Below are 72,089 nucleotides of genomic sequence, written 5' to 3'. Positions count from 1 at the left end.
TCACTCCCAGGGACACCATCACACAAACTGGTTAAAGAACTACAGCAGAAACTGAAACACCTGATCAGCGGATCCAGACACTCTGTACAATCAACACAGGAATTCTTGGACATCATCAGAAATATACACATAGACAAGGAAGAAACCATGGTCTCATTCGATGTAACGGCACTGTTCACCTCTATCGACAAAACCCTAGCCAGGGAAACAATAGCCAACCTGCTGGACATACAGAACAGACAACAGGACGTTGAACCTATCAACAAAGACGGCATACTTAAACTACTGGACTTGTGCCTCACAACACACTTCACATTCAACAACCAAATATACGAACAAATCAACGGCACACCCATGGGCTCACCGATCTCTGGACTCATAGCAGAAGCGGCAATGCAAAGATTAGAACAAACAGTCTTACCGCAAATTCAACCCAAACTCTGGGTCAGATATGTAGATGACACCTTTGTAATCATTAAAAACACAGAAATATAGAACACACACCGGATCATCAACGCCACACTCACAGGAATCCAATTCACTAGAGAGGAAGAAAAGGACAACCAACTCCCATTCCTAGACGTGACTGTACAGAGAACACCGAACGGAGAATTCACCACAAAGGTATACACGAAAGCCACAAACACACAGACCGAGTCCTGAACTATGAAAGCAATCACCCCAACAAACACAAAGGTAGTTGCATCAAGACATTGTTCAAAAGGGCCACAACACACTGCAGTACACCAGAACTGCAAAAAGAGGAAGAAGAACACCTATACAATGTATTCACCAAAAACGGATACCCCCACAATTTCATTAGGGATTGTCTGTATGGATTTGCTACACGACTGTCCTCTGATATTGATGAGGGCAGTGCAGATGATGTGGTTTATATGGAGTTCATTAAGGTCTTTGACAAGGTCCCACACGGAAGGCTGGTCCAAAAGGGAAGATCCCATGGGATCCAAGGTAAGTTGGTAAATTGGGTCCACAATTGGTGGAGGGTTGGTTTTGTGATTGAAAGCCTTTGCCCAGCGGGTGTACCACAGGGATCTGTGCAGGAACCATTGCTGTTCATTATGGACATTAATCACTCGGATGTGAAAGCAGAAGGTAACATTAGTAGGTTTGCAGATGACATGACAGGTGAGGGTGTTGTCCACAGTGAGGGGGATGGACTCAGGCTGCAGTCTGATATCGATCAGATGATAAACTGAGCAGAGTCATGGCAGATGGAGTTTACTTCTGATCACTGTGAGGTAATGCACAGTGGGAAGTCTCATAAGCGAAGGGTATACATCATGAATGGTAGGTCCTCCTGGAGAACTGAGGAATACAGGGACCTTGGTGGGCAAGTCCCTGGATGTCTGAAGGTGTCAGCACAGGTAGACAGGGTGGGGAATACACCTGAACTGGGAACAGGAGGGGGACCCACATCCTGGTGGGGAACGTTGCTGGAGCTGCTCGAGAGGATTTAAACTCGTCTGGCAGGGCTGGGTGACCCCAAAGAGTCGTAAGGTCAGAAAGAAAGTTGAGGCTGGTACAAATGTTGAAGAGAGGAATATAAGGAGACAAGGGAGGGCAAGGACATAGCAGACAATGAGGGAAAACTGGGGGATTAAACTGCAGTTATTTCAATACAAAGGGCCAGACAGATAAGGCAGATGAACCCAGAACATGGATGGGAACATGGGATTGGGATCCCATAGATATTACAGAAACACAGCTGAGGGAGCAACAGGAGCAGCAGCTCAATGTTCCGGAGACAGATACTTCAGGAAGGATAGAACAGGAGGGAAAACAGGAGGAGAGCGGGTGGGTTTGATTGGGGGAAACATCCCAGCAGTACCTAGAGGGAGGATTCATGTAGGATCGCCCAGTTAAACGATATTAGTGGAACCGAGAAATAAAAATTGGTCATTAGTTTTCTACGGTCAGACTACAGCGATAGGCAACGGGAGATGGAGGAGCAAATATGTCAGGAGATTTCAGATATCTCTTAGAATAATAGGGTTGTAATGATAGGGGATCTTAACCGTTCCAAACCTGGACTGGGATTGCTACTAAGTTAAGCATTTGGATGGAAGGAATTTGTTTAGTGTGTTCCGAAAACTCCCAGTCATTATGTAAATGGCCCAACTGGAGAATGGGGATAAACCTGACCTCCCCTTGGGAAATAAGGTCGGGAACAGGACTGAGGTGTTAGTGGGGGAGCACTTTGGAAAGTTACCACAATTGTATTAGTTTGAAAATAGCGATGGAAAAGGACAGGCCTGGTCCACAAGTTAAAGTTATTCAATGGAGCAAGATAGTATTAGACAGGAATTTTTAAAGTAGATCTGGGAAGGCTATTTGCAGATAAAGGGAAGTCTGGCAAGTAGGAATATTTTAAAACCGAGATAAAAGGAGCGTTCAGCGCCAGCGTGTTCCTGTTAGTGTGCAGCTCAATACTGACTGAATTAGGAAACACTGGCTGAGTTTCGAGGCTGTGGTCAAGAAAAAAGGGGTCACATGTCAGATATAACTGGCTGACTCAAGGGAATCCCTTCAGGAGCATCGGGGCTGTAGGAATACACTTAGGATGGAAATCAGGAATGTAAAAAGGGAACACGAGATCGCTTTGGCAGAGAAAGTTAAGGAGAATCCAAAGAGACTCTACAAGTGTATTAAGAGCAAAAGAAGAGCTCGGGACAAACCCGGTCTCCTTAATGATCAATGAAGGCAACGATGTGTGAAACGACAAGATCCAAAACAAATATTTCACTTTGGAACTTACTGTGGATAAAGACTGGGGGGCTCGGGGAACTAAACAGTGTTTGGCCTGACCACTATTGGAATACTGTGTGTAATTCTGGTCTCAATGCCACAGGAAGGATATCGTGGAACATGAAAGGGTTCAGAAGAAATGACCAAAGATGTTGCCAGGGTTGGAGGGTTTGTGCTTCAGGGAAAAGCCTGAATAGGCTGGGGCTGTTTTCACTTGAACATGGGAGGCTGAGGAGTTAACCGATAAAAGGTGTTTAAAATCATGGTGGGCATCGACAGGGTCAATAGACAAGGTCATTTCCCCAGGCGAGGGAAACTTTTCAAAGGGGTCTAAAGGACAACTGGCTCCAGCAGAGTGGATGGGATAAGCTGCCAGAGCAAATAGTGGAGGCTGATAGAAATACATTTAAAAGGCATGTGGATGGGTGTATGAATAGCAAAGGTTTATGGGGATATTGGCAAAATTGTGGCAAATGTGACTAGAAACGTCATGCAGGAGTTGGTCCGAAGGGCCTGTTTCTGTGCTGTACATCTCTATGACTCAATGTCTTGAAATGAGTCCACATTATAGAAAAGGAGGTGCTGGAGGTTTTAAAACACAAAGGTAGATAAATCCCCAGGACCTGATCAAATGGATCTCAGGACATTGTGGGAAGCTGGTGAAGAAATTGTAGGGCCCCTAGCAGAGATACTTGTACCATCGAGAGCTATGTGTGATAGGCTGTTAGACTGGAGGGTGGCATTGTGGACAGTGAAGAAGGTTTTCTGAGATTACAAAGGGATCCTGATGAAATGTGTGAATGGCTGAAAAACTGGAGATGGAGTTCAATCTGAATAAATGCGAGGAAATGCATTTGGTACAACAAACACATGCAGGACTTATACAATTAATGGCAAAACCTTCGGTAGTGTTGTAGAACAGAGAGAACTCAGGGTTCAGCTACATAATTCTTTGAAGTTTGCAACATGGAGAGACAGGATAGTTTAAAAAAAGGTGCTGGCCTCACTTGCTTTCATTGCTCAGTCCTTTGGATATCGGAGTTGGGAAGTCGCATTGAGATTATACAGGCCATTGGTGAGTCCTCTTCTGGAATACTGTGTCCAGTTCTGGTCGCCCAGTTATAGGAAGGATATTATTAAGTTGGAAAGGGTTGAGAGGAGGTTTACTGGGATGTGGCTGGGTACAAAAGGCTTCAGTATAAAGAAAGGCTGAATAGGTTGGTATTTTTCACTGAAACCTGAATGTTGACAGATGACCACATAGAAGTTTATAAAATCATGAGGGGATCGATAGAGTTAATGGGAGTTATATTTCCCCTTGGACAGGGGAGTTTCAAGACAAGGCACTACATTTTTAAGTTTAGAGGAGAGACATTTTAAAAAAAAGACATGAGGCACATTGTTACACAGAGGGTGGGTTGTGTGTGAAATGAACTTCCTAAGGAAGGGGTGAACATGGGGACAATTACAATGTTCAAAAGACATTTGGATTAGTACAGGAATAGGAAAGGTTTGAAGGGATATGACCCAGGAACAGGCAGGTGGGATGAGATCCGTTTTAGAGTATGGTTAGCGTTAACTGAACAGTGCGGTATGACTCCGACTATGAATATAATCTTTTGTCATTAATTAAGAAAGGCTACAAGAGAAAGCCAGGGAACTACAGACTGATGAGCGAGACATCAGGGTGGGTCAGTTGTTCGAGGTCATTCTGAGAGGTAGGCCTTGGAAAGACAAGGCCTAATTACAGACAGCCAGCATGGCTTTGTGCGTGGGATAACATGTCCCACAAACTTGACTGGAGTTTGCTCAAGATGTGACCAAAAAGATAGATGAAGGCAGAGCAACAGACGTTGTTTCTGGCTTCTGCAAACCCTTGTTCAGGGTGTAACATGATACATTGGTTAGTAAGGTTAGATCACAAGGGATCAGGGAGAGCTAGCCAACTGGATACAAAATGGGATGACAGTGGGAGACAGAGGGTGGGGGGAGAGGGTTGTTGTTCAGACTGGGGCCTCTGACCAGCGGTGTGCTGTAAGGACTGGTGCTGGGACCACTGTTGTGCACCACTTACATAAACAACTAGAGTGAAAATATAGGTGTCCCTGTTAGTATGTTTATGGATACCAAGATTAGTGGAAGAGTGGGCAGAGAATATAGTTATCGAAGGGGATGTTAATCAACTGGGCCAAGGAATGAAAGATGGAATTTAATTCAGGTATTGGATTTAGTTCAGACAAACCAGGGAGGACTAACACGGGTAATGGTTGGGCCCTGGGCAGTATTTTAGAAAAAAAGAGACACCAGGGGGTGCAGTTACATTGTTCCTTGGACTGGCATCACAGGGCGACAGGGTGTTGAAAGCGGCAATTGGCACACTTGTCTTCATTGGTCAGAGCATTGAGAACATGAGTTGGAGATATTGGTAACACTGTCGTCAATATTTCTCCTGGGCAGAGGAGGCCACGGGGTGACCTTATAAAGGTTTATGAAACTATGTATAGTCTAAGTAAGGTAAATTGCCAAGGGTAGGTGAGTCCAAAGCTAGAGGCATAAACGTGAGGTAAGAGAACAAGGATTTAAAGAGGGAGCTGAGGGGCAACATTATCCACAGAGGATGGTGCATGGATGGAATGGACTGCCAGAGGAAATGGTGAAAATAAGTACAATTACAACACGGAAAAGACACTCGGGCAGGTACATGGAGAGGAGAAGGTTTGAAGGGATATGGGCCAAACACAGGCAATTCTGACTCATTCCATTTAGGAAATCTCAGCCGAAAAGTCATGCAGCACAGAAACAGACCCGATGTCTCCAGTTCATGGAGGAGGAGACTATCGAGACAAGGCATGTTGTAGAGACTGAAGCAAGTTACAGCGATACGAATGGTCATCTGGATTAGAGGTTTCAAATATGTGAAATAATTGGTGAGAGGGGAGGACATGACAGAACATGAACTGCTATAGAAGTTAGAATGATTAAAGGCACTGGTCATCAATACAAGCCATAGATACAGTGTTGGAGAGGGAATAGGGAACAGAAAGATCCCAGGCAGCATTACCACTCTCTCGTGGGAGGCCTGCTTTCCCCTCAGTTGTTCTGATGCTCCCTAAGAAAGCACAGGCCTGGACTGATAACTGGGAACTCTCGATGCTGTCTCATTACAACAAAACTTGCAGCAGGCGTGGTGATTGAGCCTGGGGTGTGTCTGTACTGTGCTCCCCCTGCAGCACTTTCTCTATGTCATGTCTTGTTAGCTGATGTTTGGATCCCTCTGCTCTGTGCACTGGAATGATCTTACCTGGCAGCAGGATTTATTGAAGACTCCCGACCTCCCTGACTTTGTCTTTCTGGCTGACCAACCATCGTCCCAACCAGTCGTTGGCCAGTCTATTGAGTCAAGAACACCATGGGTACCTGTAGAAGACACAGAAATAGGCAAAATGGGAAATTAGACGAATGCTTTGAAGGTTACACATACAGAATGGCACTGAGCCCACAGAGATCTGGAAAATCCTGACCTGTGTTGCCTCATCTCTCTGGAGTGGAGAATTCTGTTGGCTTATGATCTGGAGTAGCTTCAAAAGTGAGAGACGCTGACAGAGGCTGCAATTAGACACACACAGTGAGGGATACCACATGGAGAGGTACTGAGTCACATCACCAGAGTGCCGGCTCAAACAATTGTGCAGGAAGAAAGAGTTTTGATTCATGTTGCACTGGGATATACAAACTGTGAGCAGGTGAAGTGATGGCCTAGTGGCATTATTGTGTGAGAATTTATCCAGAAACTCAGCAAGTGTTCTCTGGACACAGGTTCAAATCCCACCATTGCAAATGGTTGAATGTGAAGTAAATGCTTCAAAAATGATGTAATTAAAAACCTGTAAGTGAGTATTAAACAATTGCTGATGTTAATAAAAATCCATCGGGTGCATTCCTGTCTTTAGTGAAGTAATCTGAGATGGGACTGGGATATCACAGGTATTAAAGAAACAGCAGCTGACGGAGGGACAGGACAGGCAGCTCAATGTTCCAGGGGACAGATGCTGCAGGAAGGACAGAAGGGGAGCTGAGAGAGGAGGAGAGCTGCTGGTTCTGATTGGGTGAAACATCCCAGCAGGACTGAGAGAGGATATTCCTGCAGGATCGCCCAGTGACGCTGTGTTCGTGGAATTAATCAATAACAATGGGTCTTCCCTTTCCTCTGATTGTTCTACAGACCCCGGGAGCCCCGCCCTCCTGCACCTTGACCTTCTCAAGATGGCGGCCATTAGCGCTCACTCTTCCCTCAAACAAATGGCGGCCGTGACTCTGGGCCCCTTCCCTGATCAGAGACCGCCACCTCCTTACCCGGGCCTGGAGGGTCTTTTTCGAGTTATTTTTAACCTGTATCCTGGACTTGTGAAATCTCTCCGCTCCTTTCTCCCAGCTTGGCTCCCACACACTGGCTCTGAGCGCCGCTCTCTGAAGCTGATCGCAGCCGCTGCCGGAGAAAGCAGCTCCATGTCTATCTTTCTCAGTGACCTGATCAATGTGACAGTGCGCATGCTCTGTATGGAAACCAAACTGCGCGTGCGTCTGAGATTGCCAGTGACTTTATCCACAATATTCATAACTGCACAGGATCATGGGTGAAATATTAGTCATTAACAAATGCTCTGTCGAGTTGCAATCATTGAGTGGTTTATATGCAAATAGATTGATCGATCCAATTTAACCATGCTAGCCAGATATGTAAATTACCAATTGTTCTGGGAGTTTCAAAATAAGTTTCTTACTCGACTTGTGTAAACCGACCTGTGAATTATTCTCAGCTCGTCCCCCTACACTATTTCAAAATCACCCATGTGTTTCTCTCAGGATTGTTTAAATCTCCCTAATGTACGTTATCAGATTCACATCTCAACTATTTCTTAAAAATCTCACATTGATTCATGGGAGAGGTGTCATGCTCCACTGTGTCGTGAGGATGATCAATTCTGCAAAATAGTTTGCTTTCTGACCAATCCTGAAGCGTTCAACCCCGAGAATGCTTTGGTCCCGCTCCTCACTCACTCTGGTTGGCGGACCGGCCGCTGCTCGGTCCTCCAGTCCAGCCCCTTCCTCTCAATTGCAGAGTTGATTCAGGCGTGACTCAGCAGGCTCAGGGACAAGGGAAGTTAGAGTCGATGCCTTGTGATATCTTGAAACTATCCCGAATCTTGGATCGAGAGGCCTGAGAGGTGCAGGTGTCCCGAAGATATTCCCTAAAGTGCTCTGCTCGGAGGTGTCCAGTCTCCCCAATGTAGAGGAGACCGCATCGGGAGCAACGGATACAATAAATGATATTACTGGATGTGCAGGCAAAACTTTGAGGTAATTGGAAGGCTCCTTTAGGGCCTTGGATAGAGGTGAGGGAGGTAGTGTGGGCGCAGGTTTTGCAATTCCTGCAGTGGCAGGGGAAGGTGCCAGATTGGGAGTGTGGGTAGTGGGGGGGCGTGGACCTGACCAGGTAGTCATGGAGGGAACGGTCTTTGCGGAAGTCAGAAAGGGGTGGGGAGGGAAATATATCCCTGGTGGTGGAGTCTGTTTTGAGGTGGCAGAAATGTCGGCGGATGATTTCGTTTATGCGAAGGTTGGTAGGGTGGAAGGTGAGCACCAGGGGCGTTTTGTCCTTGTTATGTTTGAAGGGGTGGGGTCTGAGTGCAGAGGTGTGGGTTGTGGACGAGATGCATTGGAGGGCATCTTTAACCATGTGGGAAGGGAAATTGTGGTCTCTAAAGAAGGAGGCCACCTGGTGTGTTGTGTGGTGAAACTGATCCTCCTGGGAGCAGATACAGCAGAGGCGGAGGAATTGGGAATACCGGATGGCATTTTTGCAAGAGGTAGGGTGGGAACAGGTGTAATCCAGGTAGCTGTGGGAGTCGGTGGGTTTGTAAAAAATATCAGTGTCAAGTCGATCATTATTAATGGAGATGGAGAGGTGTAGGAAGGGGAGGGTGGTGTCAGAGATGGTCCAGGTAAATTTAAGGTCAGGGTGGAATGTGTTGGTGAAGTTGATGAATTGCTCAACCTCCTCGCAGGAACACGAGGTGGCACCAATGCGGTCATCAATGTAGCGGAGGAAGAGGTGGGGAGTGGTGCTGGTGTAACTATGGAAGATCAACTGTTCTACATAGCCAACAAAGAGACAGGCATAGCTGGGGACCTTACGTGTTCCAATGGCTACCCTCTTGTTCTGGATGAAGTGAGAGAATTCAAAGGAGAACTTGTTAAGGGTGAGGACCAGTTCAGCCAAATGAATGAGAGTGTTGGTGTAAGGGTACTGTTGGGGAAGTCGGGAGAGGAAAAAATGGAGGGCTTGGAGGCCCTGGTCATGGCGGATCGAGGTGTAGAGGGATTGGATATCCATGGTGAAGATGAGGCATTAGGGGCCGGGGGAACTGAAGTCTTGGAGGAGGTGGAGGGCGTGGGTGGTGTCTCGAATGTATGTGGGGAGTTCCTAGACTAGGGGGATAGGACAGTGTCGTGGTAGGTAGAGATGAGTTCAGTGGGGCAGGAGCATGTTGAGACAATGGGTCGGCCAGGGTGGTCAGGCTTGTGGATCTTGGGAAGGAGGTGGAACCGGGCAGTGCGGGGTTCCCGGACTGTGAGGTTGGAAGCTGTGGGTGGGAGATTTCCTGAGGCGATAAGGTTCTGCATGGTCTGGGAGATGATGGTTTGGTGATGGGGGTGTGGGGTCATGGTCGAGGGGGCAGGAGGAAGAGGTGTCCTCGAGTTGGCGTTTGGTTCAGCGGTGTAAAGGTTAGTGTGCCAGACTACCACTGCGCCCCCTTTATCTGCTGGCTTGATGGTGAGGTTGGGATTAGAGCAAAAGGATTGGAGGGCTGCGCGTTGTGAGAGTGAGAGGTTTTAGTGGGGGAGGGGGGATGACAGGTTGAGGCGGTTAATGTCCCGGCGGCAGTTGGAAATGAAGAGGTCGAGGGCAGGTAATAGGCCAGCGCGAGGTGTCCAGGTGGATGCAGTGTGTTGGACATGGGCAAAGGGGTCCTCGGAAGGTGGGCCGGAGTCTTGATTGTGAAAGTAAGCTCGGAGGCGGAGGCAACAGAAGAATTGTTCAATGTCACGGCATGTATTAAATTCATTGATGAGTGGACGGAGGGGGATGAAGATGAGTCCTTTGCTAAGATCTGATCGTTCGTCCCCAGTGAGGGGAAGGTCTGGAGGGATGGTGAAAACTCGGCAGGTCTGGGAGCTGGGATCTGGTGTGAGTGTGGAGCTGGGAGTAGGGGCGGAGCCTGTAAATGGAGTGGGGGAAATGGAGGTGGAGTCATGAGCAGGGTTCCACCCCCATTCCCCCCATGCTGACGTCATCATCCTAGGAAAAATACCTCCATTGCCTACCTTTCTAATCCTCTGATCATCTTGTATATCTCTATCAAATCCCCTCTCGCCTTGTTCTTGCCAATGAGAAGAGTTTCAAGTCTCTCAGCCTTTCCTCACAAGACCTTCTCTCCAGACCAGGCAATGTTCTGGTAAATCTCCTCTGCACATTTTCTAATGTTTCCAGATCCTTCCCGAAATATGGGCACCAGAACTGAACACAATATTCCAAGTGTAGCTGCACCAGCATTTTGTATACTTGCAGTATGGTATTTCAATCCCTCCATGAATGAAGCCGAACACACCGTTTACCGCCTTAACAGCGCTATCAACCTGGGTGGCAACTTTCAGGGATCTATGTACATGGACTCAAAGATCCCTCTGCACACCACACTACCAAGATTTTTTCCATTGACCCAGTATTCAGCCTTCCTGATATTCTTCTCAAAGTGCATCACCTCACATTTAGTTGCATTGAACTCTATATTTGCCACCTCTCAGCCCAATTCTGCAGTTTATCCAAGTCCGCTTGCAACCTGTAACATTCTTCCACATTGTCCACTACTACACTGACTTTAGTGTCATCTGCAAATTTCCTAATCCATTCACCTATACCTGCAGTGGTCCCAAAACAGATCCTGGTGGCACATGACCAGTAACTGGACTCATCACGTTTGCCTCATACGCGAAAGGTCCCCAGTTTGAAACTGGGCAGAAACTGCTTTGTTATTCAACTGCAGAATTTTACATGGACAAGAACGGAGCTTTCTTGCTTGCTTTCCCATCTGCAAACCTGCCTTCGAATTTGCTTGAACAAATCTGCTCTCGTAGTGAGACTTGTTTCTATGCCTCTGCATTTTCTCCAACAGCCTACCATGTGGAACCTTGTCAAAGGCTTTACTTTTGTCCATGTATACCACGTCAAATGCCCTACCCTTATCTACAAGCTTGGTGACCGTCTCAAAAAACTCAGAGGTTTGTGAGACATGACCTGCCCTTGACAAAACCAAGTTGACTATCTGAAATCAAATTGATGTTTGCCAGATGATTTTAAATCTTATAATCCTTTCCTAAACCTTTCCTACAACAGAAGTAAGGCTCACTGGTCTATAATTACCTGGATCATCTCTCCTGACCTTCTTGAACAAGGACACAACATTTGCAATCTTCCACTGCTCTGGTACGAAATCTGCAGACAATGACAACTCAAATATCTAAGCCAAAGGCTATGCTACCTTCTCCCTAGCTTTTCAGAGAATCGTCGGATAAATCCCATCCAGCCCAGAGGACTTGTCTATTTTCACTCCTTCCATCATTGATAACACCTGTTCGTAACTAACCTTGATGATTTCTAGTCTAATATCTCACACCTCATTCTCCTCCTCTACAATATTCTCCTTTTCCTGAGTGAAAACTGATGAGAAATGTTCATTTAGCATCTCTCCGATCTCCACAGGGTCAACACTCACCTTCCCATTCTGTCTGTGATTGGCCCTATTCCTACCCTAATCATCTTTTTATTCCTCACATACCTATAGAAAGCTCTAGGGTTCTCCTTTATTCTATGTGTTAAAGACTGGTCGTGTCCTCTCTTTGCTCTTCTTAACTCTCTCTTTAAATCCTTCTCAGCTGATCTGTAATTCTCCATCTCCTCATCTGAACCATCTTGCCTCATCAACACTTAAAAGCTTCCTTCTTCTTCGTAACAAGAGATGCAGTTTCCACAGTAAACCAAGGTTCCCTTACCTTATCACTTCCTCCTGCCTGACAGGGACATACCTATCAAGGACATGCAATATCTGTTCCTTAAACCAACTCCACATTTCCATTGTCTGAATTCCCTGTATTTTGCTACCCCATTCTGTGCATCTAATTCTTGCCTAATAGCATTATAATTGCCCTTGCCCGATCAATAACTCTTGACCTGTGGCATGTACTAATTCCTTTCCATCACTAAACTAAACTTAACTGAATTATGGTCACTCTCTCCAAAGTGCTCACCTACAACTAAATCAAACACCTAGTCTGGTTCATTACCAAGGACCAGATCCAATGTGGCCTCCCCTCTTGTCGGCCCTTCAACATACTGTGTCAGGAAACCCTCCTGTACACATTAGATAAAAACCGATCCATCCAACGTATTAGATTAATAACATGTCCAGTCAATTTTGGGGAAGTTAAAGTCCCTCATGTTGACCACCCTGTTACTTTCACTCCTATCCAGAATAATTTTGCTAATCCTCTCTTCCACCTCCCTGGAACTCTGCAGAGGCCTATATATAAAATAAATTCCAAGCAGTGTGACCTCTCCTCTTCTGTTTCTAACCTCAGCCCACACTACCTCAGGAGACTAATCCTCATCAAAAGTTCTCTCAGCCACCGTTATACACTCCTCGACTAACGTGACATGCATGGACCCATTGCAGAGCTTCAAACTCCATGAGGCAGCCATACTCTGTGACAGAGAGACTCAGTCTGGAACCTCCTCTGTCCTTAAGACCTTATGCTCTGTCTGTGCCCCTCCATTTCCCCTTTGCACATTCCCTTTCCAACCCATCCCACTTGCATCACTCCACGAATGGTGCTGTCAAGGGCAGAAGTCTATGGAATACCCTCCCTCACCTTCTCTATCCTCCTTTTAAGATGTATTTTAAAATCATTCTCTTTAATCAATATTTTGATCATCCATGAAGCACCTTGGGAGATTTGCCATTGTAAAAGATTCCATTCAATGCAAATAGTTGTTGTTATTGCTGTACATTCGGAGAAACTGGAATGATGCATTCAAAATTCCAACAAGAAAGTCACTGACAGATGTTGTGTGCAGGCCACCAAATAATAACATCACATTGGGATGGGCAATAAACAAAGAAATAACTATTGCCGGTAAAATGGTACAGCTATTATCATGGGTGATTTTAATCTACATGTAGTTTGGTCGAACCAGCTCAGTCAGGGTAGCCTTGAGTTTATTAAGTGTATCCATGATAGTTTTCTTGAACAGTATGAAATGGAACTGACAAGGGAGCAATCTATCCAGTATCTGGCCCTGTGCAATGAGACAGGAATAATTAATGACCTCAGAGTTAGGGATCCTCTTGAAAGAAGTGATCACTGTATGGTTGAATTTAGAATACATATGGAGAATGTGAAGATAAAATCTAACACCTGGGTCCTGTGCTTCAAAACAGGGAACTACAATAGAATGAGGGAGAACCTGGATAAAGTAGACTGGAAACAAAGATTTTATGGTGGGACAGTTGATGAGCAGTGGAAGATTTTCAGAGGCACTTTACAAAGTGCTCAGCAATGATATATTTCAGTGAAAAGGAAGGACTGTAAGAAAAGGCATACTCTGTGATGGGTATCTACGGAAAGCAATCAAATTGAAAGAGAAGGCATGCAAAGTGGCCAAAAACAGCCTGAAACTAGAACTGGGAAAACTATAAAGGTCAACAGAAAGCCACAGAAGAGCTATAAAGAAAAGTAAGATAGAACATGAGAAAAAAAACTAGCACAGACTATAAAGACAGAAAACAAAATTTTATATTGAATGAGAAAAGAGTGGCTAAAGTAAATGTTGGTCCTTTGGAAAATGAGAAGGAACATTTAATTATGGGATATCACAGTGGAGGACACTAATATCTTGCCAATAATTAGCAAAGAGACAAAGATAGGTGAGGATTTGGAAACTGTCATTATTACGGAACAGCTAGTGTTGGACTGTTGGAGTTAATTGAGCTAATGACAGAAAAGTCTTCTGACCCTGATGGAATGCATCCCAGGGTACTAAAGGAGATGCCAGGAGAAATAGCAAATGCACTGGCAGTAATTTTCCAAAATTGACTGGACTCTGTGGCAGTCCCAGCAGATTGGAAAGCAGCAAAAGTGCCGGCACGTTTTTAAAAAGGAGGTGGACAAAAGGTGGGGAATTATACACCAGTTAGCTTATTCTCTGTAGTGGGAAAGATGCTTGGGTCTATTATCAAGGAAGAAATAACAGGGAATCTTAATAGCAATTGTCCCATTGGACAACAGAGCGTGGGTTCATGTAGGGCAGGTCATGCTTCACAAATCTTTTGGAATTCTATGAAGACATTTCGAGCAAGGTGGACAACAAGGACCCAGTGGATGCGGTGTACCCAGATTTCCAAAAGGCCTTCAACAAGGTGCTGTGCAAGAGGCAGTTGCATAATATAAAGGTGCATGGTGTTAGGAGTAGAGTATTAGCATGGATAGAAGATTGGTTGACTAACAGGAAGCAAAGTGTGGGGATAAATGAGTACTATTCCGGCTGGCAATCAGTGACTAATAGTGTGCCTCAGGGATCAGTGTTGGGTCTGCGATTATTTCGAATTGATACAGATGATTTGGAGTTGGCGACCACATGTAGGGTGTCAAAGTTTGCATATGACACTAAGATGAGTAGCAGAACAAAGTGTGCGGAGGACTGTGAAACTTTGCAGAAGAACATTAATACATTGAGTGACTGGGCAATGGTCTGGCATTTGGAATAGAATGTTCATAAATGTAAAGTCCTACTGTTTGGTTGGAGTAACATTAAAAAAGAGATTATTACTTGAGTTTTAAAAAGTTGCATCATTTGCTATGTAGGGGCACCTGAGTATCCTTCTGAATGAAGGTTGGTCACCAGGTACAACAATCAATTCAGAAAGCAAATGGAATTTTGTCCTTCATTGCTGAAGGGATTGTGTTTAAAAGCAGAGGTTATGTTCCAGCTGTATTGGGTGCTGGTGAGGCCACACCTGGAGTACTGCATGCAGTTTCTGTCTCCTTACTTGCTCAAGGATGTACCGGCACTAGAGGGGGTGCAGAGGAGGTTAACTAGGTTGATTCCGGAGTTGAGGGGGTTGGCTTAACAGAGACTGAGTAGATTGGGATTATATTCATTGGAAATCAGAAGAATGGGAAACATATAAAATAATGAATGGAATGGATAAAACAGAAGTAGAGGGAATGTTTCCACTGGCAGGTGAAGCTAGGACAAGAGGGCATCACTATAAGACTAGAGGCAGCAAATTTAGGACTGAATTGAGAAGAACTTCTTGACCTCTGTGGAATTCATTGCCCAGGGAAGTAGTTGATGCTAGTTCAGTAAACGTTTTTAAAGCTAAGGTAGCTTTTTAAAAAAGAATTAATTAATTAATTAAGGGATATGGTGAGAACGTTGGTAAATGGTTCTGCGTCCACAAAATGATCAGCCATGATCTTAATGAATGGCAGAGCAAGCTCAAAGGGCAGGACGGCCTTCTCCTGTTCCTAGTTCTTTTGTTATATTTTGCATTCTTCCCACACTCTTGACTTTCAGGTGCTGGTGTTAGATTAGGATGGACAAAATTGAAATTCACAGAACACCAGGTTATAGTCCAACAGGTTTATTTGGAAGGACTAGCTTTGCAGCTTCTTCATCAGGTGGTTGTGTGATTTTTAACTTTGTGTCTCACTCTTGTAACTGATAAACAGCAACAAAAGCCACGAAGCAGTGTGCATGCTCCAGGCAACAATGGGGCCCCTGGTGGTTGATGTCAGCAGAAGACCAATGGAAAGGCAGGGGCACAGCTGGAGGACCTGGCGGGGCATTTGGTCCTCCGACCAATCAGAGTAAATGAAGGACGGGACTAGACTATACCACGTGATCATCCTCATCGTGGGCGCGGATGTGCGGTACGTGTAGATGGAGAGCTTTTGGTAAGGAAAGAAATAAACAGCAGGAAGTTGGACAGAAATGGTGTTGGTATGGGCTGAGAGGCTTTACAAACATTTGGTGCACATCGGAAAATACAAATTTGAAACTTACAGTCCTGTTTTTGCAGTAAACTGGAAAATAACCTCATTGTGTGATCGCTGCCATCTTTATTCGGGGCAAAGATTCACTGGACACGTGCGCGGCTGCCAGCTTTGTTGGGGGCAAAGTTCAGAGGTATGTATGTGCAGCCCTCCCTGGTAGAGAATCAAAGGACAGGATTTACAGACCACATTCAAACCCAGAGAAATTGATGTTTTGTTTTCTTGGATTTGTTTCTTCATCCATTTAAATGATTTGGATGTGAATAGAGCCGGTACGGTTCGTAAGTTTGCAGATGACACCAAAATTGGAGGTATTGTGGACAGAGATAAAAGTTGTCTCAGAATACAATGGGATATTAGACAATAGACAATAGATGCAGGAGTAGGCCATTCAGCCCTTCGAGCCTGCACCGCCATTCAATATGATCATGGCTGATCTTTCCCAATCAGTATCCTGTTCCAGCCTTATCTCCATAACCCTTGACTCCACTATCTTTAAGAGCTCTATCCAATTCTTTCTTAAATGAATCCAGAGACTGGGCCTCCACTGCCCTCTGGGGCAGAGCATTCCACACAGCCACCACTCTCTGGGTGAAATAGTTTCTCCTCATCTCTATCCTAAATGGTCTACCCCGTATTTTTAAGTTGTGTCCTCTGGTTCGGCACTCCCCCATCAGTGGAAATATGTTTCCTCCTGATAGAGTGTCCAATCCTTTCATAATCCTATACGTTTCAATCAGATCCCCTCTCAGTCTTCTAAACTCAAGGGTATACAAGCCCAGTCGCTTCAGTCTTTCTGTGTAAGGCAATCCTGCCATTCCAGGAATTGACCTCGTGAACCTACGCTGCACTCCCTCAATAGCCAGAATGTCTTTCCTCAAATTTGGAGACCAGAACTGTACACAGTACTCCAGGTGTGGTCTCACCAGGGCCCTGTACAGCTGCAGAAGCACCTCTTTGCTTCTATACTCAATCCCTCTTGTTATGAAGGCCAGCATGCTATCAGCCTTCTTCACGATCTGCTGTACCTGCATGCTTGCCTTCATTGACTAGTGTACAAGAACACCCAGTTCTCTCTGAACAGCCCCTTTACCTAATTTGATACCATTGAGGTAGTAATCTGCCTTCCTGTTCTTGCCACCAAAGTGGATAACCAGACATTTATCCACATTAAACTGCATCTGCCATGCATCTGCCCACTCACCTAACTTGTCCAGGTCACCCTGTAATCTCCTAACATCCTCATCACATTTCACCCTACCACCCAGCTTTGTATCATCAGCAAATTTGCTAATGATATTGCTGATACCATCTTCTATATCATTTACATATATTGTTAAAAGCTGCGGTCCCAGCACGGATCCCTGCGGTACCCCACTGGTCACTGCCTGCCATTCCGAAATGGAGCCATTAATCACTAACCTTTGTTTCCTATTAGCCAACCAATTCTCGATCCAATCTAGTACTTTGACCCCAATACCGTGCGCCCTAATTTTACTCACTAACTTCCTGTTTGGGACTTTATCAAAAGCTTTCTGATCCACTGGATCTCCCTCGTCCATCTTCCGAGTTACATCCTCAAAAAAATCAAGAAGATTAGTCAAGCATCATTTCCCCTTCATAAATCCATGCTGACTCTATCCTATCCTGTTACTATTATCCAGATGTGCCGTAATTTCATCCTTTATAATAGACTCCAGCATCTTTTCCACCACTGAGGTCAGACTAACTGGTCTATAATTTCCTGCTTTCTCCCGCCTACCCTTCTTAAAAAGTGGCACAACATTAGCCGCCCTCCAATCCTCAGGAACCAACCCCGATTCTATTGAACTCTGGAAAATAATCACCAGCGCATCCACGATTTCCCGAGCCACCTCCTCCAGTACCCTGGGATGCAGGCCATCAGGCCCCGGAGATTTATCAACCTTCAGACCTAACAGTCTCTCCAAAACCAAATCCTAGCAAATATAAATTCCCTTAAGTTCAGGTCCTTCAGCCACTGTTACCTCAGAGAGATTGCTTGTGTCTTCCCCAGTGAACACAGATCTGAAGTACCCATTTAATTCCTCTGCCATTTCTTTGTTCCCAGTAATATATTCCCCTGTTTCTGTCTTCAAGGGCCCAATTTTTGTGCTAACCATTTTTTTGCCTTGGACATACCTAAAAAAGCTTTTACTATGCTCCTTTATATTCTTGGCCAGTTTACCTTCGTACCTCATTTTTTCTCTGCGTATTTCCTTCTTACTAATCCTCTGTTGTTCTTTAAAAGCTTCCCAGTCCTCCGTTTTCCCACTTATCTTGGCTAAGTTATACTTTTTCTCTTTTAACTTTATATGTTTCTTTACTTCCCTCGTCAGCCACGGCCGCCCATGTCTCCTCCTGGGATCTTTCTTCCTTTTAGGAATGAACTGATCCTGCATCTTCTGCATTATACACAGAAATATCCGCCATTGTTCCTCCACGGTCTTCCCTGTTAAGGTATTGAACCATTGAACTTTGGCCAGTTGCTCCCTCATAGCTCCATATTTCCCTTTATTCAACTGAACTATTGTCACTTCCGATTGTACCCACTCCCTCTCAAATTGCAGATTGAAGCTTATTGTATAATGGTCACTACTTCCCAATGGCTCCTTCACTTCGAGGTCACTGACCAAGTCTGGTTCGTTACACAATACCAGATCCAGAATCACCTTATCCCTGGTCAGCTCCAGCACCAGCTGCTCTAAAAATCCATCTCTGAGGCACTCCACAAAGTCTCTTTCTTGAGGCCCGATACCATCCTGATTCTCCCAGTCTACCTGCATGTTAAAATCCCCCATATTGATCAGATGGGCCAATGGGCTGCGGAGTGGCAGATAGGGTTTAATTTAGATAAATGTGAGATGCTGCATTTTAGAAAAGCAAATCAGAGCAGGACTCACACTGAATTGTAAGGTCTTGGAGAGTCTTGCTGAACAAAGAGACCTTGGAATGCAGGTTCATAGTTCCTTGAAAGTAGAGTCACAGGTAGATAGGACAGTGAAGAAATTGTTTGGGATTCTTCCCTTCGTTGGTCAGAGCATTGAGTAAAGGAGCTGTACAGGACATTGGTTCGGCCACTTTTGGAATATTGTGTGGAATTCTGGTCTCCCTCTTATCAGAAAGAGGCACTGGAACATGGAAGGTTTGAGAATTGATTTTTTTAAGGATGTTGCCAGGGTTGGAGGATTTGAGTTGCAGGGAGAGGCATAATATGCTGGGGCCATTTTCCCTGGAGTGTCATAGGCTGAGGTGTGATGTTGAAGAGGTTTATAAAATCGTGAGGGGCATGGATAGCGTAAATAGACAAGGTGTTTACCCTGGGGTGGTGGAACCCAGAACGAGAGGATATAGGTTTAGGGTGAGAGGGGAAAATTCAAAAGGAGCCTAAAGGTCAACCAAAATTGTAACATTTAAAAGGCATTTGAATAGGAAGGGTTCAGAGTGATGTCAGTCAAGTGCTGGCAAATGGGAATAGTTTAGGTTAGAATATCTGGTTTGCAAAGATGGGTTGGACTGAAGAGTTTGTTTTTGTGCTAGACATCTCTGACTGTGGGATCATAAAAGTGAACACTGCTCTGATTCACCTCTGGGCTCCTTGATGTCCACCTGTTCATTATCTAGCTTCCTCAGTCTCACATGAGTGTATTTTTGCCACATTTAGTATTTTACTACTACATTCACAGACCTTTTTGGAAATGGATTATCCACTGCTGCCTGACTCCTGACCGTATGCTGCTCCATTATCAGGTTATTTTTTCCACAATATCTTTGACAGTCAAGAATTCTTTTTTCCAATAGGGAGTGGATTTTTCTTCCATTTCTGACAGTCAAATTCTGCACCATTTTCATTCCCTATAATTCATATTGCACTCCCTGAAACATCATGTGTATTTCTCCTACAGATGCCAGTGATCATTGCCAAAGCCCTGTTGCCTGTGGAGAGGGTGATGTTTGACTTCCTTTTACAACTGCAGTTTGAATGGTGAAAGCGCTCCCACAATGTGGTTGGGTAAGAGACATTACAGATTATTCACTCAGCGATAGTGAGAAGTAGAAGATATCTGTAAAAATCAACATGTTTTTAATTTCACAAAAATATTGAGAACTTTTGACATAAGGCCACAGCTGGAGAATATTATGTCCAGTGACCAAACCCATTGCCAAATAGGCAATTTTTCAGGAATGCCTTAAAGGAAGAAAGCAGATCTTAGAGGGTGGGAATTCCAGACCGTGTTGCCTTGGAATCTATAGAAAGAGTCACACAGCTGAACTCACAAATAAACACATCATTGGGAGTCTAAACTAAAATAAGTTATTGAGATATGAAAGGGTGTGTGGTGCAGGAAGATAGGAATGATTACAGCCAGGAATTAAATAAAGTGTGTGAAAGTAAATTGTTGTTGCTTATAAATGGGAGCCTTTTGATGGATCAGCAAGTTCTGGTACAAGTGAGCTTTTGGGCGGTAGAGTTTTCAATATTCTGGAGATTAAAGGGAGGATGATTGTGGGATGCTGGCCAGGAGTGGGTTCAGATAATGAAATCTAGTGTTAACAAAATGAATGAATGAGAGTTTCAGTAAATGAGCTGAGACTGTGGTGAGGTCCGGTGATATCACTGAAGTCGAATTAGTGGTCTTGGAGTGGGACTGGGCTGTCACCCTCACCTCACCTCTGGGATTCAGCTGTTTGTCAGTTTGTGAACGGAGGAACGGAGTGGTCCTGGCAGAACCCAAACTGAGTGTCACAGAAGGTTATTGCTGAGCAGCTGCGTGACAGCACTGTTGATGACACCTTCCATCACTTCACTGCTGAGCGAGTGTCGACTGATGGATGGAAATTGGCTGGGCTGGCTCTGTCCTGCGTTTATGTGTTGAACATCCCTAAGAAATGTTCCACAATGTCAGGAGGTGACAGTGCTGGACTTGTCTTGTTAAGCAGCAATTTCTGGAGCACAGCCATCAGTATTATTGCCACAATGTTTTTTAGGGCCGACAGCCTTTATACTACTTCTCCATTTCTTGATCTGATTTGAAATAAGTTTTCAACCAAGTTGATTCACGTGTGTGATGTCAGGGACCAATGAAGAAGGCTCATCCACTTGGCACTGCTGGCTGAAGATTGTTGCAAATGCTGTTGTCTTGTCTGTTGCACGGATGTGTGAGACCCCTCCATCGGTAAGGGTGGGGATATTTGTGATGCTTCCTTCAGTGAGTTGTTTAATTGTCCATCACCATTCCTGTCTCGGTGTGGCAGAACTGCAGAGCTCCGATCTGATCCATTGGTTGTTGGATCACATAGTTCTATTTGGTGTTGCTTGCACTGTTTGGCATGCAGGTTGGGTAGCTTGGGGACATTTTTAGGTATGCCTGGTATTGCTCCTGCGGAATTCTCCATTGAACTAGGGTTGATCCCCTGGCTTGATGTTAATGGTTGAATGGGGATATACCAGGCCATGAGATTTCAGATTGGGCTGGAGTACAGTTCTGCTGCTGCTGTTGGCCCACAGTGAGACAGAAGTTGCAGGGTCAAGAGGGCTGATTGTATTGTTGTATTTTTCAGTGCATTAGTAGATGTAATGTGGGCCATCCAGTTTCATTCCTTTGTTGAGACTGTGCAGTGATTAATACAATGAGTGATTTGATGGGCCACTGTCAGGGATGCAACTATTAAAAAAAGGATTTGTGATTTACACATGAAAGAAGTGAAACTATCATGGTATTCGAACAGATGAAAGACTCAACAGACAATCAAGGTATTTTTCGATGGATAATTTCAGTTACATCACACTAAATTTTTGCTATAAATTCTGTGCCTTAGAATTGTGCCCTCCACAATCACCTGATGAAGGAGCGGTGCTCCGAAAGCTAGTGTGTTTCCAAATAATCCTGATGGACTATAACCTGGTGTTGTGTGATTATTAACTGAAAATATTACAACACTACTAACAGGACTGCATGTAAACAGGCTCAGTCCAGTTAATCAATACATTCAGAAGGATTTCCTCCAAGTTTGAAGATGCAATATTCGTCAAAACCGTCAACTTCAACCTGCAAGATTGTTATTAACAAAACTTCAGGCTGACACAAATCTCCCCACCCCACTGCAATGTGGTATCCTGGGCCCGGCCCACGAATTGGAACTTGGACATTTGTGGACTGTGATCTCAAAGGAAGGGAGCAAACACAATTCTGACAGATTAGTCCTCAAAGATGAGTAGCAAGTTTGAGACAAGGCAGGTGGTATACCATCTTACACTTAGCTTAATTGCATTTCTTAATTACAGTCATGGTTTGCAAAGTATAAAGAACTATGTGTTTGTTTTCCATGGTTGGGGAGTTTTATCCAAATTGATCACAGTTGCTGCCTCTCGCTCCCCAAGTCAAATCATAGGATTGATAACAAAACAATAAACTGCAGGTGCTGGAGATCTGAATCCCAGAAACAAAGTGCTGGAGAAACTCAGCAGTTCTGAAGGCATTGGTGAAGAGAAAAATAATGTTACATTTCAATTTCAGAGACTCTTTGTCTGAACGGAAAAATGGTCATGAGACTTGGAGCTTCCAATGTTTAATTCCCCTCAGAGATGCTGCTGGACCTGCAGTTCTCCAGAATTGTGCTTTCGATAGTGAACTTTATTTACAAAACCGATCAGAAAAATACTAATCTCTGAAAGTGAAAGGTTCATTGCAAACATGAGCATAGTTTCCACACTTGAGTTACACAAGCACGTCTCAGTTTAAAAACAAGATTTAACTAAAAATAATATTTCATCTCAAAATTAACCAAGTTACACCAGTAATAAAGCTCATCCACCCAATCAGGCACTTCAGCCCAACATCCTGCAGTGTTACACACAGCCACCTTCACCAAAGAATGATTATATATCGCAAAATTGAAGGCCAAGAGCATGTCTCTTTAAAGGAGCTGAAGTCAAACTCAATTTTTGGAAGGATTTTTATTAAACCTGATTGAACATTTAAATCTCAGAGCATAATCTTTGTTTAAAAAAGCATAGTGTGTGGGAAACATCCCACATCTTGTTAAAGGTTCAGTTCAGCCTGATACATAGAGCCAAAGGTCAAGCAAACATCACACTTTCCATTCACTTCTACAAAGGGCTGACATCACATTTCTTCAGGATTTTAAGTATTTTATAAATTGTTTGTGAAATCAATTGTCACGTTAAAGAACTGGACAATACATGTCATTGTATACAATAAGAGTGAAGCCTGTGACAGCAGATTTATCTTTGGAGGGCAGTGTGTGTGCTTTCTAAATTCTGGAAGCACTTTGGGAGACTGTTCCCAGATGGTGATAGTGAGCATATCTGGAATGCACTGTTTAGATTTGGGAATCCATGGGAATCAATCTGTGGTTTCACTAATACTTGGCTTGCGTTGTTGGTGAACAGTAAGCAATTCATAAAGTTACTTATGTATTGTTGTTGACTACCTGAATGGTATTCAAATTGACCAGATTGCCTTCAACAGTGTGAATGCATCTATTGTAAATATTTGGAATATTCCACAACTGCCCAGTGCTTGGCAAATTCAGGGGGGACAAAAAATCACATGGAGTAATTTGAAATTAAGAATCCAAGAGGACTTAACCACTGAAGTATTCAATTCAAATAGTTAAATGGAGTGCTCACATTTAAAATACCTGTTATCCATAGGAATGGATGGACTGACAGAATTGGGATCAAATTCCTAGCTGGGGAGTGTGAAATGTGCTTTGATAAAGCCACCTACATTTCCCAACAATAATTTGGCAAGCTCGGAAATTTAAAAAACAATACGAGCTTCATTGCTGCTCCAGTCGGGTCACAAACTCTGTGAAAAAAATAACAATGTTCAGGTTTATTGCATACACTCTGAAACACATGTTTCTTCTACAGATCCTGCAAGTTTCCCCAATGAGCATAGTCCATCCAAATGATGTTGCTAACTTTGGCCAACTCATTTCTTTCCGAGCCTCTATAACCTGAAGAATGACCAGAAGCAATTACTCCACATACGTGGGAACATTACCGACGAGGATTTTTTCCTTCAGAATTGACTTCCATATATTCAGTGCCCAGAACAGATAAAAAGCTTGTTACCTTTTATAGAGCAATGATTCAGTGGGAGTAAAACGCCAACCTTTTCTTGCTTAACAATCACGCTGCCTAAGTTTTAAACATGAACACTTCTTAATAGTTCACCAGATCCTAACAAAATATTTTGTGTGAAACAAATCACATGATACATAGTTATTCAGATAATAAAACAAGTTTGTTCATTGAAGAACCCAGAGGAAAAGGTCATGAAACAATGTGATATACCTCAATCATCATTTCAAGTGCATTCTCTGCATAAATCCTCCTTTTCCTCCTCGAAGCATTCAACTTCTTGAATAATTGAGAGAATGAAGTCGCAGTTGTACAACACAAAATCAGACCCTTCAGTCCAACTTGCCCATGCTGACCAGATCTCCAAAATTAATCTAGTCCCATTTGCCAGCTTTTGATCCATGTCCATCTTTAACCCTTTCTACTGATTATCAGTTTATTTTACATTATCAGCACTTGAAATACTGACTTTTTTTTTCCCAACATTGGTTAAAGAAATCATAAGTTCATTCATCCAAGTTAATTTTATAATCTTTCACAAAGAAACAAGTGAGAACAACAGAGAGCTGAGTGCAAAACAAAATACTGCAGCTGTGCGATATCTGGGAACACTGTAAAGGTAAGGCACTGATACTGCACAAGTTTGTCAGCACAGTTTCAATTACTGACAATAATTTAGTAATGTCTTAGCCTTCACACAGTTAACGTAAATGTGAGATATCTGAATTTCATGAATTGGTTCGTATTGCACTTTGAGAAGATTAAACCAAGAATAATTTTTGTTGATCAAAGGAAAAAGTGATGACCAAAGAAGTGGACATCAGAGTCGAAAAGTGTCATGCTGGAAAAGCACAGCAACTCAGGCAGCATCCAAGAAGCAGGAGAGTTGATGTTTCGGGCATAAGCCCTTCATCAGGAATCACAGGTTTCAGAAAAATTACTGGCATAGACTTATGCCAATACATATGTAGAAGGGCCAGAGCATGTTACTATCAGATTAGAGACTAATTTCAGATTTGGTACCGTTCAGTGCAACATTTCAGTCTGATATTTACATATGTACCTAAAAGAGAAGTTGTCTAAACTTACAAGCTCTAGAATTATTATACAATTAAACCTAAAAATAAAGCTGGTGAACAAGAATGGCAAAGTGAAGTCCCATCAGTATTGCCTTGGGCAGTGTCAAGTAAGAATTTGAGAACACAGTTGCCACTTTGGTGTAACCTGCAGTCTGGCCAAATTGCAGCAAAGATCTGTTCAGTTTTATCTGCAACCTATTGAATGGAAAATCCTCCTTGCACAATAATGAGGCAGCATTTTGGGATGTCATTTTTAAAATATATTATTTTCAAAGTTACTCACAATTAAGAGTGATCGCTTGGTGCTGTCTGCATAACACAGTACGAAAAGGAGTTAACAAAAAAAAACATTATAACCCAAATTCAGAGTCACTAATTTATTGATATTGCATGGGTCCAGCATTTAAAAGTAATCAATTTTTAAAAATAAATTCAGATACATTTGCTAACTATATTGGAGTACAGTCAAGTTTCTTAGTGACCAGTGACAGGATTGGACAGAGTCCACATGGATTTAAGAGAGGGGAATTAAACTTAGCAAATCAACTAAAAGAATCGACAGAGTCGAATATTAAAGAAAGAAATTGCAGGACATTTGGAAAAGCTTATCATTAAACATGGTAGACTGGGTTTTGTGAAAGAGAAACTGTATTTGACAAATTTAGCGACAGTTCATTGAGGAGGTAACAAGCAGGGCTGATAAAGTGTAATCGAATTATGTTCTGTATTTGGATTTTAAAAGTGTAAATGATAAGGTGCTAAATAAAAGTTAATTGCACAATTTAGGAGCTCATGGTATCGGGGTAATGTATTAGCATGGACTGAGGATTGGTTAACCACACTGGCTGTTGCTGAGACTTCACTTGGAGTACTGTATACAATGTTAGCTCCCATGTTTAATAAAGGATAAACTAACATCGGACACCATTCAAAAAAGATTCACTTAGCTACTTTGAGGACAAAAGGGTTGACTGATCAAGAATAGATAAGCAGGGGTGATCTTATGGAAACAAGGTTCTGAGGAGCTTGACAGGGCAGATGTTGACTAGATATTCTAGCACCAGTGAAGTCTCAAAGCAGGGGACATTACATAAGGGAACATTCATTTTAGAAAATGTAAAGAATTTTTTCTCTCAATGAATGGTTAGAATTTTCTCGCCCAAACAATTGTGAAAGTTAAATGTGGGAGGGGAATGGTTGGGTTACTCTTCGGAGGGTTGTTCTGGCTTGTTGGGCAGAAAGGCCTGTTCCCACATAGTAGGGAATCTGTGACTCTGTCTCAAATTATTTTAAAAGAGGGCAGATAGATTTTTGAAATATTGAGCAGTTGAGGGCTATGCGGATCAAGCATAAAAGAGGTGTTGAGGTCTGGATTGGCCCAGCCATGATCTGATAGAATAGGGGAAGAAGGTGAAGGCGATGAATGCCCTACTCCTGCTCCGATTCCTTGAGGCTCCGTTTCATGTTTTTTGTTTCTAAAGAAGAGCATGATATAATGTGCTAAAGATCTCAGATGTTGTGAAAAGCAGTGAAAATGGTGTGTTTATGTACAGGTTCAGATGGCATTGATTCATCAATCACAGCTATACAGTCATGAGTGGGAAGGCAATTCCCTCCATGAATAAAGGAAATCTACAGCAGAGCTCACACACAGGGAATTCCTACCCTCAGTAAACTCTCCCGTCACATTACCCAACATGTCTGCAAAAGCAGGACACACTGCGCATGCTCTAGCCAACAAAGTGACCCGCGGGTGATTGATATCAGCGCCGGACCAATGAAAGAACGGTGGGCGGATCTGGATGACCGAAAGGGATGTTGGTCCTCCAACCAATCAAAGTGAAAGAAAGGCGGTGCTAAGCCAAACCATGTGATCACCCTCGCGCGCGGCGCAGAGTCTCTGTAATGAATGTTTGGGAAGTTATGGAGAGAAAGGATACGGTAAGAAAATAAATAAACAGGGAAACGGGATAAAAACTGTGTTGCTATGAGCGGAGAAGTTTTACAAACAAATTGTGCACGTCGGAAAATACAAATTTGAACGTCTCAGTCCCGTGTTTGCAGTAAATTAGTAAATGCAGACCTGAGTAAGCACCGCCATCTTTATTCGGGACAACGATTCACTGGACATGTGCGGAGCCGCCATCTTTGTAAGGGGCAAGGTGCAGCCAGGCGCATGTGCAGCCTTTCTCCCGAATCATGTCTTTGGGACCATAACAGCCAATACTGCTCTGATTCACCTCTGGGCTCCCTCATAACCACTTTGTCAATATCTAGCTTCCTCAGTCTCAAACCATGGGTGTATTTTTGGTCTGTTTACTATTGTATTATTACTTTTGTAAATGAGTTTTTTCACTGCGGCCCAGCCCCTGACCATGTACTGCTCTATTATCAGATTACTTTTTTCTTGAATATTTTTAACAGTAAAGAATTCTTTTTTCCAATAAGCGAGTGGATTTTCCTTCCATTTCTGACTATCAAATTCTGCACCATTTTCATTCCCTGTAATCTGTTTTGCACTCCCTGAATCATCAACTGTGTTTCTCCTTCCACAGATACCAGTGATTAATGCCAAAGCCCTGTTGCCTGTGAAGAGGGTGATGTTTGACTTTCATGTACAGCTGCAGTTTGTGTGGTGAAGGTGCTCCTAAAATATGGTTGGGTAAGTGGCATTATAGATTATTATTTCAGCAACAGTGATAATTTGAAAATAATGTCCAAATCAACAACAGTTTGTATTTTTATTATCATGCTTATAATTTCACAAAAGTACGATTGAGAACTTTAGACATAAGGCCATAGATGGAGATATTAGATCAGGTGACCAAAAGCATTGCCGAAAAGCAGGTTTTGAGGGATGTCTTAAAGGTGGAAAGCAGACCTGTGAGGTTTTGGCTGCGAATTTCAGACCATGCTGCTTCAGAAACTGTAGAAACAGCCACACAGGTGAAGTAATGAATTAACAAATGGTTGGGAATCTCGAAGAAAATGGGTTGTCGAGGTCTCAGTGTGTGTAGTACAGGGAGCTCGGGATTATTACAGCCAGAAATTAAATCAAGTGTGAGAATTTTAAATTGAGGGATATTGGCCAGGTGCTGGCAAGTGAGACTAGATTGGGTTGGAGTATCTGGTCGGCATGGACGGGTTGGACCGAAGGGTCTGTTTCCTTGCTGTACATCTCTATGGCTGTATGCTGTTGATTATAATTAGGAGCCTTTTGATGAATCAACAAGCAGAGATTTCGACTTTCTTGAGATGACAGGGAGATTGAATGTGGGAAGCTGGCCCTGAGTGTGTTTGGAAAATGAAGTCTGGAGACAACACAAGGTGGATGATACAAGGGTAGAATCAGCTTGAAATAGTGGTCTTGGAGTCGGACCGGGCTGTCACCCTCACCTCACCTCTGGGATTCAGCTGGTTGCCTGATTGTGAATCAGGGCGGTAGCACAATCGGGAGCTGTGTGGCTCTGGTGGAGCCTAAAATGAGTGTCGCTGAGCTGACTGTTGCTGAGCAGCTGCTGCTTGGTAGCCCTATTGATGACATCTTCCATCACTTTACTGCTGGCCGAGTGTGCACTGATAAATGGAAATTGGCTGGGTTGGATTGCCCTGTGTTTTTGTGTTGAAGATCCCTGGGCAATGTTCCACATTGTCGGTAGATGCCAGTGCTGGCTTGGTGGGTGGCAAGTTCTGGAGCACAAACCATTAGTATTATTGCCAGAATATTGGTCGGGCCCGTAGCCTTTGCACTACTTAAGCATTTCTTGATGTTATTCAAACTCAACTGAACTGGTTTAAAACTCACATCTGTGATGTTGGAAACCACTGGAGAAGGCTGAGATGGATCATCCCACTTTACACTTCTGGCTGAAAATTGCAGCAAATGCTGTCATCTTATCTGGTGCATGGATGTGTGAGGCCCCTCCATCAGTAAGGGTGGGGATATCTGTGATGCTTCCTGCAGTGAGTTGTTTAATTGTCCATCACCGTTCACAACTGGGTGTGGCAGAACTGCAGAGTTCCAATCTGTTCCATTGGATGTAGGATCACTTAGCTTTGTTGCTTGCTGCTGATGCTGTTTGATATGCAGGTAGTTCTGTTTTATGGCATCACCAGGTTGGCACTTCATTTTTAAGTCTGCCTGGTGCTTCTCATGGCATGCCCTCCTTTCCTGTCCATTGTGATGGGTGCGAGCAGGATTTACAAACCCATGAGATTACAGATTGTGCTGGAGTACAGTTCTGCTGCTGTTGATGTCCCACAGTGCCTCATAGATACCCAGTTTTGAGATCCTACATCTCTTCGAAGTCTGTCTCATTTAGAACCTCCACTTAACACAATGGAAGTTTTTCTCAACTTTAAGGCAAGACTTTGTCTCCAAAAGGAATGTGTGATGGTCGCTCTTACCGATACTGTCATAGACAGATGTATCTGCAACTGGTCAATTCATAACAATGAGATAAAGTATGTTTTTCCCTCACCACCCACTGTTGAGCAGCTATGTTCTTTAGGACCTGGCCAGCTCAGTCAGTAATTCTGTTGCAGAGTTAATCTCGATTGTGGACATTGAAATCCTGTACCCAGAGTACATTTGACACCATTTTATTGCCTCGGTGCTTCCTCCAAATGTTGTTCAACATGAAGGAGAAGTAATTCATCAGCCAAGCAAGGACGGGATGTGGTAATCAGCAGTAGCCATGAGACTTCCTGGTCTCCGGAGCCAATGCTGTGTACTCCCAGGGCAAATCCTCCCTCTCTATACACCACTGTGCCACCACCTCTGCCTGGTATGTCATGCCAGTGGGACAGGACATATCCAGAGATTTCAGGACAAAGTGAAGATTGCAGATGCTGGAGGTCAGAGTCAAGAGTCTGGTGCTGGAAAAGCACAGCAGGTCAGGCTGATGAAGGGCTTAGGCTCGAAACATCGATTCTCCTGCTCCTCGGATGCTGCCTGACCTGTTGTGCTTTTCCAGCACCACACTCTCGATATCTAGGGATGGTGATGGTGGTGTCTGGTCATTGTTTGTAAGGGATGATTCCGTGAGTTTGACTGTGTCAGGCTGTTCCTTGACTAGTCTGTGAGACAGCTCTCCACATTTTGGCCCCAAAAACCATATGTTAGTGAGGAGGATGTTGCACTATCGAGAGAGCTGATTCTGTGGTTGTACTTTCTGGTGCCTTGTTAGTTGCCAACTGGTCCATCCAGTTTCATTCCTGTGTTGAGACTTTGCAGTGATTAATACAGTGAGTAGCTGGCTGGGCCGCAATCAGGTCGGCAGGATTTTTTTCACCATTGACAATGGTTTCATGGAGATCAGGAGATTCCTAATACGTTGTTTTTTTCTTGAATTCAGATTCCACCATCTGCCAAGATGGGATTCGATCCAGGACTTCAGTCGTTTGTTTTAATATTCTGGATAAAAGCTAAATACATCAGGTTTGATCACTCATTTTAAATATCACGAACCCTGGTTTTGTTTCTTTATAAAACACTGTCCATCATCCTGTCTCCTCCATCCTCCCCTCCAACAACGAGTGAGGAGCACATGGAGTTTCTCTGTCACTAAGACTGAGATAATCCGATCTGCTGTTTCTCTCCCTCCCACTAGCCCACTGAGCCAAACTGCCTCACGTGATGTTCCTGGTTTTTGTCCTAAACCTACATCTTTCTCCAGTCTCTTATCAAGCCTTATCAGAGCTCACCTTGACCCTTTACCCTAATCTCGCTAAACTCACTTTCCAACTCTCTTTCCTCCGCTGCCGCCTCATCACCCCCCCTCGCCAATTCATAGATATTGTTCCTTGTTCTGTCTGTTGGTCTTTTCTGGTTATGTCCTTCTCTCCCATTCTGTGAAAAACTGATATTTGACCTCACCATTGTTGGAAAATCCTGCTCCATCTCCATTCTCCCTTTGCTTTCTGAATTCCTTGCATTTGGTGTCCCTCAACGATCTATCCTTGGTCTCTCCTGTATCTCACGTACATAGTGCCAGGAGGTGATATCATCCAAAAACACTGTGTTAGGCTTGACATGTACACTGACGATACCCAGCTCGCTCTCCCCATTATCCCTCTCCATTACTCCACTGTTACTCAGTTATCAAACTGCTTACCACATTCCCACTACTCAATTAGCTGCAATTTCCTCCAATGAAACATTGTCAAGGTTATACCCGTTGCCTTACTGCTGAGCCCCTGCCTCCCACTGGGAACTCTGAGGCAGAACGACACTCTCAACAATATTGCTGTTATATCTGACCCCAAGGTGACCTTCTGATCAGACATCCACACAATCACAGCACCAGGAAATCCAATCTCTTAAACGTTGCTTTTCTCCACCTCACCCCAGCTCCATTGCTACTGAAATCCCTTACCCACGTCTGTGTTCCCTTATACTTGAATCCAAAACAGAACTCTTGATTCCGTAACTCAGAATATTGTTTCAGACTCCCCTCTCAGTATTTACCCTCGGACACATCCTCTCAGTATTTATCCTGTCAAACCCCTTAAGAATCCCATCTGTCTCAATGAGACCACCTCTCTTTCTCCAAAATCCAGTGAGTAGAGTTCCAAACTTTTCAGCCTTTATTTAAAAGATAATCCCTCCAAACCAGGGATCATCTCATTGAATCTTCCCTGAAATGCCTCCAATAAAGTGACACATTTCCTTATCTAAAGGGACCAAAACTGCTCTCATTACTGCAGATATGGTGGTCTCACCAGCACTTCCACACGTTACTCTCAGGTATATACTCCAAACTCTCATACTGAAAACTTTTGAAACAAACATTCGATTCCCCTTCCTGATTCCCTGTTGTAACTGTGTGGTAGCTTTCTGTGTTTCCTGAACAATTACCCCTGGTCCCTTTGTGGTGCAGCTTTCTACAGTTTCCACCATTTAAATAGTACTTTGTTCTTTTATTATCTCCTCCAAAATGAGCAACTTCCCATTTTCCCAAGTTACACCCCATCTGACAACTTGTTGCCCCCTTCTCCTGTGCATCTCTCTCTTTTCATATTCCTCTTAGACCTTTACAGTTATGCCTTTTCTAGGAGATATTCCCCCCCCCCCCCTTCCCATTCTTCCAAACATTTACTGGGAGCACTGGGCAGTGGGAAGCAGACAGTGTTACTATCTTTTTAGGGATACGCTTTGGAGTGATTGGGAGGATCTTCCTACCCATTGGTCAGGATGGAGACAACGTGTCCATCGTTAGGCATTAGCCTTTCACACCCATGTCTTATTGATGAGGCAGAGCGGCAGCACGGAATGAAAGAATATAAAGTCATTCTTGTTCCCCATATCTCACTGACCCTTGGATCATTTTCTCCAATGTGTCAAAGAACTGCTGTGTTCAGTCACATGAGATCTCAAGTTGGAATCTCCTAGAAACCCACAGATTTCCCTCTGAGTTGACTGCTGATGTCCTCTAGGGTAATATGTACAGTAATCCTGGGCCACAAGGAGGGGATGGTGTGAGTTTCTAACTTGAACTGATAGTGACAGATTTTATAAACTTGTATTACGGGATATTACAGGTGGACATTCAGATGGTAATCTCAGTAAATATTCTGCTAAACTCTGATTGAATTACTCAGTACATCAGGATCTGGATATTCGCATTGTGTGTGTGAGTATTGTGTTCCAGATCAATCCAATTTGCTGCTTAAAAATTCTCCTTTGAATCATCGCATTCTCTCAAAAGGTCTCCCCAAACCTTCAATGTGTCATGTAATCCTTTTATGATGACCTGATGAGTGTAAGGTTTATTATTCGAATGTGTAATTTTTGTATAAGGATGTCTCAGAGAGGGAGCAGAATATTCTTAAAGGGGAGAATAACCATTTTGAGGGGAGGCTGTTGTTTATCGCTGTCAATGACATAGGAATTGAAGAGTTCACATTATTGGATCATTGGAATCTCTTGTGGGGTAGAATTGACCTCCATCAGAAGGTTGGATTGTACTGGCACTGGAAGGGAACAGTTTCTCGTGCTATTCAGGAGGCATTAAACCAGTGAAGGAACGTGGGTAAACCCAGAGAGAGAGTGAGCGAAGAGCTAAGTATGACGCTGGTACAGTTCAGACATCAAACAGTCAAGGCAGACAAGGGCAAGGAACAGAATGAGCAGTTACACTGCATATGTTTCAATGCAGGGGGCAGAGGAGCTCAGGGTATGGTTTTGAACATCGCACTGGAATATTATAGCAATTACAGAGGCATAACTTAATGATGGATAGGACCAGCAGCTTAATGTTCCACTGTATAGATGCTATAGCAAAGATATAAAGGGGGCAACAGAGCAGGGGGATAACATTACAGCTGGGCTTCAAGAGGGTATTCCTGGGAGTACATCCAGGCAGAACTGAGAAATAAGAAAGGGATGATCTCCTTATTGGGATGGTACTATTGACCGCCCTCCCACTTCCCCAATCGTCAGCAGGGAGTTGAGAAGCAAATTTACTAAGAGATCACTTATCTGTAAGAATAGTATGGTTGTGTACAAGACTTGACCTTCTTTGTTGTTCATTCACAGGATGAGGGTATCACTGACTGGGCCCAAAGGGCAGTAAAGAGTTATCTACATTGCTGTGGCTCTGGAGTCACATGTAGGCCAGACCAGGTAAGGATGGCAGATTCCTTCCCTGAAGGATATTAGCGAATCTGATGAGGTTTTTTTTCGGAATAATCAACAATGTATTCGTGGTCTTTAATAGATTCTTAATTCCAAATTTTTATTGAACTCACATTCCACTGACTGCCGTGACGGGATCCAAACCCTGGACCCCAGAACGTTATCTGGGTGTCTGGATTATCCATCTAGTGATAATCTCACTCGGCCATTTGGCAGGGTGAGTGACTGAGGTATCCATGGGGCAGCACATCAGCACCAAAGATCCCATGGTCTCTGCGGAAGATAGAAAGGGCTGAGGAGGGAGATATATCCCTGGTGGTGGGGTCTGACTGTAGGTAGCAGACATAGCAGAGGTTAATGGAGATTAGTGGGTGGCAGGTGAGGACCGGGGGATTACATTCTTATTGTGGTTGGAGGGGTTGGGGGGGGGGAAGGCAGAGGTACAGGAAGTGGAGGATATGCGTTGGAGTGCATTGTTGATCAAGTGGGAGGGAAATGCGGTCCTTGAAAGAGGAAACCTTTCTGGGATGTCCTGGAGTGGAATTGCTTCTCCTGGGAGCAGATATGGCAGGGACAGAGGAATTGGGAGTACAGGATCACGTTTTTACAGGAATATACTCGAGGGTAATCAGGAGAGCAAAAAGGGGACTTGAAATATCTCTAGGAAATAGTTTAAGGAGAATACAAAGAGTTTCTACAAATACTTTAAGCATAAAATAATAACCAGACAGAGAATAGGACCCCTTAAAGATCAACAAGGCCATTTATGGAACAACAGGATGTGGAAGAAATACTATGCTCTTCTATTCTACAGAGTTTGGAGAAATAAGTAGTGATAACTTGAAAAGTGTCTATATTACAGAGGAGGAAGTACTGGATGTCTTAAACAGTAGCAAGGTGGATAAATCCCTGGGACCTGATCAGGTGTATCCCAGAAATTTGTAGAAAGCTAGGAAGGTGTTGGCAGTGCCCCTCCCTGAGGTATTTATATCATTGTTTGTGACAGATGAGGTGCTGGAAGATGGGTGCCATTATTTAAAAAAGGTGGTAAGGAAAGGCCAGGGAACAAGAGAACAGTCAACCTAACGTCAGCGGTCGGTAAGTTGTTGGAAGGGATTCTGAGAGACAGTATTTACATGTATTTGGAAAGACGAGGATTGATTAGGGATAGTTAACATGGCTTTGTGTGTGGGAAATTCTCTCTCTCTAACTTGATTGAGTTATTTTGGAGATGTGACAAAGGTGATTGATGAAGGCAGACTGTGGACGTTGTCTATATTGACACTGAACCATGTTCCACAAAGCAGACTGGTTAGCAAGGTTAGATAACATGATATGTTCGGTGAACTAGCCATTTGGATGCAAAACTGGCTTGAAGGTAGGAGGCAGAGGGTGGTGATGGAGGGTTGCTTTGTGGACTGGAGGCCTGTGAGCAGCATTGTCCTGCTGGAATGGATATTGGGTCCTTAAATAAATGACTTGGATGTGAATATATGAGATATGGTATGTGGGTTTACAGAAGTTGGAGGTGTAGTGGACAATGAAGAAGGTTAGTTCAGAATGCAACAGTATCTTGACCAGATGGGCCATTGGAGCGAGGAATGGCAGACTGGGTTCAATTTAGACAAATGTAAGCTGTTGGATTTTGGAAAGGCAAATCAGAGCATGACTTGTACACTTAATGGTAAAGTCCTTGGGAATGTTGCTGAACATAGAGACCATGGAGTGCAGGTTCATTATTCCTTGAAAGTAGAGTCGCAGGTAGACAGACGAGTGAAGGTGGTGTTTGACATGCTTATATTTATTGGTCAATGCATTGAGTTCAGAAGCTGGGACATCAAATTGTGGTTGGACAGGACATTGATTAAGCCATTTCAGGAATTATGTTTTAAGTTCGAAATTCCCTGTTTTGGAAAGGATGTAGTGAATCTTGAAAGAGTTCAGACAAGATTTACAAAGACTTTGCAAGGGTTGGAGGATTTGGGCTACAAGGAGAGGCTGAATAGGCCAGGGTTAATTTCCCTGGAGAGTCAAAGACTGAGAGGTGACTTCATGGAGATTTATAAAATCATGAGGGGCATGGATAAGGTGAACAACCAGGGTGTTTTCCTCCCCAATTAGGTGGGTTCAAAACAAGATCACATTGGCTTAAGTTGAGAGGGCAAAGATTAAAAACGGATCCAAGGGGCAAAGTTTTCAAGCTGTGTGTGGTGTATGTGTGGAATGAGCTGCCAGATGAAGTAGTGGATGCTGATACAATTACAACATTGAAAGGCATCCGATTGGGTACATGAATAGGAGGAGTTTCCAATGATACAGACCAATAACTGGCAAATGGGGCTCTGTTTGTTGAGGATTCCGAGTTGTCATGGACAAATTGGACCAAAGGTTTGTTTCTGTGCTGTACATCTCTATGACACTAATAAATGAAAATAAGATGTGTTCCTCTTTTGTGGAGAGCTAGTAGAAGCACAGATCATTGTTCTTGGAGCTGAGAAGGTTAAGCAGTGATTTTGACCAGGTGCAAATTTGTTTCTAGGATATCTAATCTGCAGAGAGAGGGGAATTGTTAACAATGTCGCAATCTTAGTAGCTATTTTCAGGTAATTGGCAAATAATGTGAATATGCTGGACACAGACTCAGCAGTTATTCATAAACATATTTAGAATTTTACTTTTTAAGGGAAGATTTGGGGGGCTATGGGCAAATAGGAAGGGAATTGGGACAGATTTGCAGCATCTCCAGAGGGAGAGGGTACATCCCAAATGGGCTGAATAGCCCCAGCCCCTGTGCTCTGTGATACTGCCCCATTGACTGTGAATGTTGAAGCTCATCCCAGGGCAGAGAGAGGGAGGATCCCACCACTCACCTCACAATGGGCCCTGATGATTGATGTCAGCGCAGGCCAATAGGGGGCAGAGGGCAGTACTGGAGGACCAGGTCGTACCAGTTTGTCCTCTAACCAATCGGAGTGAATGAGGGCATCCTCAAGGCTGGAACTAAAGAAAGGCACATATCGCAGAGATTTGAGAAACTGGAGGACATGAGATAGGGAGCATTCTGTGGCTGGTGAGGAATTATATAAATAAGGAAGAGTTGTGAGGCTGGATGAAGTGACAGTGATCGGGAGAGTTGAGGATGGAGGAATTTAGAGTTAGTGAGGATTAGAGTCCTAATGTTATACAGCAAGGAAACAGGCCCTGTGGTCCAACCAGTCCATGCCGACCATAATTCCAAACTGAACTAATTGTACCTGCCTCCGCTTGGTCCACATCCATCCAAATATTTCCTATTTATGTACTTATCTGAAGGTCTTTTAAATATTGTAATTGTATTCACAGCTACCACTTCCTCTGGAAGTTCATTTCACACGTATAATTTTTTTTAAAACCCTAATGTCTTTTCTCAAATCTTTCTAATTTCTTCTCAAAATGAATGCACCCGAGTTTTGAATCTCACTCTTCCCCCAGCTATTCACCTTATCTACACTCTTTCTGATTTTGTAAACCTCTAATAAGGTCACCCCTCAACCTCGTGCACGCCAGTGAAAAAAATTCCCAGCCTATCCAGCCTCTCCTTGGAACACAATCCCTCCATTCATGGAAACATCCTGGTAAATCTCTTCTGAACCTGCTCCAATTTAATAACATCCTTCCTATAACAGCACAACCAGAACTGGACAGAGTATTCCAGAAGTGGCCTGCCCAACGTCCTGTACATCCTCAACATAACGTCCCAACTCCTGGACTCAAAGGTCTGAACGATGAAGGTAAGTTTGCTAAGCACCTTCTTCACCACCCTGTCTACATGTAACACACACTTCAAAGACCTGAAGCCCTCGGTCTCTTTGTTCCCATATCACTCCTCAAGGCCCTACTTTTATTGAGTGTCAGTCCTGCCCTCGTTTGTTTTGTCAGGATGTTATATTTTTCATTTATTCCAATCCAAACCATTTTTGAGTATAAAGGCAGTAGGAGTATAATTAAGAGGGGAATCAGGAGTCAAAAAAGGGGACGTGAGATAGCTTTGGCGAATAGGGTTAAGGATAATCCAAAGGGCTTTTGTAAATACATGAGGAACAAAAGGCTAACTAGGAAGAAAATAGAGACCCTCAAAGATCAGCAAGGCAGCCATTGAGTGGAGCTGCAGGCGATGGGCGAGATAGGAAACAAGTATTTTGCATTAGTGTTTACTGTGAAGAAGTACATGGGAGATATAGAATGTGGGGAAATAAATGGTGACATCTTGAAAAATGTCCATATTACAGAGGAGGAGGTGGTGCTCAATGAGCAGCTAAGGAGCTGGTGCAGGGGAAAAGGATTCACGTTTTTTGGATCATTGTGATCTCCTCTGAAGTAGAGTTGACCTGCATAAGAAGGATGGATGGTACCTGAATTGGAAGGTGTCTAATATCTAGGCAGGGAGACTGGCTGGTGATACTCGGGAGGCATTAAACCAGTGAGGGAGTGGGTGTCAACCCAAGAAGATAGTGAGAATAGAGGTATGTCTGAGGCTGGTACAGTTCAGAAGTCAAATAATCAAGGCAGGCAAGGGCAAGGCACAAAATGAAGTCGGACTGAGCAGTTGCACTGCATTTACTTCAATAGAAGAGGCCTGACAGGGAAGGCAGATGAGCTCAGGGTGTGGTTTTGAACATGGCACTGGGATATTATAGCAATTACAGAGGCATCACTCAGGGATGGATAGGACTGCCAGCTTAATGTTCCAGGGTATAGATGCTATAGGAAGAATAGAAAGGGGGACAAGAGAGGAGGGGAGTGGCATTTTTGATTCGGGATAGCATCATGTTTTTGCTTAGGGAAGATATTCCTGGGAGTACGCCCAGTGAAGTTTTTTAGGTGGAACTAGAAAGTAAGAAAGGGATGATCACCTTATTGGGATTTTCTGCAAGGATTTCGTCCGGGTGCTCTGGTTCCCTCCCACGGTCCAAAGATGTGCAGGTTGGGTGGATTATCCAGGTTGAATTGCCCACAGTGTTCAGGGATGTGTAGGTTGGCTGGCCCTGGGAAATGCAATGTTACAGGGGGAGGTTAGGAGGCTCTCCAGGTCAGTATCAATGTGATGGGCTGAATGACCTACTTCCACACTGTTGGGAGTCTCTAATAATTCTACTAGTTTTAAAATAGTTACAGAAAACAATATACAAGATCTAAACGTTAAGGTTCTGAATTGGACAAAGGCCAATTTTGATGGCACAAGGCAAGAACGTTCATCTGGCCCCTCAAGCCTGCTCTGCCATTCAATAAGATCAGGGCTGATCTTTTCATGGCCTCAGCTCCACATTCCTGCTCTCTCACCACTACCCTTAATTATTTTCCTGTTCACAAATCTACATTTTGCCATAAAGGCATTCAAGTTGATAACGTCAAATGCTGCACTCGGCAGGGAATTCCACAGATGCACAACCCTTTAGCTGAAGAAAGCTCCTCCTGAACTCAGAATAAATCTGCTCCCCCTTATTTTGAGGTAATACTCTGTAGTTTGACCCGCCCCCAGTGGAAATAGCCTCCCTGCTTCTGTCTTATCTGCTCCCTTCATAATTTTATTGTTTCCTCTCCAACCTCCCATTCTTCTAAATTACAATGACTATAGAACCAGTTTTCTCAATCTCTCCACATACACCAACCCACAACTCCCAACTCAAACTAGTGAACCTCCTCTTTACTCCCTCCAGTGTCAGTACATACTTTCTGAAGTAAGGAGACCAAACCTGTACACAGTACTCCAGGTGTGGCCTCCCCTGTAGAGTTGCAGCATAACCATCCCTCTAGCAATGAAGGACAATATTCCCTTCACTGCCATAATTACCTGCTGCACCTGCAAACCAACTTCCTGTGATTCATGCACAAGGACACCCAGCTCCCTCTGCACAGCAGCATGCTGCACGTTTTCACCATTTCATCCTCAGTTTGCTGTGAGTCCGACCAAAATGGATGACCTCACATATCCCAACATTGAACTCCATCTGCCAGATCCTTACCCACTCACTTAACCTATCTGTATCCCTGTGCAGACTGACAGTGGCCTCTGCAGACATTGCTCGACCTCATCTTTGTATCAAATATGAACTCTGACACCGTACACTTGGTCCTCAACTCCAAAACATTTGTGTAAATTGCAAACAGTTGTTGTGCCAACATTAATCCAAACACCCGTTTATTCCCATTCTTTATTTTTTGTTGGTTAACCGATCCAGTATCAATGATAATACATTACCCACAATGCCATGCATTTTTACCTTATTCAGCAGCCTTTTGTGTGGCAACTTGTCGAATACCTTCTGGAAATCCATGTACACCACATCCACCGAGTCCACCTTGTCCAACGCACTCGTCGTATCCTCAAATACTTCCAGTAAATGCGTTAAACGTGACCTGCCTTTCATGAACCCATGCTGTGCCTGCTCAATGAGACAATTTCTACCCAGATATCTCACCACTACTTCCTTGAGAGATTCAAGCATTTTCCCCACTACAGAAGTTAAGCTAACGGGTCCTTTTTGATAGATAGTGGCACCACATTTGCAGCTTCCAGTCTGTCAAAACCATCCCAGAATCCAATAAATGTTAGTGAATTATCACGAGGTGTATTTGTTACTCCCCACCCCACCTTCTCCCCCCACCCCCACCCCCACCCCCACCATCTAGTGAATTATCACGAGGTGTATTTGTTACTCCCCACCCCCCCTTCCCCCCAACCCCCCACCATCTCTTTTAGTCCCTGGGATGCATTCCATCAGAGCCTGGATACCCATCTACCTTTAGGCTGTTGTTATCTTTCCCAACATTACCTCTTTACTGAGAATGATTGCTTCTGTCTCCTCATCTGCCATTGCCTCCATAGGCCTGCGACAATGAGAGTACACAGACAGTATGTTCCTGTTAAAGCCAAGGCTGGTAGGTGTAGAGAATGCTGCCTGACGAAAGATATTGTGGGCCTGGTCAAGAAAATGAAGGAGGTATATGGCAGGTACAGAGAGCTGTGTTTGTGTGAATCCCTAGAGGAGTATAGGGGCAGTAGGAGTATACTCGAGGTAAACCAGGAGGGCAAAAAGGAGACATGAGATAGCTTTAGGAAATAGGCTTAAGGAGAATCCAGAGTGATTGTACAAATACACTAAGGACAAACGAGTAACCAGGCAGAGAATAGGTACCCGCAAAAATCATCAAGGCTGTCTGTGGAACAGCAGGAGGTGAGAGCAATTCTGTTTGAGCGGAGAGGTTTTACAAACAAAATGTGCACGTCGGAAAACACAAATTTGAACGTCCCAGTCTCGTTTTTTCAGTAAACGGGGAATTGCCTCAGTGTGGCTGCAGGCATGAGTGCGCGCCGCCATCTTTATTCGGGGAAAGAATTCTCTGTACACGTGTGGAGCCACCATCTTTGTAGGGGGCAAGGTGCAGCCAGGTGCATGTGCAGCCTCTCTCTGGTACAGAGTCATTGGGCAGGATTTACACAGAGCACATTCAAACTCAGAGAAATGGATGTTTATTTCTGGATTTTTTTCGTTATTCATTTAAATAATTTGGTATCGTAAATGAGTTTACAGGTCATACAAAATTGGTGGGGTGTGGATAATGAAGAAGGTTACCTCAGATTACAATAAGATATTGATCAGATGGGGTTTAATTTAGGTAAATGTGATGTGCTGCATTTTGGAAAAGCAAATCAGGGCAGGACTTGTACACTGAATGGCAAGGCCCTGAAGACGTTTGCGCAACAAAGAGAGCTTGGACTGCAGGTTCATAGTCCTTGCAAGTCAAGTTGCAGGCAGATAGGATGATGAAGAAGGTGTTCAGTGTATTTTCTTTTATTGGTTAGAGCATTGAGTATAGGATGTGGGAGGTCATGTTGCTGTACAGGACATTCGTTAGGCCACTTTTGGAATATTGTGTGCAATTCCGGCCTGCCTCCTATCAGAAGGGTGCTGTGAAACTTGAAAGGTTTCAAAAAAGACTTACAAGGATGTTGTTAGGGTTGGAGGATTTGAGCTACAGGGTGAGGCATAAAGTACAAAGATGCTCCGGTGTTAGAATCATGAAAGTGTTGGCCCCTTAACAGCGCATCAATGAATATTCATGGGCTATGCATATACCTACGTGAACACAGGCCACTCACAATATGAACACCTATCTCCCTCTCTCTGCCTACATTCCTTGTCTATGTGCCCTTTCCTGCTTCCCTTGTAACATTGTGGGTCTGATTACCCTCCCTGTACTGCAGCTATTCCCCTGTGTTTCTGTGTTTGCCTCAGCTCTCACGGCCCAATTCAGAATGTGGTTAGAATTATCTCCCACTGAGAGTCCCATGTTTATAATTACAGTTAAATAGGGTCCCATGTCATCTTTTAAATACATCAAACCGATTTCATCATCACAGGTTGGGGTTTGGTCATCCCCCGTGGTCCTTACATACATCAGGCTTCCTTTCTGTATGATCCTCGATATCACCCTTTTGTCTCTGAGTCACCAAAGTTATTTTAGCCCATTCAGCCTGTCCCCTCCCCAGTGTGTCCCTGTAATATCTGTAAATGCCTGGAGCCACTGATCGGCTGTGCATTGGGGGAACCGACTCTCCCCCTCACCCTCTTATTGCAGGGACAGATTCTGCTGTACACGTCAGGGCATCTTGGGCTGAGGGAGGGTCCGTACATCATTTTCGGTGAGACTGTGTACATATACTAATTCATCCATATTGTCCCAATAAGGCCCATTATTACCATTTCTCTATCAGGCTGGTGTTCATTCACCAACATCTGTCGTTCAGCTGGATAAACGGTTCAGGTTTCGTTTCTGTCAGTTCCCCTTGTTACTCCCTACTGTCTGTCCAAGTTTGAGCTTTGATGCACAGTGGAGCCATAGACAGGGCCTTCTGGGTCTTATAGGGCGGTCGGTCATCCCACCCATTGTCGTCCCTCTGTCCATACGTGGCTGCTTCACCATCTAACCCGTTCCAGTCAGTGTCACCATCCTCACTGCCTTCTGAGGAGAGCGGGGCACTAGGTACCTCCCCCACTGTAACTACCACCTGGCCCTTTGGCTTTAAGGCCTCACGTCTGAGAGCCACCACCTTCACTTGTTCCTGTTTCCCATAATAATGTAACACATCCTGTCATTCCTGGAATAAAACAGAGCAAAATGTAAATTTGGTTTGACTTGGAATATTAATAATTTGACATTCACTTTGACATATCTATAGAGGTGAGAATTGTACTGTGATTATTTAAGTGAATTTAACATGATCATACAATGAATATAACTCTGATAATCAACGACAATGAATGAACTGAATAATATGTGATTATTTGTACCAGTTCTTGCATTGAAAATTCAATTTTATTTTAATGCTTGTCACCCATTACACCGTGGGCATTGTTATTAGGGAATAAAGTAATGGAAGGATATCAGAGAAAATAAATAGACTTTAATTTTAGCTTCACTGCAATAATGAACCAAAACAATATTTGGAAATATGGTTAAACTACATAACAAAGTTTCCAGTGTCATTATTGACATGAAAACTATTTTAGTTTGCAAGTTGTTTTGCTCTAAGAATAATTGGAAATGAATTGTGATTATGAATTGACCATTTAAAATATATTTTGAAGAGAATAGTCAGATATATTTTTTGGAGGAAACTTAGGAAAGGAAATAAATATGTATGCATTGGTATTAATAGTTTTAAAATGTTTGGAAGTTGACTAGAATTATTTAATCGAGAGAGGCTGCGTGATTATTAAGACTAATTCACCTTTTTCATTTCATTGTTGGTTTCCCTAGAATCTGTTGTGGTGTAAGCTCTTGTGTGCAATGGACTGTCACTAATAGCTTAATTAACCTGCGAGTCTCAGATCAGGTTTCCTTTGTCTGTAAGTCAGTCTGTAAGTGCGCGACACACCTGCTTTTCTGAAGGGAAACAGAGACTCTTTTCAAAGGAAATAAGTGGCAGTTCTCACTGAGAATGATTTCTACCACACACCATAAGCAGGGAAGTGTTTTTCTGAAGAATTTCATTGTCTATCTACAAACTGATGGTGTGTTTGTCATATACCTGTGTTTGTCAGTTTGTGGAGGATTCAGCACCTTTGTTTTGAGCTAGTTTTATACAAGTAGTTGGTTCATTCTGTCTTTGCCAAGAATGTTGTTTACTTTCCCCTTTTACTGTGATTCTGCAGGTTAGAATATTCTGAGAGTCAGTAATATTCAATAACTGAACATTGAATGATTTTGACTCTAACAGAGCAGTCGCCTTGTTTTCAGCTAATTATTCACTTTCCATTTCCTGGTTGTGTTGAATGTTACAGAAACAGGCTCTGAGCAATGTTTCCATTCACTTGTGTTGGAGTCACTGACAGCCACGTGGTCAGTCAGTTTCAGGCTGATGGATCAGTTTCTCTGTCCTATTAGATGGTGGTCACTTGCTCAGTTTCTGATGGCTCACCTCAGTGTCAGTCCATCAGCTGCTGAAACCCTCCATCCAGCATTTGTTCCCTCTCACCATGACTACTCCAATACAGTCCCAGCTTGTCTCCCACATTCACCTCCATATACTCATGATCACCTCAGATTCTACTGTCTGTGTCCTTAAAGCAAGTCACGTAAGACATCTCCCTCCATTTTAACCTCATCGACATTATGTTCAGAAATATGATTTCAAAATTTGGTTCACTGCTTTTAAACCTACCCATGCCTTCACCCTGTCCTCCCAGTGTAGTTCCACACCTCCCTGAGGGAGCTGCACTTATCCAATTCCAGCTGCATGAGAGTTTCTTGTTTTCATCTCCTCCCTGTTGGTGGCTTTAGTTTCAGCTGCTTTGAACCTAAACTTGGTAATTCTCTTCCCCCAATCCCTTCAACTCTCCTCCATTCTATCAGCACTCCTTTATTTAATCCAGTTTGATCAAGGTTTTGGTTTCCACCCGTAAAACTGTCCCTTTGTAGCTCGGTAACAGCCTCGTGTTATCATTGCTGAACTGTTAATCCAGAGACCCAGCGAATATTCTGGGGACCCTGATTCAAATCGCATTACAGCAAATGTGGACCTTGAATTTAATAATCATCTAAAATTATGGGTCTGTTGATGACCATGAAACTATTATTGATTGTCAGGAAAAACCCATCTGTGTCACTGATGTCCTTTAGGGAAGGAATCTGCCATCCTTACCTGGTCTGGCCTGCATGTGACTCCTGACCCACAGCAATATTGTTAACTCTTAACTGCTCTCTGGGTAATAAATGTTGCCCTAGCCAGTGGCGCCTACATCCAGTGAATGAATTTTAAACAAAGCTCTCAGTCTGGGATCATGTGAGAAAGAAGCAGAAGGTGACCATTCGACCCCTCGAGCCTGCTCCACCATTCAAGAAGACCAAGCCTGATCTGTTTGTGATTTTTATTCCATCTTGCCCCAATGCCCCTTAACACGAATCTATCAACCGGTGTCTTAAAAATACTCAGTGAACCCACCTTCTGGGGCAGAGAGTTCCAAAGTTGCACAGCCTTCTGTTAGGAAACAAATTTCATTATCTATGTCCTGAAAGGGTGAAGCCAATTTTAAAGCAGTTCCCTCTAGTTCAGGAATGACCCACAAGAGGAAATATCCTTTCCACATCCACCTTATCAAACCATGCAGGATCTTATATACTTCAGTCATGTCACCCCTCACTCCAACTGAAACAAAACCAGCCTGTCCAACCAACCCACATTTTATTTCTGTCATGCCGGTATGAGTGGGGTTGAAATGTTGTCTAATCTTTATTATGCAGTGAATGTGTTGCTTCACTGTGTGGGTTTCAAGAATCAACATGAGCCATACTAGCTTTCCTGTCTCACTGTATTACATATAGCTTACATCACTGTAGTGTTTCCATGCCTCCCTACTTTGTCTAATGAAAAGGAAGGAGAGATAGATTGAGAGAAGTTGTTTGAAAATTTGTTGTCGTCAAAAAAATATTTGGTCTTTTTGTAGAGATTGCATTATAATTGAAATAACCAGTTCGTTAAATATTACTGACAAAATAGTACCAACAATTTACCAATGACTGAGGCCAGGATTAATACCCAGTTATTTCCCTTCTTTTTCCTTACTCCCTTCTTGTGGCTGGGGGTTATATTAGCAATGTTCCTGTCCTCTGGGACAGTCCCTGACTCCAGTGATACCGGAAAGCTCACAATTAAAGCCTCCACTATCCCTTCAGCTATCACCTTCTGGGGCGTGGTCCATCTGTCCAGGTAATAGATCTATTTTCAAATTTTTCAATTTTTTACCATTTTCTCCTTGGTGACTCTTAAATGCTCTCTGGGTAATAAATGTTGCCCTAGCCAGTGGCACCTACATCTAGTGAATGAATTTTAAACAAAGCTCTCAGTCTGGGATCATGTGAGAAAGAAGAAGAAGGTGACCATTCGACCCCTCGAGCCTGCTCCACCATTCAATAAGACCAAGCCTGATCTGTTCGTGATTTATATTCCACACTCATCTCTGTTCCACCGCCACCCGCCCCACCCCCACCCCCGCCCCCCCGACTGTCCCTGAAATTTTGGGATATTATTTGTGTCTTCCACCATGGAGACTGATGCAAAGTACTTATTCAGTTCCTTATCCATTTCTTTGTTCCCCATTACTATTCTTCCAGCCTCAATTTCCAGCAGCACATGTCCATTTTCGCCTCTCTTTTGAACTTTATGTAACTAAAGAAACTCCGGCAATCATGTTTTTAATATTACACACTCGCTTTCTCTCATGCTTAATCTTCTTTCTCCTTATGTTTTTTCTTCATTGTTCTCCATTGTTCTTTTTTGGCTTCCCATTTCACTGACATCCCACTGCCCTTTGCCATGTGATATGTTGCTTGTATGCTTTCCCTGACTTCCCGAGTCAGCCATGGTTGCCTCACCCTCCCTGATCCATGCTGCTTTTTCCTCGGGATGAATTTTTACTGTGTCACCCGGACACTCCCAGAATCCCTAGCCATCACTGTTCCACTCTCTTTCCTGCTTGACTCCTCTCTCAGTCAATTCACTCCAGCTTCTCCCTCATGTCTCTGTAGCTGCCTTTATTCAGCTGGAATACAGTTACATCTGATTCCATCTTCTCCATCTCAAACTGCCGTGTAAATTCTATCATATTATGGTCCCTGCCTCCTCAGTGTTCATTCACGTTAACCTCCCTTATCAAGTCTGCCTCATTGCACAACACTAAATCCAGAATTGCCTGTTCCCTAGTGGGCTCCACTGCAACCTTCTTCAAAAAGCCATGTTGCAGAGATTCCACAAATTCATTTTCTTGCAATCCACTATCATCCTGATTTTCCCAGTCCCCCTGCATATTGAAATCCCCCCGATCACTGTAACCTTACCTTCCTTACATGCTTTTCCTATCTCCTCATGTAACTTATGCCCAAATCCTGACTATTGTTTGGAGCTCTACAGATAACTCTCATTATGTTTTTTTTAACCTTTGCAGTTCCTCATCTCCACCCACACAGATTCTACATCATCTGAGCCAATGTCATTTATTGCTCTTGACTTAATTCCATTTCTTACTGTTCACTAACCCCAGCCTCTCTGCCCACCTGCCTGCCTTTTCATTTGGATGTGCATTCTTGGATATTTAGCTCCCAGAAAGCTTCAGCCTTATCTTTTGCACTGATGTGTTCAGCTCTTCCATCATTGATGATGGGAATATTTGTAGAACCTCCTTTTCCGGTGAGTTGTTCAATTCTCCACCACCATTCTCGACTGGATGTGGAATGAATGTAGAGTTTAGGTCTGATCTGTTGGTTGCTGCATCGCTCAGCTCTATCTGCAGGTGGGACCTGTCTCCAAAAGGACTGTGCTGTGGTAACCGACACTGACATGGACTGTCTCATTTTCTTCTTCAATCCAATCAAGCGAGCTATTGCATTTTATTCCCTCCGTTTTCCGATCTTAATAAATATCCAATCAATTTCAGAGCAAAATGCTTTCAAAATATTGAATCAATTTATTTGTTTAGATACTAGCACTAATTATCAAGTCATTGCCTTGACAATAATTGCATAATAATTTAAATTAGTTTTGCTAACAGGTATATTGTGGTTCATATATCAATTTAATTTATTGACTCTTAGGACAAATAGTATAACATTTTCTTTTTTCAGAATTCTAACAACAATTATTAAGTCATCAGCATTACAATAATTACACAAAGCTTTAACTTATTCTGGCTAACAATTACAGTGAATTTCATATTTGAAAATAATCTAGTGTTCCCTTGTACTAATACAGTAATATAAAAATCCATTTTCTTTCAGATCATCACACATACAAAAGAATCAATGATTTCTGATACAACACTCGTTGTAAAAATCTGACTTTTTTCTCATTAAGAGTCATCGAGTCATAGAGGCATACAACATGGAAACAGACCCTTCACTCCAACCCATCCATGCCGACCACATTTCCCAACACAATCTAATCCCACCATATCCCTCCAAACTCTTCCTATTCATATACCAATCCAAATGCCTCTTAAATGTTGCAATTGTACCAGCCTTCACCACTTCCTCTGGCAGCTCATTCTATACACTTACGACCCTCTGTGTGGAAAAAGTTGCCCTGTAGGTCTCTTTTATATCTTCCCATCTCAACCTAAACCTACCATCTTTAGTTCTAGACTCCCCGACCCCAGAGAAAAGACTTTGCCTACTTACCCTATCCATGCCCCTCAAAATTTTGTAAATCTCTATATGGTCACGCCCCAGCCTCCAATGCTCCAGGGAAAACAGCCCCAGACTGTTCAGCCTTTCCCTGTAGTTCAAATCCTCCAACCCTGGCAACATCCTTGTTAGTCTTTTCTGAACCCTTTCAAGTTTCACAACTTCTTACCGGTAGGTAGGAGGCCAGAATTGCACGAAATATTCCAACAGTGGCCTAACCACTGTCCTGTACAGCCCGAAACATGACCTTCTGACTTCTGTACTCAATACTCTGACCAATAAAGGAAAGCATACCAAACGCCGCCTTCACTATCCTATCTACCTGCGACTTCACTTTCAAGGAGCTATGAACCTGCACTCCAAGGTCTCTTTGTTCAGCAATACTCCCAAGGACCTTACCACTAAGTGTATAAGTCCTGCTAAGATTTGTTTTCCCAAAATGCAGCACCTCGCATTTAACTGAATTAAACTCCATCTGCTACTTCTCAGCCCATTGGTCCATCTGGTCCAGATCCTGTTGTAATGTGAGGTAGCCCTCTTGGCTCTCCAGTGCACCTCCAATTTTGGAGTCATCTGCAAACTTACTAACTATACCTCTTATGCTCGCATCCAAGTCATTTATATAAATGTCAAAATGTAGAGGAACCATCACCGATCCTTGTGGCACTCCACTGGTCACAGACATCCAGTCTGAAAAACAACCCTCCACCACCACCCTCTGTCTTCTACCTTTGAGCCAGTTCTGTATCCAAATGGCTAGTTCTCCCCATATTCCGTGAGATCTAACCTTACTAATTAGTTTCCTATGGGAAGAACGCCTTACTGAAGTCCATATAAATCGCATCTACTGCTCTGCCAAAATCAAACCTCTTTGTTACTTCCTCAAAAAACTCAAGCAAGTTTGTGAGATATGATTTCCTACGCACAAAGCCATGATGACTATCCATAATCAGTGCTTGGCTTTCCAAACACATGTACGTCTGGTCTCTCAGGATTTGCTCCAACAACTTGCCCACCACCGAGGTCAGACTCACTGGTCTATTGTTCCCTGGCTTGTCCTTACTGCCCTTCTTGCCCTAACGTTGGCACCAGGTTAGCCAAAGTCCAGTCTTCCGGCGCCTCACCTGTGACTATCGATGATACAAATATCTCAGCAAGAGGCCCAACAATCACTTCTCTAGTTTCCCGCAGAGTTCTCGGGTATACCTGATCAGGTCCTGGGGATTTATCCACCTTTACCCATTTCAAGACATCCAGGGTTTCCTTCTCTGTAATCTGGACATTGTGCAAGATATCACCATCTATTTCCCGACAGTCTATATCCCTTCCATATCCTTTTCCACATTAAATACTGATGCAAAATACTCATTTAGTATCTCCCCCATTTTCTGCGGCTCCCCACAAAGGCCGCCATTTGAATGACCTCGGTAATTTCAAATTTATTAATTTTGAAAACCTTAATTACTTTTCCCTGCAATAATTCCTGTTTATGTCCACACATAGCTCAGTCGAATAGCAAGGTGAGATTTATCATTATTCTAATGTTCGCTAATAGAGCTTTGAAAATCTATTTGTTGCTAATATGTAATAACTGTTCAGTTCAGTACATAGAACATCGAACAGTACAACACAGTACAGGACATTTGGTCCATGTGCTAACCTTTTATCCTCTTCTAAGATCAAACTAACCTATATTCCCTTCATTTTACTATCATTCATGTACGTAGCCACGAGTTACTTAGATACACTTACTGTATCTGACTCTACTACCACTGCTAGGAGTACATTCCGCACACTCATCACTCTGTAATAGGAACCTACCTCTGACATCTCCACTAAGCATGCCTCCATTCACCTTGAAATTATGCCCTCTTATGATAGTCATTTCCACCTGGGAAAAAGAGTCTCTGGTTGTTCACTCGATCTAAGCCTCTCATCACTCTATCTAAGCCTGTCTGTCAAGTTGCCTCTCATCCTTCTTTGCTCCAATGAGAAAAGCCCTAGCTCCTTCAACCTTTCATCAGAAGACGTGCCCTCTACTTCAGGCAGGATCCTGGTAAACCTCCTCTATGAGGGATCTATGGACATGGACTCCAAGATCCCTCTGTTCCTCCACACTGCCAAAAATCCTACATTTCATTCAATAGTCTGCATTCAAATTCAAAATTCTAAAATGAATCTCTTCACACTTTTCCAGGTTGAACTCAATCTCCTACTTCTCAGCTCAGATCAATGTCAATGTCCCGTTGAAATCTTGAAACACAGTTTAAAAGACAAATCAAATGAGTCCTAGATGAGTGTTCGCTACAAATAAAGGTACGTAGAATTCAGGAAGAGCTGACCTATTTGAATGATTAAACAATTCCTTCTAGAAAACACAGTAACTAAATCTTTCTTACAATTCAGTAATCCTGCAACTAGATTATACTTCTCAGTTTACATATCTTAATGAATATCTAATTAATGTCTGTGTAAACTGCTGGAAAATGTTTAATCATTTCATTTGTTAAAACGCCACCGTTAATTATCACATCGCTGTCACAATAAGTGAACTCGATTTTAATTATTGACTGAGGTCAAGTGACCTGTGGCCCGAAATTGAATGTTTGAAATTCACCGACAGCCACAGAAATCTGATCGAAAAGAAACCTGCTCAAATGAAATCAAACAGAGCCAGCATCATTCAGCTCCAGAAAAGAGGTCACAAAAGTTCCGGGGATCCAGTGACAACCAGCCTGAGAGTTGTGTATTCGAGGGGTTGAACCAGATTTTCTGGCATCTTGGCTTCCAGCCAGTTCCTGAGCATAGCACGCCTCTCATGGGAAGGAAAACAGTGAAGGATGTTTGTACCAACCCACTGGATTGATCGAATACAGCTCATGATCATCCTCAAAATTTTGTCACAAGATTATTAATCATTTGCCAAATCATGCAAAATAGCCCAATGCTACTGAAATCAAATTACTCTTAATCACTGCACATAAAACCAAACGATGGTCTTCAAGGTCACCTAATCACTGTTCACTGAATATCTCTTTGTAATAATCTTATTTTTCCCAGGATGAATAACCACAACAAACATCACCATAACACCCCATCCAAAGATATGCAATAGGCACCTTCTTATAATTTACACACATCTTTCTCTGACCAATAATCACCCTTCATCATTAATAGATGAGCAAGCTAATACTGACATTTATTGAGATGAAGAAATTCCTGAATATTACTAATGTTTGTGATAGGTTTCTCGACTATTCATCACAGCAAAAGTGTAATTATGGCTCACTGTATTTGTAGCTGCAAGCATTTGCGCATAACCGATTATACATTTTTTCAGAGAAATTTTGAAAATAATTGTGCGACAAATACTGTTGCCTATTTTTTGCTGTGATACCCACATTCCTTATCTATTTATTCTCTTCCCAACTCTGACTCAAATTTGTAAATATTGATGATATGAAAAATTCCATGAAATTATTCTTTTTGGGAAGAAATGTAAAGCAAGAAATTCTTGAATAACTGAGAATTATGAATGACAAAACAATGATAATTAATAATCACTGAATGTCTAATATGTTTTTTGTCAATCTACCAAAAAAGCAATTTAATCTTCATGTCTCTGATCTCAATAAAAAGTCTAATCAACATTAGAGCAAAATAATTTTAAAATATCGAATCATTTAATTTGCCAGAGTACTAAAATTAATTGTAAATTCATTGTCACTCCATTAACCAGACGGTAATTCAGTTAAATCTTTGTGACAAGCATCGTGAGATTCCCATTTTAGTTTAATATGTTATTTCTTACAATGAAAAATGTAGTCATTCTATCCAGGTTAAAACATCCACAAACCAACCAATGAAACAACCAAGCATTCATAGTAAATATGTTATCTCTTCTTGATGTGAAAACACAAAGTAATCATGGAATTAATATGAAACCTTAAGTCATGTCAGATTGCTATTCTACCCTAATAATTACTGTTCATGTCTACACTTTACACAGTTGCACAGTAAAATCAGATTTCTCACCAATTTAATGTTTGACATTAACTGTTTTTCAGACTAATTGTTGCTTATATCCAATATTTAATAATAGTTCAATCCAGTACATTCATCCCAAAGTGTAGTATCATGTTTCCATACATTGACTTGTGTAAACACATTGCACTGTACAGTTTTGCAATCATAGCAAATGCTGATTTTTATTGTAATAGTGCAATGCTAGTTGATTTTTAGTTCAATAATGGAATTCGTGTTGATGTTTATTTTAATCCTGTTTCATTTGCTTTGATTATATTTCAATTCCATACGAACATGCATTTTAATTTAAATGATTACACTAAAAGCTACATTGTGTTTCTTGCTAAAAAAAATTTTAAAGTTCCCATTCCACTTTCTTTTGTGAGAAATGAAGTTACCTACATCTCTTGTTCAGGTCAACAAACACAATAACTTTTGAATTCTTGAAAGTTGTACCCCTTTTTTAAAAAAAAAAGGAAAGTATCTTTTAGCTGAAATATCACGTCAAGAGATTTTTTGCTTTTTCAGATCATGTGCCCTGCAGAAGTGTTTTTATGTTCAATTTGTTACAACAAACAGCTGCTTTGGAACTGTTGATTTTGTTTTAATGTTTATTACAACATTACTTATTAATGTTCAATAATCACAAAATCATGCAAATTGATTTTCTATCAAATGTCATTGACTGTATCTTGTGGTCACTCAGATATTCACTTTCTTTACCAATAATTTTCTTCCAAATTCAGGTACTAATGTTTCAACATTGATCAGGATAAAATCACATAAATTAAAAATACATGTTTCTACAATTAATTGAATTGAATGAAATGCATTACTGTATTTTTTGCGAGAAATGAAGTTACCTACATCACTTGTTTAGTTCAACAAACACAATAACTTTTGAATTGTATTGTCTGCATTTTTCATCAAAAATAAATTATTTTCAATAATAACTGAATGGCTCATTTATTGTTCCCAGTCCATCAATCTCGCGACTATATTTCAGTTTTCAGTTTACTGAGCATAATGAACGTCTAATCAACATCAGAGCAAAGTGTTTTTAAAATATTGAATTGATTTATTTGTTCAGATTACAGCATTTATTTTGAATTCATTAGTCTTATAATAATTGCAGAATAATTTGTTTGTGTTTCTAACGTGATCCACATTTTAATTTAATGTATTGTTTAATTTAATCCACTGTAACAATATTGTTGTTTTCAGGTCAACTATCCCACAATGGAACCAGTGATTTTGCATCCAACATATTTTGAAAGTATCTGACTTTTACTGATTTGAATGATCGCATTAATCTCAGCCGTAGAAATTCAGGGAACTGCAATTACATTTCACTGCAATAATTCTTGTTCATGTCTACACATTGCACAGTCACATTGCAAAATTAAATTGCTCCTTCTTCTAAGTGCGTAGATAGATTTTCAAAATTCTAATTTCTCATAATTGTTCAGTTCAGTAAGGGGTATAAATGTGCAATAATGGCTCAGTGCAAGAACTGTTGTGAAGATATTGCAGTGTACAATCTCACAATCATTGTAAAGATCAATTTCTGCTTTAACCATGGAAACATAGTTGAATTGATTTAATTATATTTCACTTCAATGTTCATATTCATTGTGTTTTTAATCACAATAAGAGTGAACTATTTTACATGACAAAATTAAAATTCATTCCACTTTATTTCTGGACACAAAACAGAATTAACACACGCTCGTTCTCTCCTTTACCAATCACAGTCAACTTTGAATTGTAGAATGGTAGATTGGCACAGCACAGAAACAGCCCATTCAGCCCAACTTGGCATGCTGGCCAGGTTTCCTAAACTAAACTCGTCCCATTTTCCTGTGTTTGTTCCATACCCCTCTGGATGTTTTCTATCCATGTAACTGTCCAAAAGTCGTTTACATGTTGTAATTGTACCAGCCGCTGCCCCTTCCTCTCACAGCTCATCCCATATGTGCCAAACATATTGTACGAATAAAATTGCCCGTCAGATCCCTCTTCGATCTTTCCCCTCTCAATTTAAATATTATTTACACTGTAGAATCTTTAATACTGCAAAGTTGATAGGTATTTAGAAGCAGCATAATCCCCTTTATATTTTAATCAGTGACCTAAAGCCAATAAAGTGCAGATATTGTGGTCATAGCAATGAACAACAGATACAAGTTGAGGAAATGTTGGATTGAAAAGCAATTCAATAGACACCTAGATATGTTCTAACCAACTCACAGAGGTGCTTTGACACATCTCTGTTGAAGGTGGGAATTCAACCCATGCCTCCTGGTGTATTAGTACAGACATTACCAGAGCGCTCAATAATGTTCCCATGCAGGATGGGCAGGACTATAATCATATACTTACTATGGTTACTCAATGGGAAACTGCTCAGATATTTATTGTGATAATTGGACTAGGATTGTATTAGACAGTTCAGTGTGTAATGGACCAATTAAAATAATTAGTAATTTCTAATACTGATGGACCGAAGCGACATTGATCTCAATGAAATAAAAATGTCACGATAGTCAAATAATTCGATATGTTTGAAACAATTATTCATATACAGAAATTAAAATTAAACTGCTTTGTAATGCATATGAATTGGAAATAAAGAATTAGTCATTCAATGTGACTACTCAGCGAAAGACAACTTCCCTCATTTTCACAAAATTGTGATTTCTAAGAATTCAAGTTTTACTGTAATAGAACAAACATTTCGGGTGTAGGTTTGCTCGCTGATTTTTAGGTTTGATATCCAGACGTTTCATTACCTGGCTAGGTAACATCATCAGTGGAGACCTCCAAGTGAAGCGAAGCTGTTGTCTCCTGCTTTCTATTTATATCTTTCTCCTGGATGGGGTTCCTGGGGTTTGTGGTGATTTCATTTCCTGTTCGTTTTCTGCGTGGTTGAGCGATGGCATCTAGATCCATGTGTGTGCTTATGGCGTTGTGGTTGGAGTGCCAGGCCTCTAGGAAATCTCTGGCATGTCTTTGCTTAGCCTATCCCAGGATAGATGTGTTGATCCAGTCGAAATGGTGTTTTTTTTTCATCCGTGTAAAAAAAACACATTTCAACTGGGACAACACATCTATCCTGGGATAGGCTAAGCAAAGACATGCCAGAGAATTCCTAGAGGCCTGACACACCAACCACAACGCCATAAACAAGCACAGAGATCTAGATGCCATCTGTCAACCCTGCAGAAAACGAACACGAAATGACATCACCACAAAACCCAGCAATCCCACCAAGGAGAAAGATATAAATAGAAAGCAGGAGACAACAGCTTCGCTTCACTTGGAGGTTGCCACTGATGATGTTACCTAGGCAGGTAATGAAACGTCTGGATATCAATCCTACAGCTCAGCGAGCAAACCTACACCCTAAACCTCAACCTGAGGTATAAACCGTCACAAACCTTGCGAGAACAAACATTTGTTAATTCTGTTTTGCGTACGGAAGAAATACATGAAATTGAAATGATATTTAGCATGAAAACAGTTAGTTCTTATTGTAATAATCAGAAAACAGAAATGTTGGCATTGAAATGAAAAACAATCAGGACAAGAATGCAAAAAACGGTGGCTACTGGAAATCAGAAACAAAATCAGAAATTGCTGGAAAATAGTTCAGCAGATCTGGCAGCATTTGTGAAGAGAAATCAGAGTTAATGCTTTGGGTCCAGTGACCCATCTTCAGAATGCATTTTTGCTCACAGTCAGTTCAATCCAACTAAGCTTCCACACTTAAAACTATTTTTGGTAAGATTAAGAGATTGTAGAGTGCAATACGTTTTGCATCAGTTGATGTACTGAGCCGTAATTCCTCATCTAAAGTTGGAGATATTAGATTTCAACAATGATTACCGGTTTGTTAATTGCAATAATTAGTTTTAAAATGGCTGATAGCAAATTTAAGAATGATGAGAAAACCCTTATTGCAATGTAATTGTGCAATATGTTGGAAAGAACTGAAATATTTATGTGAAAAATAGTTAGCCACTTCTTAATTGATAAGGCTGATTAATATGCCTTCCATTAATATGAGAATTCAAATGAAAGAAAACGAGATAGTTATTATGAATTTTGGATGAGAAACCATTGGTTGATTGCAGGTCTGTTGACCTGAAAAGAAAGTTAATATTTCATTATGATACTTGCAATCAGAAATAATGGATTAAACTGAAATGTGAATCGCCTGATGCTCATTACTAGATTAAAATACATTATGGTGTGGTAATTGAAATGACAATAAACTAACAATTAATGTTAGAACTTAACACTTAAAATGATTCAATATTTTCAAAGCTTTTTTTTTACTCGGTATTCATTAAGATCAGAAAACTGAGAATTAAAATATTGGGTTAATTTAAAAACAAAAATAGACCTTCAGAGATTATTCATCAGCATTGTTCTGTCATTGAAAAACCGCATTTATTCAAGAATTCTGCATTTCTTTCATTTTCTGTCTTTTTTTCCAAAGGGATCTGAACTGAAACTTTTCTGTTTGTGATAAAAATGGATATAAGTGACATTGATTAAAATCGAATTGAGTGAGTTAATAGGTTTGCAGGCATTACAAAGTTCAGTGGAGTTGTGGATAATGTAGAAGGTTGTCAAGGAATACTGCAGGATAAAAGATAAATTGCAGATATGGGCAGAGAAATTAAAGGTGAAGTTTAATCCATATAAGTGTGAGGTGTTTCACTTTGGTAGATCTAATACTAAGGAAAAGTGTATAATGGCAGGACCCTGAACAGCTTTGTTGTTCAAAGTGATCTTGGCGTTCAAGACCATGGCTCCCTGAAAATGACCATGCAAGTAGATAGGGTGGTAAGGAAGGCAAATGGCATGCTTGTCTTTATTGGTCACGGAACTGGTTACAAGAGTCAGGAAGTCATGTTGTAACCAAAGTCATGTTATAAGACTTTGGTTAAGGCATACTTAAACGATTGTATTCATATCTGTTTGCCACATTACAAGACGGGTATGGAGGCTTTGGAGAAGGTACAGAGAGCAGTTACCCGGATGCTGTCTGGATTTGGAGAGGCGAGAAAAACTCATTCTACCTTTTTGTGGAGTGGCAGAGGCTGGGGGAAGACTTTATGTAAGTCTATGCAATCATGAGATACATAGATAGGTTTGACACTCTGAATGTTTTTCCCAGAGTTGAAACGTCAAAACTATGTGACTTGCGTTTAAGGTTAGGGGAGACAGTTCAAGGGGCAATTTGTTTTTTTACACGGGAGTGGGGGTAGGTGTCTGGAATGAACTTCCAGCGATGGTGGGAGAGGCAGATGCGTTAAGGCTCTTTACTGTTCATTTAGATAATTTGGAAGGATATGGACCAAGGGTAGGCCGAAGCGGTGAGTGTCTTTTGCATTATGTTCTGCACAACGTTATGGGCCAAATGACCTATTCCTGTGCTGCACAGATCATTGAGAGAAAACTAATGTCTCACTCATATGACATTTAATCTAATCAATATTAATCACTGGTGTCAGAAATACGAATAAAGTAAGTAGAGAATGAACTTAACTATAATCAAAAGATATAGTCAATGACATTTACAGAGGTTTTTTTTTATATTTGTTCTGAATTGTCAGATTAATAACTTTGGTGATGTATTGAAATGTTTACAGTTACAGATGTGCTGAGCCAAAATTACCCTTTTTATACTGAAGATTGAACTAGAAACATGTTAGAAAGCTTGGAAATATTCAGTAAGGTGAGATTCGCACATCAGTTTAATCCATTATTTCTTAGTGCCGATACTGCAATTAAAAAAAACCGTTCAGGTCGACACCAAAAAGCATTGCTTTTCCACCCAATGCTCATTGGAAATATTTGAATGCTACTCATTTCTACAAGAAACGTAATCACAACCTGATCAATTATGAGATATCTAATGGCATTACACCAATAATTACTGTTTATTTCGACACATTGCTCATTCAAATAGCAATGTGAGATTTCTCATTAATATTCAGTTCACTGACAGTATAATAATAATTTTGTTATTGCTAATATCTAACCATTGCCTATCCAAATGGAGTATGAAGTTGGAATTATGGCTCAGTACATCAACTGGTGGAAATAAATTGCAGTGTTCACTCCCCCAATTATTGTGAATATCAATGTGTATTTTAATTTGGTTTGATTATATTGTTCTTCAACGCCAAGATTTATTGTATTTCTGTTCACAGTAAGATTTAAATATTTTAAAGCTAAAATAAATTTCAAATTTGTGACATTTTGTGAAAACAAGAAAAAAGGATTTTACAGCTGTTTGCTCTTTCCTTTATCAATCAGAGTGAATATGGAATTGTTGGAATTTATACGTTTGTGGAAGGAGGGGAAGTTCTCTGCAGCTGAATAGTCACTGTGAATAACATTTTCTTCAGATTGCGTCCTACTGCTAAATGTTCTAATGATCTTTCTATTATAAGAAAAAAAACACTTTAAACATATACAGCAGTTGTATTTTTTTATGAATTTACAATAAGTGCATGATGTGTCTATTTATCTTTCTCTCAATTATCATAATCTTAATTTTTAAGTAAGAGCATATGTGATTAGTTCCATCATTATTGTGAATTGCCATTTCATTCTCAGTCGATTACACAGAAACAGTCTAATTAATTACCAGCCCAGTTATCGGAATGAACACTGGTTCGTTTGCATTTGAGTAATCCCAATCGATTATAATCCCACCCTTCCTTGGTGGGAAGATAACGAAAGGAACTTGTGGAGCTCTACTAGTGTCTCTCTCCTAGGAGAATCAAAGTAATCACAACCTGATAAATTATGAGATATCTAATGCCATTTCACCAATAATTACTGTTGGAGGTGTGAGTTCATCTTGAACAGAGATGCATCAGAGCAGCTTAGAATGGTGATTAGAATATAACTAAGCGGAGTTTGCATTGTTTTTAAATCCAGTTTTGGATCTGCTTCTGTCTGTGATTCATTCTAATAATCTCACAATCTGCAATCTTTTATCTGCAGGTTATTAATAAAAGGATGTATCACATTGCATTGTCTCTAAATTTTAAGTTTGAGGACTTAGTAGTTTTCAAAATTTAATATATCTAAGAAATGAAATTCATTTGATTTTAAAATCAAAATACCTTGCTACATCCAATTATTATGCATATGGTGGACAACAGGATTTTAATGCCAATCAGATCATGAATGCCCAAACATTGTTTATTCTGTGAACTTAATTCTGCAGAAGAGATTCAATAAGCATTTAGCACATCAGTATTGTATATTTGAACACCTCACATGTACTTATCCTTATTTTCTAGTCCAAGCAAGATGAAAAAAAAGTTCGATTTTTCTTCAGTAAAATGAAGCAAATGCCACTTGCTATTACCCTTCAGTTCTTCAGATTACCTTTATTATACAATACAATGTTGTAATTCATCTCATTATTGCTATGTCTTTTATTAAGTTTAATTTCTACTTAATGTTCAATTGATGAACTGCCTGAGAGTTTGGTTTATTTTTCCTCCGAGCAGAGCGCTTTAGGGAACATCTCCGAGACACCCGCACCAATCAACCAAACCGCCCCGTGGCCCAACATTTCAACTTCCCCACCCACTCTGCCGAGGACATGGAGGTCCTGGGCCTCCTTCACCGCCGCTCCCTCACCACCAGACGCCTGGAGGAGGAACGCCTCATCTTCCGCCTCGGAACACTTCAGCCCCAGGGCATCAATGTGGACTTCAACAGCTTCCTCATTTCCCCTTCCCCCACCTCATTCTAGTTTCAAACTTCCAGCTCACTTACTGTCTCCTTGACTTGTCCGACCTGCCTATCTTCTTTTCCACCTATCCACTCCACCCTCTTCTCTTTGACCTATCACCTTCATCTCCTCCCCCACTCACCCATTGTACTCTATGCTACTTTCTCCCCACCCCCACCCTCCTCTAGCTTATCTCTCCATGCTTCAGGCTCACTGCCTTTATTCCCGAAACGTCGATTTCGCTGCTCGTTGGATGCTGCCTGAACTGCTGTGCTCTTCCAGCACCACTAATCCAGTATTTGATTTTCAGCATCTGCAGTCATTGTTTTTACCTTATTTTTCCAATGGCCGAGTCAAATTGATTGTAAAGATGAAATGCTTTGAAAATCGATTTTGCATATATCTCACTTATCACATGTGGTTTTTCAGTTTGTTTCACGAAGTTAAAAAAATCACACAACACCTGGTTATAGTCCAGCAGGTTTATTTGGAAGCATTGGTTTACCTGGCGCTGTCTGTGCATCAGATCACCCGATACAGAGGCAGAACCTTGAAAACTAGTGATTCCAAACAAACCTGTTGGACTATAACCTGGTGTCGTGTGATTTTGAACTTTGTCCACCCCGGTCCAACTCCGGCATCTCCAAATCATTGTTGCACAAAGGAATCCTCGTAATTTTATAAAGAAAATATGACATTAGTTAAGACTTTTAACACACGATTATTAATCCCTTCCGTTATTAGTAAAATATCTCAATGTAATTTTTAAAAAATGCTCACAGACACGGCGCATACAGTCACACAAAGTCTTCCTGGTCATCTAATTACTGCTCAGGAGAAAAACCTGAGGAAGTATCTTATTGTTCCTGAGAACAAGAACCACAGTAAATATTTGGTGAACAATTCCACCCAATACATGCACTTGATTTCTTACATCTGACTTCAGTAATTGCACAGGAAATATTTCACTAAAACCAATAACCATGCTTTATTACAAATGACCGAGGATTCGAACATCAACATACGGAGCCGCTTTCCAATCAGGGTTCCAGTTGGAGTGTCGCACAATAAAGTAACTTAATTTTGACTTAGTACAACTGTAGGTGAAAACATTTTGAGCTCGCACTTTAAACATCTTTATCTGCTTAGTCAGAGAAAATACTGAATGGTGACACTGTAAAATTAATTTATTTTGACTTTCACTCCTGCAAATACTCGTGAATTGCTTCTCGTTTTCTTCCTAGTTCTGATACAAATGTCGAAATAAATTAGGATAATAAAAGTTTAGGAATAATAAGAGTGTTCTTTGCAAGGACGATATGAAGATGTTCACAGTCGTCGAATTACTGTTGAGTAGAACATTTTTCATAAGGGTCTTATTGTAACGAGCCAATGCTTTTTGTGACTGTTTTTAGTTGTGACTGGTATTTTTGTGACTCGTGTTTTTTGTGTTCAAGTGAGTAAATATTTAAATGTCAAACCTTCAAAACCTTTGAGGGACAAAGAAATGATGAGAGCAGAATCGCTGACACTCCAAGAATCTGTTATTCAAGATATTTGGAAAGGCACATTTGGTGACATACAAGGAATAAATTTCACAAGTATAGAAATAGCCTGTGGCGAGGTAAAGTTGTAGGGGTGGGGTGTAGTCGGTTGGAAGCCGCGGGGAAACAATGTCTCAGTTGTTTGACTTTAAAAGTCTAGAAATTACGTGAACATGCACAGCTGAATAAGATTTTGTTCCAAATACCCTGGATTTGGAAAGATTTGGCATACTATGCCATCTGAAGCATTGCAAATGGAACTCAGTGGATTTTTTTATTGTAAAGGAAAGATATTACATAATGAGCGGTAAGTGAACCGTTACTTGGAGATCGACTTCCTGCTTTAATCACGTGGCTAAAAGATGTGATCACCATGATGTTTGGTCCATTTAGTGATCATTGAACTCTGCCAAAGCACGAGCAACAGAACTGTTGGTTTTTCTTTTGGACTTTAATCGTCTCTTTTTCTAAGCAGTATTTTCTTTCAGCTGAAATAAATCAGAACAAATTTGCATATATCATTAATCGTTCCAATGAGATAAATCTTATTCACTTCCAATTATTACAATGAACAGTGTGACTTTCAGTTTAATTAATAAAATGAAACGATCAAAACAGCGTTTCTTGCGATTTAACCCAATTCAGTTAATCCATATGAGAATGGCTATTGAACCGCAACCTCGTCTTTATATCCCTCTCCATGGCTACTTCTTCACGTGAGAGAGAACGTCACTGAAGAAATTATGAGTCAAGGCAAAATGTGGGTGTGAATATGACGGGAAATTCTTGTTTTCTGTTTCATTCTGACACAGTTCTGATTCAGAATGAATCAATGACAGATGTTCATTCCGACGAGCATGGCTATTTCTTGAATTTTGCTGTTATTGTAATTCTGGTGAAAGCGGAAACAGTATGATGTGGAATCAATTTAGCTCTAGACATTTCTCATCCACGGATTTCACCACATGTAACCTTGATGAGGTCACATGTCACCCCTTTCCAAAACGTGCTGAGGAGACCGGGAGATTATGGGTTATTATACTACGGTGCTCCACATTCACGGGTTGAGTCACATTTTGGTTGCTCTTTCCACATAACACTACTGCATTTTTATTTTGCATCTCACACCTCTGGTTTACACTGGATCGAGAATTTTGTTCTTGCCCTTCACTGCACGGGAAATTCACGAATGATAATCACCACATTAAAATTGAAATAAAGAATGAGAGCAGATGTTCTAATCAGTTGTAAATTAAATTGGTGTAATGAGAAGGTACACATTTTTTTCTTTATGTCCCTCATTCCATCTTGTCCTTCCATTAATTTAAATGACTGATAGAGAAATAACTAACAAGTGATCGGGAGCACAAGTTTATCCAATGGGATTATTCATGATTATTTTAAACTAACAGTCCACACAATGATTTGATCAGTATTTCAAACAGACACTCGGAATTGGAACCGCAGCAAACTGCTCCAATGAAACGAACCTTTCATTCTTTCACATGCAGCGTGATGACTGACTCGCTAACTGTACAAGGTCGACCAATTTTCTTCAGCAATCATAGCGTCTGTAAACCGCCACCTGTGCTGTGCAGAGTGTCATTTGTTGTTCCCAGGTCACTGCACATTTCTTCTTCATGACCTTATGAGCTTCGTTCCTGATCTGTTTGATAAACCTTTTCTATCATTTCATCGCATCCACTCACAATTCTCAATTTATGAATAAAATTTGGCGTTAGACCAAATGTTAAACAAAGTGGACGTATGCCATTCATCCCATCGAGTCTGTCCCACCATACAACGAACTCATGGTTGATCTGATAATCTTCAACTCCATTCTGCTCACTTACCTCGACAAACTTCATCATCTTTCTGATTAAGTACCTGACACAATTTGAAAATAACCAACAACTTAGCCTCTACTTCGGTTGCCAAAAAAAAAGCCACATATTCTCTGAGCATGGAAATTACTCTTCATTTCTCAATTAACTGAGCGCTATCTCATTCTGAGATTATGTCCTCTGGTGCACGGCACCTGCCTGTATCTACCCAAAATCCCACGACTTTGTTTCAAGGAGAATAATCCCAGCCTGACCAATCATTCCCCGAAACTCCATTTTATCCAAAGTTGACAACATTCTCGTAAATCTCTGCTGTCCCTTACAGCACCGGAACTGGAATTTGAAATGAAATTGCGATTGGAATCGGATTAGTCCACACAAATACAATAATAATAACTTTGACAAATGAGAATCTAATTATATTCTAATGACATTCAATGGTTTCGTTGTAACTGACGTCCTCCGTGCAATCGCCCTCAGAGCTAATATTTAGGAGAAATGGAACCTGACCGCCCATATAAAGAAGTTGACGACAAAAAAATGTCCGTCAGTCGACTTCGTTTGATTATTAACACAACTCATGTCTCCGTGAAGCCTGCATCATCTTTAAGGCACACATTAGATGTGTAACAGAACTCACTCCATTTGCCTGGATGTGAGCAGCTTCAATACTACTGAAGGAACTGGACATCCTCCACGATAACGCAGTCACTTAACTGTACCACGTTCAATACCTGAATGTTTATTACCCTCACCGCTAAGGCAAAATTGCAGTAGAGTGCACCACCTACAAGATGCGGTAGAGTAAGTCATCTAGGCTGTGTTTCCAGAACATTCAAAGCTCAAAAACTGTACCGACGAGAAGGACAAGGCTGAAGATGCACTGAAGCGCTACTATTTGCAAGTTACCCTCCAAGGCACATAAAGGCATGACTTGGAGATGTATCAGTGGTAAATTCACTGAGTGATGAAGCGGTCTTGATGGCCAAAGTTGTATACTTCAGCCCTCCATCATTTATCTTACATCTTTTAAAATGTTGATGATTGCATTGACCAGACTTGTGCTCATTCTTTTAGTTGTTTCCTAAACTGGTGGTTGCTAAAGATCGAATATCATCCACCGTCTGAGATCAACAACAGAAAATATCCAAAGATACTCTCGACCAACTGAGCTCCCTGTCCAAAAATCTTCAGTGATCTGTAAATATCCACTCCAAGATCTCTTTGTTCCTGTTTGTTCCGTTCACCATTCAGAATCCTCACTGTTATTGTTACAACTCCCCAAATTCATTACACTTACTGGTCTGGATTCAATTCCATTCGCCGCTTTTATTTTTCACCTGATTGATACATCTCTGCAGGCCCTGACATTATTCATCATAGTCAAATACACGACCAATTGTTGCATCCTTTGCAAACTTCTAAATCATGACTCCTACAACTAAGTCTGAATCGTTGATCTACATCAGGAAACAGTGGAACTCCCCTGGAAACAGGCGTTCAAACATGCTTCATTGCTGGATGTGATGAACACCTGCAATAACAGCACAATCGGACCCCTGATGTCATTTGTAAACCTGATGGTGACTCTGCCAGTTGGCCTCCTGAGTGATCCCTTCTCACATATGGGAGTGGTGAATGACCTATCCACATTGTGCCTGGGCACGTAGGTTTACACTTCAGCGGGTAATTGAATCCTTTCCGGATGTCGCCCTATGGAGCTGACTTCTTGGCGGTGTGGGTATCCATGTGTCTATTTAGCTTGGATAATCAGTTGAATTTGAGTCCAAACAGAGATGACTCCCAATTTTCCACGTCATCCATTTTTCTATTCTTCTTTATTCTCCCACGGAGTGTGGCCATCATGATCTGAACATTATTTGTTGTTCATTCTTATTTCACCTTGAACTGAGTCAGAGTGATTCTATGGGTGAACCGCACTTTTGTCAGTCTGGAGTCATATGTTGGCACGTCTCGTTAAGGACGGCAAATTCCCCTTTCAAAGGGACAAGAATGAATGAGTATTCGGAAATCAAATTTTTTTGCCTCTGTTCCTCTGATCGGGGTTAATACTCCAGATTTTATTCATCGATGTAAATACCAGCAGCTGCCATGTTCCAGTCTCCAAGGGTTGCTCGCCCACGATATCGCCACTACATTTGCATTTGACTCGAGGATTGGTGAGTAGCAGAAAGCATAGGGATCAGTCAAAGAATGAAGAATATAGATAGACAGGAGAGTTGAGCGGAGAAGTGGCAGATGGAGTTCAATCGAGGCAAATGTGAAGTGATGCATTTTGGGAAGCCTAATTCTAGAACCAACTACACTGTAAACGGGACAGCCTTGGAGAAATTTGATGATCTGGGAGTTCAGGTCCTTTGTACCATGACGATGGCGGCACAGGTGGATAGAGCGGTCAAGAAAGCATATGGCATGCTTGTCGTCATAGGGCCGGGCTTTGAGTCTAAAAGCTGGCAGGTAATGCTAAAATTGTACAAGATTTTGGTTCGGCCACGTTTAGAATACTGCGCACAGTTCTGGTAAAGTTACCAAAAGGAAGTGGACGTTTCAGAGAGGGTGCAGAGAAGGTTAACGAGGATGTTGCTGGTATGGAAGATGCTTGCTGTGAAGAGAAATTAAGAAGTTTATGATTGTTTTCAGTAGAAAAAAACGAGATTGAGGGGTCCTGATTGAGGTCTACAAAATCTTGCAGGGTACAGACCGGGTGAATAGAGATATGCTTTTTTCCCCAGGTGAGTTATTCAATAATGAGAGGTCACGCCTTCAAGTTGAGAGGTGAAACGTTTAAGGAGGATAGGTGTAGAAAATATTTTGCACAGAGGGTGGTAGGTGCCTGCCAGCAGAGGTAGTAGAGGCAGGCACGGTCGTTTCATTCATGGTGCGCCTTGAGAGATGCGTGAGTAAGTGGGGAGCAGACGGAAACAGATGCTGAGGAATTGGGTGATAGGTTTAGACAGTTGATTTGGTTCAGCTCAGGCTTGGAGGTCCAAAGGGCCTGTTCCTGGGCTACAAATGTTATGTGTTCTTTATTCTTCTTTGTTCACTACACTACCATCTCAATGCTACGTTGCTCCATCTCAGAGAATGACATTGGAAATTCCAATCATCTCAGAGGCAGTGAGAATATGACATGTGGCTGTGTCGGAATGAAACTGATGTACGCTGTACTGGAGTGTTTGCTGGGAGCAAGAGGATGATGTGATCAAAAAAACTGTTCTTACTGTCAAAATAACACAACATTGTTAAGGAAAATTGCACTGAATGCTTGCAATACATCGACCTCTCGCTTAAGGCTGCAGCACGCTTCCGCTGAGCCAATCTGCAATGCGGGTTAATGCTGTTGTTGTATCTTAATAATCTAATAACCGGAGACAAATATGCCCTTCCTCCCCGACTTTGACCAGGAGAACTCCCAGTCTCGGAATTTCATGCCATTCTGTACCATCATAGAAGGACAATGTGCTCACCGATCGCATTACTGGTGTGACAGGGTAGCTTCACGTGTTCATTTCCATCCCAATTTCCAGTTTGATCTTTGCAGCCCATTGATTCTGGGTGGAGGAACTGCGATTATGTGATCCACTGCAGAAATGGGTACTTCCTTCTGTGGGGAAGCTCGTGAGGCAACAAATGTGAAACCACATTGCTGATGAAACATACATTTTAACAATATCCTGCAGTATCCCTTGAGAATTTGATGTTTTGTAAAAATCTATCAACCTCAGTCTTCAATATGCAGTACTCGATGGATCTTCCTCAGCCTCTTGAAACATCCAATTTGAATATACAGCCAATTCTGAGTTCCCACATGTCTATTATTGCTCGCCATATAGTCCTGTTGTGTCTCTCCATTCTTCCTAACATGTCCTATGTTTCTGTCGTTACTGCTCTTTTCAAACACGCATGGCCCAGTGATCGTATAATGTTCAGTGTTGTGCGTTGTGGCCGCAGTAACCTCGTTAGAATCCGAGTTACGGCATGTAACCTTCTCCCCTTTTTAACTCCTTGTGGTACATGCCAACGAAACACAGAAATGAATTAATTGATTTTACATGAAAACTTTCTCTAACATTAATGATTTTTCATCAATCCCTTCTCTCATACATCTCTGTGAGGTAAATATCAGAATTCAGACTCACCCATTCTTGGAGACTTCTCTCCCTCCCACAATCACTGACCTCATTTAAGTTCCCCCTCCCATTTCCCTTACAATCATTTTCACATTGAACCCTGTTCAGTCTGTGCTGCTGCGCTCGCTGTTGCTGGATGAACGTGCCACAATCATACCATTGCGACCTTCAGACCAATCAATCCATTTCGATACTGTGGTTTTGAGATCAATGGTCAAGTAACAGTTTTTAATGGCATGGATCAGATATTATTGGAACTTCAGGCTCAGGAAAAGAACACAGGGCAGCTCTGAGGAAAAGAAACTTTTTTCCAAAAAGACCTTTTTCTGCAGACTTCCACATCATTTATTTCACTTGCTCAATCGGCTCTATGTAGACTATTCCGTGCAGTTCTGCAATCACATTAGCACTGGAAATGATGCAGGGATGATTTGCCAGGACGTTGTCTGGGTAGAAGAGCTCCTGTTATGAAGAGATTGGATAGACTGAGAGCAGAAGAGATCGAGAGAAGACATGATTGAGATATAAAAAATAATCAGGGATACGGATGGCGTGGACTGAAATAAAGGTTTCCTTATAATGGAGAGATCACTCACGGGGTAATAGATTTAAGAACAGAGGAGGGAAGATTTGAGTGAATGCGCAGACAAACGTTTTGAAACGGCGAGTGGTTGAAAGGAACTCAGTGCATGCAAAGGTTGGAGAGGCAGAAATCCTCATAACTTTCAGAAGTATTTAGATGTGAATTTTTGATGACAAGACCTACAAGGCTGTCGGTCAAGTGATTTAAAAACAGAGTTCGGATAGTTAATCGATTATTGATTTCCAGTACTGATACATAGGCTTCTTTTTGCATAGAACTCAAGGGTAATACCACTGCCTGTCACTGCGTGAGATTGGGTTCAATTCGCATCCGGGACGGGCGCTTACAGATTGGGAGGGCTAAGAGGCCAGAAACCCGCATTCGATTCCAGACTGATGTGACTGACTGTGTGGAATTTACACGCTCCTTTTCTCTCTCTTCCGTGTGGGTTTCCTCTGATTGGTCCGATTCCTTCTCACGGTCCAAATGTGTGCACTTCAGGTAGATGGCAAACAAAACCTGAATGGACGGTATAATCAAAGACAAAGTCAAAGTCAAAAGTAGGAATTGCAGCTCAGGGAAAACAGAATGACCATTTGGGGTCAACATTCCTTGGAACAGTTTTTGATTTGGAATGTTAACTCTGATTTCTCTCCACCGATGCTGCCTGACCCGCTGAGCTTTTGAACTCATTTCTATCTTTGTAGCTGGATCAATGATGCGGGTTTAGAAAGATCGGCGGGGGAGTGTGAATCTCTTCGGCGGCACAGAGCAGACTCAATTGGCCAAATGGTTTCTGTCTGCGTTGTGTCTAATTCCATCAACTCTGATTCTGTAAGTTTTGTCCTTTTTTTAGGCTTTGGTATTTCACATCTCCCCTGAAATGTGGTTTGCAGAACAGGACAATCGCCAAACCGTTACCACCCGCTGCCTGGAAGAGGAACGCCTCATATTCTGCCTTGGGACCCTGTAACCATACGGGATAAATCATCTTCAATTCCCCTTCCCCCACATTATCACAGTCCGAAGCATTCAACTCAGCACCACCCTCCGAAACTATTCATCTTTTCCCCCTCTGACTTATCACTTTCTCCCCCGCCTCCATCCAATTATCACTTTCCCAGCTACCTTCCACCCAACCCCAACTGCCGCCCGTTTATCTCTCCGCCCCCACCAACACGTCTCATTCCTGATGAAAGGCTTATGCCAGAAGCGTCGGTTCTCCTGCTCCTCGGATGCTGCCTGACCTGCTGTACTTTTCTTGCACGCCAATCTCGTCATGGCGAAGATAAATTAGCTTAGCTCAGGCTCTTTATCTGAGAGCGGAGAAGAGTGAGTGAGGGAGGGCTGAAGGTGTACAGTAAGGGGATAGATACGTGTTATAGGAATAAATTTGTTATGGGAAGTGTTTACAAACATAGATCTATGTTAAACGCAAGGTGGAGGATAGTCAGAGGAGATATAAGAAGAACATTTTCATTCTGAGAGTGTTGTATCATTGGAACTCACTATTTGAACGAGTGGTAAAGCTATGAGTCATCAAAACACTTCAGGAGTACTTAGCCGAATACTTGAGAAGCTAGAGCACAAATGGATAAGGACCAGATACTGGAAAGTTGGACGAAGACGAACAGCTATCTGATCAAATGTCCGAACACCGTAAGGAAAGTACGGAGCATGAAAGCATGGGAAGGGTAAAAGCATGGATACTACTGTCGATCTGTTACAAGGGGTCTGTAGAATGCTTCACGAGTAAAAAGGTCACTGTGGTAGGATGGGGCCACTGTGGCTGGATGGGATAAGCATAGTGGAATGCTCCTCCACCAATTAGCAGAGTCAGACTGGGGCTGAACGGTTACTGTGACAGGCTGAGATCATAGCAATTATTAACGTCAACCTTGCCAGCTAAATATCATCATTGCAGTTTGGGACAAGTCGTGACAATAAATATTTAGGACTTGACTTTAAATATTTAATTGATAGTTGCGTCAGCCTGCTTGAAACCTTTGTAGCAGAATAAAAGACATTAAATATCTAATCAGCTTGGGACAGGAAAACATTGTGGCAGATGGGGTAGCTAAAAATCTAATCATAACATGTTATTCTGGGCTGGAAGATCACTGCAGCAGATGTGGCAGTAAAATACATAATCGTGACAATAGAAAAACCCTATTGGCAGAAGTAGAGCGATAATGGTTTATTGTATACCTGGAGTGAAATAATTCTGACTAACACAGTTGGGCATCCTGGTAAGCTAATAGAAATATAATTAAAGAAAGGGTATAAAGAGCCACGGATCCTGAGTTTCGGGGTCGTTCAAGAATTTGCTTTCTGTGTGGCACGGCTTTTTGTCTGCTAATAAAAGATCTACTCCTTGAAGAACTCTCCGCATCTCCTGGAGATTTATTACATTTTCTCCACGACAACCACAACTTTGTGTACAGTAAAATTATGGCTAGCGCGGCTCGGTGGTGCAATGAAAAGCGCGTTAGATTTCTACAGCATTGTTAACATTGCTATACAAAGTTTGTTGTTTTGGGTTTCACCAGTATCGGCGTTCAGATATCAGCTGAATCAATTATTATTCTGCTGATTCATCGTTAATTCCCGTCGTCTGGGGTTCTTGAAATTGCTGTTTACCACAGAAATTTCCTGACCTCCTTGTTGGTGAGTTTCAACGGAATCATATCAATTGAAGCATGATCAGACCAGAATCAACTGCTAACCCACGAAACCTACAAAATTCGTGCAGAAACCCACTGTCTCTAAACGCATATTCCAGTCCAATAGTTTCACAGGCATTATCGATTGCTTAAATGTCTTTCTCCCTTTGGGCGACAGGCTGTTCTGGATGGACCGGGGAAAGATATTGATGTATTTGGTTAGTCATGACAATGTCAAATGGTGGGGTAGGACCGGTGTTTGGAATAGCGTCCTCCTGTTCCTCTCTGTCAGTGCTGTTTCTGACAGAGGGTTTTCAACAATAACATATTGAAATGTGAATCTACACCACGGAGTATCAAGGTCCTCCCATTTACCCCACCGCTCTCACAGCCAGAATGGAGAGGTCCTATTGCCGCTTTAGATCAGACAATCGAGGATTCTCCCAGGCGCTCTGTCAGACTGCATGCTCCTTCACACAGGTTTTTCACTGAACACATAGAGCAAGCAAACGTGGGGATTCAGGGACAGATTACCCCTCTGATTTGCTGCACTTCTGGACACGGAGACGTACATGAATTTCTGACATTCTGAGTCTTACTGTGCATTCTTCCGACTTTACAATTTAAACTGGAATTGAATGTATTCTTGCGTCACACTCCTACATCCTCGGTATTCATGGAAACCGTGAAACGTGTTCATGGATGTAGGAATGGTGGAGATTATTGCTAAATGCAGTGTGTTTCATGTGACCAGTATGAACTTTCAGAAGGAAGTTGCGAAGTTTTATCGATTCGAATTGAAGCCGATCGAAGGAAAGGTCTGGCGACAGCGGCAATGTAACATTGTCTGTAAACAACGCAGGAACCAACGGAAACCCATTTTTCAATGAAGTCTATTTTGCATATTTTTATGTGTCCACTTCCTGAGCCTGATGCTTCAATAATCACAGGTCTATGTCAGTTTCACCTTGTCTGCGTTAGCTTTAATTTCAGAACCAC

At 42.0% G+C, this 72,089-nt stretch overlaps 1 long non-coding RNA gene across 6 annotated transcripts; it reads left to right on the top strand.

The window, feature by feature from the left end:
* The first annotated feature begins 27,031 nt into the window (after window positions 1–27,031).
* On the top strand, window positions 27,032–53,640 carry LOC140483975 (uncharacterized). 6 transcript variants are annotated; one of them, XR_011962131.1, is made up of 8 exons: window positions 27,032–27,093; window positions 27,708–27,814; window positions 30,510–30,592; window positions 33,692–33,778; window positions 37,456–37,560; window positions 45,950–46,040; window positions 50,706–50,824; window positions 51,132–53,640. It is a non-coding gene; the product is annotated as an uncharacterized lncRNA (long non-coding RNA). The 6 variants fall into 6 exon arrangements; XR_011962128.1 differs by having other exon boundaries at window positions 45,926–46,040; XR_011962129.1 differs by lacking the exon at window positions 27,032–27,093 and adding an exon at window positions 27,361–27,462 and having other exon boundaries at window positions 45,926–46,040.
* The last annotated feature ends 18,449 nt before the right edge of the window (window positions 53,641–72,089 follow it).

This window comes from Chiloscyllium punctatum, chromosome 12 (genome assembly GCF_047496795.1).
Source record: "Chiloscyllium punctatum isolate Juve2018m chromosome 12, sChiPun1.3, whole genome shotgun sequence".
Lineage (NCBI taxonomy): Eukaryota > Metazoa > Chordata > Chondrichthyes > Orectolobiformes > Hemiscylliidae > Chiloscyllium > Chiloscyllium punctatum.
Note: the sequence above shows the minus strand (reverse complement) of the source record. Positions and strands in the feature narration are given on the sequence as shown.